Source organism: Sparus aurata, chromosome 1 (assembly GCF_900880675.1).
Source record: "Sparus aurata chromosome 1, fSpaAur1.1, whole genome shotgun sequence".
NCBI classification, from domain to species: domain Eukaryota; kingdom Metazoa; phylum Chordata; class Actinopteri; order Spariformes; family Sparidae; genus Sparus; species Sparus aurata.
Genome location: NC_044187.1, coordinates 27,113,258 through 27,185,346, shown reverse-complemented (window position 1 = coordinate 27,185,346; position 72,089 = coordinate 27,113,258). Strand labels below are relative to the sequence as shown.

Below are 72,089 nucleotides of genomic sequence, written 5' to 3'. Positions count from 1 at the left end.
TCCTGCTCTCATCCACTAGAAATCATATCTGGTTCACTGTTTTCCAACTGACTGAATCCATGTGAATGCAGCATTAGAGTGGCATCAATGTTTCTCATCTAACTCTCAAGAACGTTGCTCTGTCCAGCAAATAGACACCTACAGCACTTAAACACACAGCAGAGTGTACTTTTGTTAGGCCTTTTGTATCCAATGTTGAAAGCTTGTGACTTCATGTGTTCACTTTGGTTCTGCCGAATTGACCACGTGTTAATTCTATTTAGAGCTGCAGCGTTCAACTCCAACTTCATCTTAAAGTTTCCTCTTTTGCGTAAACCTTGACAGTGTTTTCTGCAACTACTTAACCCGACTCAGACTGCATGTTATCTTTAATAGCTGTAAAACGTATTGAGATTATAAGACTAGATTGTCTATTTTGATATTGAATTGAACTTGATTGCTCTGCTCTCAGTCTTAACTTGGGCTCAGCTTCCCTCCATCTGCTCTGGACTTAAACTCATCGATGTAATTCAAGTCTTTCTTGAGGGAGACATTTATAGACAGTTTAAACAAACCATCAGCTTGACTCGTCACCTCACGTTCTAAACACTCCGCTTCGGTTCTCAAACAGCTTTTCTCTCATTTTCTCAAGGTTGTCTGTTTCATTCCCTTTTCCCTGATCCATCTTTCAATACCTTTCGTTTCTCTCTCTCTAGAAATGTATTATCTCTCTCCATCAGCTCTCCACCCTGTACATGGATCAGTCTGTCTCTCAGGTCAACAGCTCCGTCTTATCCTATCAGCAGGTCCATCTGAGTGCTGTCTCAGATCGCTGTTACATTGCTGACAGGCTATGATCCCTCTGATCAGGAAAGGTAACACCTGCCTGGATCTGCTTTCACGTCTCTAGAAAGAAAAATGCTTCCTGAAGTTGAAACCGTGCCAGGAAACACATTGGACAGATTTGAAACATCTTCACCAATTACAGTTGTTCAACAAATGCATTTTCACTCCGTGAACCCTCTCATCTGGTCACTAATCTGCGTAACTGATAAGTGTTACAGAGCAGCTCTGATTGGTGTAGATAATGATCGAGTTAACAGTGCTCCATCTTCTGACCCCCTACAGGCTGTAAAGCGGACCAGATGACTTTTAGATGAGAGTTATGGTCCACTTAGAGGGAGCAAAGGGTCAGGCTCCGGGACACACACAAGCATTTAGAGAAAGTGTTAGTATGGGCTTGGCATGTGTTTATCATGGATTTACTTAATGGATGACTGGATTACGTTCTGACAGCTGAGGTGCTGTGGTACCAGAGGCAGCTGCGTTCCACATGCACGCTAAAAATGTAGTTACGTCTTCAGCAGCCCGGCATGTGCAATTTCTAAAAACACTGTGTTGAGAAGCAAAATCAAATGTCCTGAAGTAGACACACGTCGGTGTTGAAAACGACATGTCGTGTTAAAGACGGATGTCCTCTTCAAGAATGTAGCTCTGACTGCTGAGGTGCTGTGGTCACCACAGGCAGATGGTTTTTCAATGATCCACTTCTGACGTATATATACATTTACAAGAACTGGGTTATTTTACAAGCTTTAGTCAAATATGTGGTGGTGATTCGCACATTTGAGGTGTAAAACATTTTGGGAGATTTAACATTTTTAAAGGACTGTTGATGTTTGCCTAGTTAAAGCAACATGATGTAACCTCTTTACCTTAAAATAACAGCTTCAAATCATTCTGATGGTACAGTGGCTATTCATATTCAATACGCAGGCTGTGGACACCTCAGACTCGGTTAATAAGGTTTGAATTAAATATTGATTATGGCCTCGCTTACAGTAGTTGGCTTTAACCTCGGCCACCTAAACTGAAAGACTCCTCTCCTTACTCCTTATTTGAATGAGCTTCTTGATCTGTCTCTCACCTATTTAGTGTGCTTCTCCTACTTTTTTCAATACACAGACGTGTTGGAAAGATGTGCACAAACAGACAGCATCTGGAGGCTCGGCGGCTTCACAGATCTGCACATAAATTCAGATCGTAATCACCAACAGAGGGACTGTGAGCAGGAACAGTCCCCTGACATCTATCAGAGAGACAGTTAGAGATGGATCAGCGGGAGCATACAGGCCTGGAGACAGCACGATGCTAGTACTTTGACACTGAATTTACTTTGGACTTGGCTGCGCATGTGAATCCATCACTGTGTGTCGTACATAGACAATAAAGATGCATAAATGTATGCATGCCTCATGTCAGCAGACATCACATATCCAGGACAGATCTCACCTCTGTTTCTTGGGGAGAGCGAATATCATCTGAAACAAGTAGTGTGGAGAGTATTTATACAGCTGCACAGAGAGCGAAGGGAACATGTGTGAGTAAAATTATTTCATCAAAACATTAAATCACTGCTATGCTAAAAGCCCCCCCCCCCCAAAAAAAACAAGACATTCTGCTGTGAAGAGTGAGGAGAATTGAGTTGTTCTGTAATCCAAAGAAAACGGGTGGAGTGACTTCCGATTTTAACAGCAGCTGGAGATCGTTCAGTCATCTCAGGCCCTCACACAGAGCCAGTGTACATACAGGTACACTTACATTCACTGACTCTGAGTTATATTTTATCAAAATTGTGGGCAGCCCGTTATCGTGTCATTTTCCAACCATTCAAGATTCAAGTGTTTATCGTCATTGTGCAAACAGCAGAAACAATGGAACACCTCCCTGAGCTTTGTATAAGAAAATAGATGAAGTAGATCCGTGTATTTCACTCCTCAGGGGGCCCACAGGAACAGGACTGAAAAACACAGGAGAGAATAAATGCTCAATTCAACTGACATGAGGATGAGGTACACATGATGAGGGGAGGAGAAGTACAGATTAGGGGAATGATATGAAGAAACAAGAGAGCAGGAAAAGAGTCGATAGGCTGGAGAAACCACAGGGAACGGGACGGGGCTTACGAAGGTGATGCAGATCAGGTGTGGAGGGAGACGCAGGACGACACGGGTTGGCGACATGCTGCCAGCTGTCATCACTTAACTTAATCAACCTGATATTATTCACGGTTGTGGAAGTGGCTGTGTTAACAGGAAGTTAACTTCAGGTTAAACGCCATACATCATATGTAAATAAAACCTTGAGTTAAATAAGTTAAATATTATCTCAAAATGCAACAACAGAACACAACAAATAATATAAACGGTATAAAAAGCAAAGTTAAACCATTACTGAACTAACCTGCAAAAAAAAAAAAAGTACTCTACTTATATAATATCTCATAATACATGATGTATAATTTCTCATGTATTTTCAGTGATGCTGAATAGCAAAATAACTGCCATTGAATCGAGGCTCTATGGACGATTTTGAGCTATATAAATAAAATTGACTTGACTTGCTAATATGATCACCACAAATCTTCTGAATGTTTGGTACGGTTACATCTGGCGGATTAAGGTGTATTTTGTTTAAACTCGCTGGAATAAAGGGTAAACCTTGAAGAAGCTACTTAAAAAATACAATGTAAATAATACCATGAATTGGAGTGAATGAGAAAGAAATCTTAAGTAAATCACACAACTGTGTTTTCAGATATCCAAACATACAAAGATACAGACACCCAGCATCTCCAAAGAGCAGGACAGATATGTCTGAGAGGACGGCTCCTCCCTGCCGCGGTGTGTGGGGGAGACATGTTGATTTAGCCGTAACTCCACCATCTGTCATGTAAACCATAACCAGAGAACATCATGTAAACCCGCAGCACTGACCCCAGTCGTCCTGACCACATTTAGCCGTCCCACCTAAAACTGTCACCTCCAATTTGTTGGTACGCAGGTAAGAAAACAGTGGAGGGTGTTTGCCTTGGCGGACATTATGAGCAAAGAAAGGTCAGCCGCCATAAAGTCTGACCATCGAAAGACGTAAAATGGAACGTGAAAATGCATAAAATACCGTGTCAGCCTGTGGGAAGATGTTTGTGAGGGAAACTGAGACAAAAAGCCAGAGACAGAAGTCCAGTTAAATCCCTGAATCCTAAACTTATATGTTAGGTGAATATATTAGACTCTTTAACAAGCTGGACAACCTTCTTCGTTTGTCTTAGACTGAACAAACTTCACTCGAGTGCAACAACACGCACCATCTTCACTCTCCGTGATGGATGTTCACTTGACGTCGAGTCATTAATTAAAAACATGGCTGTGCATTTTAGCAGCTGTTTCTCCGAGCACTACAGACCGGACATTGTTTAGATGTTATGCGACTTGTTCTCCCTGTGAATGTTTGGAGCTTCTGAATCTCTGTCATCGGCCAGGTCAACCATCTGATAAAACAGATGCTCAACTGTTAAATTTAACCTCTGGGAAATGTCTCAGTTTTCTATAGTCTTTTATTTGTGTGTTATATTTGGACTCCTGCATATTATGTCTGCCATCAGTTAGAATTCTGTGAGAAAAATATACAGAGGGGAATAGAAAGGGAGTTAAAGAAATACAACATTTATTCAGTAAAAAGAGCCATAAAAGGTCCTTTAAAAGACGTGTTTGACATTCTGAGAAATCCTCAGGCTCGTTCGCTCTTCGGCCAAGTAAAAGGACCGTAAAAAAGTCATCACGGGATTGAATGGAATCGACTTATATTTTTTAAAATTCATGTCATGTAAATATACAAGTTTTATTGATTTTAAGCTGATTAAATTCAAAACCTGTAGTTTTTTTTTCATTTATTTCCAAACCACCTCAGAACTCTTAAACATGAGTTCTTCTGATTCGTCTTTTGTCTTGAAATGATGAGCTGCTCAGTGGCTCTTTGAAGGCAAAAAGCTCAACTTCCCAGGTATGGCAACACCTGGATCTTGTTGTATGACCCATAACGTGTGTGCACCGAAGACTTCCAACCGGCTAACTTCCGGTTTTGCACTTGAATAACTTGAATGTGGATAAAATCATTTATTCATGCGGTTCTTTCAGACTTTCCAAATTATATTGGACTGAATGACTCAAATAATTAGTCATGTTGCGGGGTTGTGATGCTCAAACAAATGTATTTATCATTTTACAACCTCTCCTTTCACATGAAAACTTACTGACCAATATGAAAACTGGCTTCATAGCCCGACGGTTTTCTTGGGAGCTTGCTTCAAACTTGGAAAATGTCAAAAGAAACATCAAATATTGTAAAAAGCTGGAATTAAATCAGGACATTAACAGATCAAGACTTAACTGACAATGTCTACAGTGGCAGTTTTGTGATGACAAAAACCAGAGTGGTCACACTGTAAAATCTTACCTGGTATCAGATAATCGGGGGGATGAATGCAGGAGACAAACGGAGGAGTTGTGGGGAAAAGGTGGTGACTTTATTGGGGTCTCTTCTAATCTTTGAAGACAGGAAGAAGTGAACTGGGGGGTTGGGTTCGAGGATGAGTTAGGGAGCTTCCGAACCATGGCAGCGTTTTTATTGGTCACCCGTAAACCTCTGATGATCCCGGGGCTGACAGGTTACCCATAAACCGCCATTTAAGAGTGTCCCGGAATGCTCCGAGCGGAGACCGAGGCTGGGTAAGTAAAAGGACACCGTCGGCCCCGACAGCTTTACGAGACCCCCACCCCTCTTTAAGACAGACAGGCTTTTAGCTGTCTCGGAGGACAGAGAGGATACTTTTCCTGTTGATCCGAACAGGGAATTCCAGGCCTTAGTGAACCAGAACAAGTGGGATCAGCGCTTCTCTGGTGTCGACCCAATGAGCTGGAGAGGATGGAGGCGAGGCCGGTGTATCTGTGTGTTTACTTCCACACATGGCTGCACGACATTGTTGGCTTGTCAGCTGGCTGAGAGCGGTCGAGACGTCCTGCCAATTAGACTCAGCGCAGCGTTCCCATAGCGCGCTGTTTGTTTGTGTAAATAAACAAGTCTCGAGAGATTTATTCCCTGCAATACAACAAGATAATTCTTTTTTAATTGCTGTTGGATATCATAAGTAAATGTAATCAGCCTGACTGGGTTCAGGGCAAATATGTGTAAAAATCCTGACTTCCTCTGTTATTTTATTGGCTTCTCTATTCTGAATATTCAAACATCTCACGGGAAAAGAAGCCAAATTCATCCTCTGTGTTTACATTCGCTGGCCGTCAGCCCCGTCACCTCTCAGCACCCAGATGTTGTCTGTTTTCCCTCTGTTGCACTCTATTGTAATCTCCTCTCTTTACCACAAATGAAAAGAGGAATTAATGTAATATCAAAGTGGTCTTAATGGATCTGTTATCTGGATGCTCCACGTGTGTGTCGGAAAGCGGCCATGACGAAGGTTTTTTTTAAACTTTGGTCTCAGAGTCATTTGGCGGACTAATCTACACACGGTCATTCATCACAATCTCTCGCTCAGGCTAATGACAAACAGAGAAATCACATCTGTGGCTCAGACAGTGAATCTAATGTACAACAAACATTTAAAGGTGCACTCTGTAGTTTTGGGGAAGGTATTCTGATCAGAAGAGAACGATCTTCATTGACTGATTTCTTTTTATGCTTAAACAAATTTAATAAACAAACTCTCTTAGTTTTCACGAATGAACTAAAGAGACAAACTGTCCATAAGGACAACACAGCTTCATACTGTTTTAACAGTGTTCTGGGACCTTATGTTCCTATGAGAACAGCTTCTGTATTCAATTATGGAAAAAGTATATATTTCTGAGTTTGTAGTATTACCTCATTAATATGGCAAATATAAAACTCTGAAATTTCCCAAACTACATAGTGCTCCTTTAAAGACACACAATTCCAACTCTGAAAAATGATTATTTGCATGAAAGTGTGAAACATGAGGTATAAAAGTTGCAATTTTGAAATACTGTCTAAATTATTGTCACATACCATTTATGTCTGGAAACAAATGTATAGTAGATCATTCTCAAAGTGGAAGTTTTCATTTGAGTGCAGTGAATGAATGCTGAAGTTGACTGAATCATAACAGAAAAGCAGCGTTCACTTCTTTACGAAAATGATTTATTTCCCCCTGCAAGACACCAAGTGTGGAAACTTGATACACAGCGTGAAATGTGCACTTTGGCCACAATGTCTTCTGTTATTCAGTAAGAGCACTTATGCCATTACATTCCTGTTTCATCGATAGGAATCAGAAATCACTCCTCAAACTGGCTGAGTGCAAGTCATTATAAAAGAAATGAGGAAAAAACAAAAAACTGGAGGACTTCTGGATTTGGACTTCTGGACAACTTCCACACTCGTCTTTATTTAGTCCCAGTTTAGCCCTCAGGGTTCAGAAGTTGTTTAAGTACAAGCTAAATGAAGACATTATTAAAAATGATCCCAGAGCTGAAGAAAAAAAAAAAAACACCAGAGAGAGAACGTCTCCGTCTGCACGCCCCCATTTTTATGTTGCCAAAGTCACGCTTAAGTTGTTCATATGATGTGGTGAGTGATGGAGGTTGACCGGGGAGGCAGACGTGTGTGTCAGGCACATGTGCTCATATCAGCAAATGTGTGTGTGTGTGTGTGTGGTGTGTGTGTGTGTGTGTGTGTATGTATGTGTGTTTGCACCCAGATGTTTAAGTCTGGGGAGTAACAGATAAGATAATAGATAATAAACAGTTTTCTGATAACAGAGAATGGCAGCAGTGATCTGCTGGGGTTACTGTAAAAAAAGGTGACTGATGGTGAAAAAAATAAATGATGCGATGTGAAAACTCAAAATCCTGTATCAGTGAAAAAGTCATTTATATTATGACTATATGTATGTATGCATATTTTACCTGTTGATTTTTTTTAAAGATTAACTTCAGATACAGCATAATACATAAAAATTAATGATCAAAATAATTAATTGGACACAGCATGGAAACGCTCATCTCTCACATACAAAGCTGGAAGAGACTCAGAGCAGAGTGGCTCATGAAGCTTCAAACTTCTGGCTGAGGGACAGTGTCTATAACCATTAAGTCTCTCCTAATATGTTATAGTCGGTGCAACAGAGGGATGTTTTACCAGCTCTCATGTGGAGTTGATATGAGATCACGAAGTGGAAGTATAGCCACAGGCTGTTTATTGTCCCGTTAAATTCACACGAACAAGTCAGCAGACAGCAGCGGGAACCAGATGGACCGCTGTGAAAACACACATCACAGCCCGCTCAAGGTGACCTGATCTGATTCAAGCTTATTCTGAAAGATTAGACTGTTGCCCATAAAGAAACTTTTCATATCAGAATCAAAGAACTGTTTGTAACCTCAATACTATGTCATGTGACATTTGCCGAGTGTAACACCACTTGCATAAATATAAATCCCAGGTCTGTAACAATGTTTCAGATGTAATGTAGGTGTACAAACAAAACTCATTACATTATAACTAGGGCTGTCAAAGTTAACGCGTTAATAACTCGTTAATGCAATATCCTCTTAACGCCATACATTTTTTAAACGCGCGATTACCACTCGCTATTAAAAAAAGAAGATGCAGAAAGCCCACCGCTCCCCCCCCCTCGCCAAAAGCTGACATCACCATGTTTTGATCCCATTTAGGGTAAGGGGATATTTTTTGAGCCTTTTATTTTTCCTGAATGATTTGAAGTGTTGAATAAACATTTTCATAAAGCAAGCATATTTGCCCTTTCTTATGTTGTTAAAAGTATTCAGAACATGAAAAAAATACATAAAGGTACATTTAGAACAGAAAGAAATGTGCCAAAAAAATTGCGATTCATTTGCGATTAATCGCGAGTTAACTATGGCCAAAATGCGATTAGTCGCGGTTAAAAAAATTAATCGTTTGACAGCCCTAATCATAACAGTTTAATGTGTTGAAAACTTGTATGTTGAAGTAAAGTGATCCACCATCCCACTGGCTTTATAGTCCAGGCACACCATTCACCCTATTATAAGACACTGCACCATCAAAATGACTCTGAAGCTGTTATATTAAAGGAGAACTTCGGTCGATTTAAACATGCAGCTTCATTGCTCAAGCTACCCTTGACTTGCGAGTACCGAAGACGCGAACAAATTTGGTCCAGCCATTACAGAGCTCCGTGAACAGAGATGTAGCATTGAACGCTAACTGCATGGGGTCAGAACTTCACGCTGTGTTTTAAGCATCTTAACATGCTCCACATCTCACACCAGAAGTTATGCAACATCAGCAGACACCTTAGCACACAGCACTGTAGCGTGTATGACTCAAAATGAATAAAAAAGTAGTTAAAATAGTGTGTTTGTGCAAGGAGCTACTTACCTGTTTGTTGACATCCGCGTCTTCCGGTAGCTAGACCAAACTAGCGTATCCACCGAGTGTGCACTTAACAGGCTTAACAGGCTATTGTAAGGCTCATTGCTCATGACAGGTTGTAACATGGACATGTACATTATGAACATACACACGAAAATGCTGGAATACGTTTCCGTCTCCGCCAGTGAGGGAGTAAGTGCACGCTCGACGGATTGACTAGTTTGGTCTAGCTACCGGAACACACGGATGTCAACAAACAGGTAAGTAGCTGCTTGCACAAACACACTATTTTAACGACTTTTTTATTCAGTTTGAGTCATACACGCTACAGTGCTGTGTGCTAAGGTGTCTGCTGATGTTGCATAACTTCTGGTGTGAGATGTGGAGCATGTTAAGATGCTTAAAACACAGCGTGAAGTTCTGACCCCATGCAGTTAGCGTTCAATGCTACATCTCCGTTCACGGAGCTCTGTAATGGCTGGACCAAATTTGTTCGCGTCTTCGGTACTCGCAAGTCAAGGGTAGCTTGAGCAATGAAGCTGCATGTTTAAATCGACCGAAGTTCTCCTTTAAGGAAAGAAGGTACATACTGTTGTAAACAGTCACATGTGTCCCGGACATTTTCACATAAATTGACTAATGTAAATTACATACAATACCACGTGATTGTTTTTTCTTCACGTGTGCATCAGAATGTCCAGATGCGATGGTGATGATGATGAAAGTCACAGAATCAGTCAGTTACACAACATGTAGAGGAAACACCATGTATGGCCCTGTAGGTCTCGGTCAATACCTCATTTCCTCCTACCTCTGACCTTTGATCCCCACAGTGTGGTCATTACTGACCGAGCTTTTAGCCCCATGGATAGTTGCAGCCAACAGGGATATTTGCAGTTCCTGTGAGATCAGAGGTCAAGTTTAGCCTCCTTAATGGAAAATTCTCCTCCAAGCTGCCGATCAAAACTCTGTGGGTCTCAACCAATCACAATCCCTCGTTCCCCCCACTGGAACTCAAATTAATTTCAACTTAAAGTGCGTTTGGGAGCAGCGAATGGAACAAAGCTGCTCTGGATGATGATGTCATGACTGAAGTGGAGAGAAGAGGTGCTCATGGGAATGTGTAGGATGTACGAGTGAGTTATTGTTGTAAGACACACCAGACGAAGCACTTTAAGGTACATTTTTGGTTAACTAGCTCATATGAAGCAAGTGTTTAGCTGCAAAATAACCTGCACGTCTTTATTGTGTTTTCATCCCACATATTAACTATATGTTGCTTTAATGCTGCACTATGAGCTGCACATCCAGTCTGTCCCTGTGTTGCCTACACTTAAGCCTCTTATACTGAGAACAATAAACATCTTATTGAAGCAATATCAAGTCCTTGTGGAAACTCCAGGGGGGTCTTCCTAAAAAAGATTAGCCAGCTATGCATTCGGCGGCAGCCTAAAGCGCGGGATTAAGTTTCAATATAGGCAAAAACAAGTGAATATCAGCCAAATACCTGACACACTCCAGCATGTGAATGTGTGTATGTGCATTTCATAATACAACAAATCTGTCAACTCACATTAAATTTATGATTCTCTGAGGAGAACAGATAAGAATACATTAATTTCTTAGTTGATCAAGAAGCCTGCCAGAACATGATTTAATAAAATCCGTAGCCAAGATTCTTCCCCCCCGAGCTACAAGCTGCGATGTGGACTTAAAGCTGAGTATAATTTAAACACAGCAGAGACACATGCCAAAACCGTCTATAGTTTGAGAGCTTTCAAGAGTTACTGCATCCAAAGCAGCATCTTGGACAGATGGCTCTCTCTTTTTAGATGAAATGAGCCACACAGTGACAGGTTTGACTAAGACAGATGTCAGATTAACAGATGTAAGATTCCAACTCAGCGTGCTGCAAGCTGATGAATGGATGATAACAAAAAAGCAGCTCTATTCGTTTCGAACAGAGACGTGGACCTTTTTGACGAAGCATGTTTCGAATCCAGTGATGAACGATCCATCATCTGACAAAATCAAACGCTGCAGTCTGAATACCAGCCAGGTCTGAGCACACGCCACCCAGCATGCCATGTGTGTGTATCGGTGAGGCGGTGGTTTAGTTTTGACCGAAGCGGATGTGTAGTACTCACTGTGCACCTATTCATGCGTACACTCTGTGTGTGTGTGAATTGCAGCCTGTATCTCATATGGAAACGATTGAGCCACAAGAACCTGTTTCTCTTTAGGAGCAACGGTTCTATTTATCGTGATTTATAGCCTCTGATGGATGTCAGATAAACCTTTCTTGGGTCTTTTCAAACAGTCGTGGACAAAAAAAAAAAAAGTACACAGATTTGTAGTGGATTTAAAGGGTATAGATGAGATTAAAGTCTAGTTGCGGTTGCTAAATGCTACCATTAAGTGATTAAGAGCCATGATTATCTTGCAGGTTTTGTTGGCTGAGAAATGTATAGAAAACCTTAAAAGTAATTTAGATTGAAAAATCTTTGGTTATTGACCATGACTGTTATAAAATCTAATCAAGAGATTATATAGTAAAACGCCAAGCAAAGAAAGAAATATATATATATATGTATATACATATATATATATATATATATATATATATATGGAGTGGATATTTCTGTGAAAATATCCGCTTCTTAGAAAAAAAAATCCTGTCCACGCGAGCTTCCTTATATATCACCCTGCACAGGAGAACGCAAACATAATTACAAAAGCTGAAACTTATATACTGTGCCAAAGTCAACATCACCGATATGTCAGTTACCAGAGAAGAACATTCAACAGGGCTCAGCTGTCGATCATGTTTTATTACGGATCCAATTGCCTTTGTTACAAGACACACCCTACTCCTCCTCTCATTGGTTTCCTTTGTTGGTTGTTGGTGTGTTATTCTTGTTATGACAACCAGCCAGCAGAGGTACTGATATGGTGGATTGTGAGCTGTAGTTTTCCCAGGAAACACACTGACCTCTTCAGCAGTTGATGAAGATCATTTAGTAAAAACACAGTGAACTTTTTACCCTCTGGCGATAGGGAAAAAAAGACATAAGAAGTGGTAGCTAATTATTGATTTATTCACATTCCTTTAACTCTTATGAATTTTCCTTGCTTGGGTGGATGACAAGAATTGAGGTTTAAAATTGTCATTTCCCCAAATGCTTCATTTTGCATGTACAAATGGATACACAGACACCAAAGTGTTTACAAAAATGTACTTTGGATAAAACATTTCAGTTTTTTATTGACTTAAAACGCTGTTTGCATGTGAACGAGAGGCCAAAGTGTAAAGGAAACTGTTGATATTAATGTAGAGAAGGCCTCACCTTAAGGAAAGTGACTCAAGTTGTTTTACTTCCAAATGTACAGATGTTCCACCAAAGTAAAAAAAAAAATAATGAAAATGAGCAAAAATCTATTCCAGATCATCATATTAATCATATTTGGATCACTAGGGAAGTGAGGTATTGGTTAATATTTATTTGCTCAGGCTATTATAACTCCTAACACCCAGTCATGTCATCATCACCTCCAGCACAAAAATGCACTTCCTGAAGTGCAGTGCACTTACAATATAGTCCCTGCTCTTTGATAAAGCTGAAACCGATGAATGATCTGTGGGTCAGATCCACATTAACCATACACCAACACAAGATTACAATCTGTGAGTTTTACATTAGCTGGAGCGGTGAATGTAAACCAAATAATTGAGAGCATTAAAAACCCACTGTGAAGTTCAGATTTGTCTATTTACTCTGGATGGATGGAGGCCTCCACCTCAGCTGGATGTCGTCTGTTTTGTCTGATTTATGCTTTAGATCGGATCTTGTCTGCCACAGAGCGCTGTGTTGTGGTGAAGGCTGCTCCCCTCTGTAATGCTTGCGGTTGAGTGTTTATAGGTTTTGGCACTCAGCTCTCTCACTCAACTGCAGAGCTGATTCTTTTTAGTCCGTCACAGCCTGGATGCTTTTATTCTGCTGTAAAGCAGGTGGTTTTCTGTAGTGCTATATCAAATGTTATAACTTCTAACACTGTGCTGCTTGTTGTGATGACGACTTACCAAACCCCAAGTAACAATTTGGCAAATTAAACATGCGGTTGGATATTGTAGAAGAATAAGATCCTTATCCACATAATGGCATTATGTAAGCAAGTTGTTCCATCATTTTGTTTGGATACAGTTTTGATTTATGGTTAAAAACATGTGGAGATCCGGACAAACAAATATGAGCAGACATTTTCCAGAGCAGTCACGCATGGCTCAAAATTGAATGGAATGAAACAGTTTGTAGCTGTTTAAGTATGAACACAAATCATCAGCAGCTCGAGTGCCGATTATAGTCTCTGAGGGTCAGTGTCACTTTCTACAAGGGGAGCAGCACGGAATGGGATGACTCTTGTGATACTGTATCTTAAAACCACAAACACAGTGTCGACGGGGGTGAAATATATGAAGATGGATGATGCGTCTCCTTGTCCCCCACTATGCGATATTGAGGCCAAATTTTTCTCATACAAGTGCTGGCATCTTGCACCTGTGATGTCATTTGGTGTCTGAGCAGTAGTGATTGTAATTGGAGCAAATTCCCTCTGGGCTCAGTCATCAAAATGTTGTTTGTTTGGGTCCCACTGCTTTTATTGCATTATCAGCCCTACTCTGCCTCTAATTGTTGCCTTTGTCAGTTGTGTTCTTTGGGCATGTAGCTCTGGTTGTGTATTGTTCTTGCAATTGTTTTTTATGACAACAAGCCAGCAGCAGTGCTGATACAGTGGATTGCGAGCTGTAGTTTTCCTGGTAAACACACTGACCTCTTCAGCTGTCACATCCCTCCAAAGGCCTGCTGCTGCTCCTCTCACCCTGTCTCTGGTCACGGGAGGGCCACAACAGCTGATGAGGTCGGTCTGTTTAACAGGGAAACAGTTCACAATCTGCTGTATAAGCACTGCCGCTGGCATAGAATACAGCTTTTATGTTTGACTACTGTTAACTCTTAGTCTTTAGTCTGAGAATATTAAGCGTAAGCCAATGGCAGAGTAAAGCCAGTCCTATCAAGAAAAAGCATTGGCATCCATAATCACATGGCAATCACGTCCCCTTTGAATAATCAATGACAGAAACTATATTTGGGAAAGATACATTTGACATGCACTTTGAGTTCTTAGTTTGGCCGATGTCCTATATGTTAGCATGGAAGGGTCTGAACTGCAACCTACTGCAACCTAATCTACCTGTGTTTGGAAGGAGAAGAAAAGCGGAAAATTGGCAGAAGAAGTTTGGAAAAGAACCACTGTGTTACATTTGAACACGAAGGGGCCAAGATTTGAGGACAAAGGGTCGAAATTTAATGCAATGAGAGCGGGGCACAGAAAGCCGAGGGCTTACAAAAAACTGGTATGGCATCTCTCAGCCTGTAATATTGGCAGAAATGTTACACTGCAGGCCAGTTCTAAGTGCTGTATCGTAGGCAACTGGACTTGTTTCAGTTTCTTGTAGACTTTTCACATCTCATCCAAGAGGCTTCTCTTCATTTCAAATATCTATCGGCTCATGTGATGACGTGTTGATATTATCAAGCATCCCTATTATTAAAAGTTTTGTCTAAATGATTTAATACAGTCATCAAAACAGAGACGGTAGTTTTGCCTTTTGCCTTTCCTTTTTTTATTAACAGAGACCAAAATGGGCTGGGCGCAGTGTCCCCTTACAGGAATCCAAATGATCAGACTCAGCAGAATGTTCTGGTGTCTTGTTCAGTGAGACTGGTTCTTGTCTGGATGTTAATTGAGATGTTATTTGCGCACAAATATTTCTGCCAAACCTCCCAGTAGGAGTGAAGATTGGCCAAACTGTTGTGATGAAAGGTTTTTCATCAAACTTTGGCAATAATTAACCACAAAGGAATTACATGAGCAGGATTTCTGTAAACCAGAACTGTTAACCGCCAGCTGCTGAGCATTTGGGCGGCAATCAAGAGGACAGACTGCAGAGAGGGAACCTGCTCCAGACACTCATTTATCAAAAGGGCTGAGACATCATGACATCGTATCCCGAGGTTGAAGAGGAGGTCTCTGGGTTTTGTTGCACTTACAGAAGGACTGGTATTTGAAAGGAGCAACAAAAGAAAAGCAAGCAACCTCCAAATTGAATCTTCACTCACTAGGAGTTGGAACACAGCTAAATGTTCAATGCATCCGGAAAAAGAGTGAGATGGAAACCAACTGGCTCTCAAGTGCAATGGTCCTCCAGAGAGGGGTCCGCTGGGTCCTCATTCACAACATAAAACTGTTTATCAACTCAGTCAAATTAATACTTCTGGACCGCTGTGATCCGCTGATGTTTTATTTCTTTGCAGCAGTCACGCAGGCTCTTCTGGGTGTGTTTCCATTTGAATTAATGAGGGTCATGGTTTGTATGTGCGTGCATGCGTTGATGTAAGTGACTCTATATGTGTCTACATGATTGGATTTGTGTGCGTGCATGTATGTGTGTGCCTGGTGTGTGTCTGTGTGGCCTGTATTCAGTAGAGTGAGGTAGGTAGGACAAACACTGGGGCGAGTTTATCTAGTGTAGTTAACACTGCTGGAAATGTAACCGTGGCAATAAGAGACGCCAGTGGCTTGTTTCAACGTCTCAACCAATTTCTCTCACTTTCATCTCAGCGTTATTTTGATAATGTGTAACTGTGTGATGCAAATTAAAAATGTCACTGCAACTTTATATACAGACCTCACATCTAAAGCTCCACCCTAACCCATCTACGGGCAATCTCAGAGGACACCTACACATCCCATGGAGCCCTCCTTCAATAAATGCATTAATTGTCTGTCAGCACTGGTATGACTGTTTTGCCTTGCTAATGATCTACAAGCTGATATTAGGTAAATGGAAACTAATCTTCCCTCACACCCTCATACTCCTGTCCCACAGGCTGCATGTATGACCAACCTGCATCACACTGCTTGGACTTTAACTGTCTGCACACCTCCATCACCTTAGATCAAGGTCACTTTATGACTAAATGTGTTATGGTGGTTATATAGGGGCAATGCCTTGGGTTTACACTCTTGGTTTCTTTTCTGTCAGAAAAGTCTGTCTTTGAGTTATTATTGTCCGAAAACCATCTGAATGTGACCGTTTAAACCAGTGATTCCTAAACAGAAGAACATGTTATTAGGGGTATTTGCAGTTGTCAGGATGCACTTAGGGTGTAGCTAATCTGAAAAAAATATATATTACACATTTCTATATCCACATATTTGTGTTTAGAAGGAAAAAAAAATAGAATTACAAGTTGGTATGATGCTAATCTTTAGTAAGTTATTGTCACAATGTCCAGAAAATTTGCACCTACAAATACACTGACTACACAATATGCACCTCCCAACGTCCTGAGTCAGAGCGTGCAAGAAACCAAGTTAGCAACAGTTGACAGATAGCTAAATGAATTAAATACTTACAGGCTCATCAGCAAACAGTTAGCTTTGAGTGAGCTATTAGATAAACAGTTTAAATAAGTTAGCTTAAAGTGATAGTTAATGATTCCAAATAGGCTTGTTAAGTTTAAGTAATGGGTGAACAATTCAAATTGCTTCATAATTATTAGATAGGGGTTCACGGTCAATGACATCCATCTTCTGCCGCTCCAAATGGTTATAGTAGCCTAGTAGTAACAATCATATATAATTGTATGAGAAAAAATATTGAAAAATCCACTTTAGTATGATAGTATTAATAAGGTAGGCTAGGCCTACCTTATTATACATTTTTAAATGTAATAAATCACATTTGTAAATTATGGGCAGATGAGGCCTACTTAAAGTCTCTGATTGGGCCGTGGGTGTACATCAGACAAACAGGTTGGTATAAACCATGATGTTTAGGATCATTTGTAACCATCTCCTCATTTAGGTCTTTCCACATTTCACTGCCATTTCAAAGAAAGACTGTGTCCTTATTAAAGCAAATTTTAATACTCTTGAGCTTAACCCAAGTTTCCAAGGTTGAAACTGGCACTAGAACCAGCTGCTCATTAGTCAACAGCCTTCAGGATGAGTTGCGCTTTAATTAGCCCAAGTATTTATTCAGAGGCTTAAAAATCCCTTGTGGTTTCATCAGTGTAATTTCAGCTTTATTTCAAGCTTTTATCAAGACTTCGGCTCCAGTAATTGTTTGCCTTGAGGACCCACAGATCACAATTACACATTGAAAACAACCACTGCGCCTCAATTTATGAGCAGCGCCAAAATCTTTACGTGAGCTTTAAAAATGCCAACTGTGCAGGGAGCTCAGCTGGTTTCCATTTTTCTGTCATCATGGTTTTGTGTTTAAACACAAAACACTGCAGAGCACGGCGAAATCAATACCTTACGACCAAATACAGCGGTAGTTAATGGTCACGTTGCTCTCTTCCAACGATGAACACAAGATGTAAAAGGCCTGATGGGGTCTGGGGATGTTGCATTTCAGGAGGGCTTCAAAAAGGTCTCCACCTCCCCAACAGTTAGGAGATTATTTTTGATGTGATTCACTGATGTGCCCGTTGCTATGGAGACAACATGCTTCTGCATCGACACACCTAGTGGATGTATATTTAAGTACTATTCTAATGCCATACCTAATTACTGTGATAATAATTAATGATTCGCTCTGCCCTCCACTGACTTCAGCACGTTTTTGTATTTAGGTGTGGGGCTAACAACCGGCCCTTCAGAGTATCAGATGGAGCTCTAATTGAGTAAAAATAATAAACTCTCCTCTGGTTCACAACTTTGGCCGAGGGGGAGGTGTGGTTAAGCTAACACGGCGCCTGGTCTCCATATTGACGAGCTGACCGTGGTGTTCGGCGCGGCACTGAAAAAATGTTTGGGGGTAACACTTTCCTCTTCTAAAGGTGTAGCGTGACCGGACTCTCAGAGAGCCTGTTACGAGAGTCCTCATTCTCCCAGCGCGAGTGTGCTTCGAGCGGCGCGTTTGTGGCTGAAAGATGTGGTGGGAGTGAGGCCCTTAAAGGCAGAGGGTCACTTCTGTTTTATGTTCGCCCAAACCAGCCTGTGTAGGCCTCATTGTATTCAGGAGAGGTGAGGATCCGCGTGATGACTCACTTGTCCAGAATTAATCATGTTTCGTCATCCCTTCCCTCTCAGCTCGAGTCATTTGTAAACTGCGCAGACACATTTCACAGACGTTCTACTCGTCTCCTTTGACAATATAGTGACATGGATTCATGCCTGATCTTTATTCTCTAATATGACGTTCGGCCAGTGAAGAATGAACTCATGGTGGAATTTAGCCTTTACAACCCCGTTTTTGACCTTAGCTTTTTAAAACAAACCCCGTACATGGAGTTAGTCATCATTCGGGCCTGCAGCGGCTCTGCACTTGTTGTTTCAGTGAAGTGTGAGAGGAGAGTAGTTATGACTAAACCAAACCGACCGCAAATTTATGATCACATCGCCCACAGTAAATCTGTTTAATGTGCAGAAACCATTTAGTAATAACAAAGGCCAAGTGGCCCAACATACTGTACACTTAGTATTTCTCCCACCTAAACAATTACAGTCATAAAGCATTTCTGTAGCCACATTAAGCTTGTTGTTTAACGTCTTGGCAACATAAACTGGCTTTAGTATTTGACCTCCAGCAGTTTCCTCTCTGTGCTGGCTTACACACTGTTTACTCTCGACAATTATGTGCACAATAATAAAGTGGCTTCGGGCCAGATGGCAGAAGTGTTCAACTTATAACATGATACAGTAGGAACTGACACTCTTGGAAATGGACTGTTGCCCCAGGTAAGAAGACGTTTTGTGAATCCAGTGTTTGCTTCTGTTTCCAAATGGTGGAAAGTAGCCAAGTGCATCTTCTTAAGTACTGTCCTTCAGTATAATGTTCGTGCTACAAGAGTGTTTTGATATAATGTTATACATCTACTTTATATGAAAGCCCAGAGAGGCATGAAAGAAGAATAGAAGTCTGGGTAATCCTTTTTTTGCCTGTGAAAGGTTTGACGGGTGAAAAAGAAACAGTGAGGTTACTACGTAGATTCAGATTTTCCTTCGTTTTTAATGCTACGTAAACGGTTTAGCAGTAGCACTCCAGCAACTTTTTAATCTAAACGCTCAAACACAGGTGATGATGGAACGTGAACGTGTTTATACTACTGTATAAAAAGAAAGTATAACACCAGCGTTCAGCAAACACTGGTTCATATAGCTGCAGCCGTATACGATTCAGATTGGCGCTAAATTCTCCACGAAGACAAACATGTGCTCAGGCTGCGGTAATTCATCATCACTGATTGTGATCAGATGAAGCACTCAGAAAGCTGTATGATAACAATGACTCTGATGTAGAAGTGGGGATTTAAAGGGCTTATCATGAGTGCCTTGTTGAAGCTCTGCGACGATCATAAACTTTCAATGCATGTTGATAAAAATGTTTTTTAAAAAGCCACTACTGGAGTCACACTGTTAAAGCCCTTCATGATAAGAATATTTAATAATAAGTGTGGATGTGGATGTTGATTTTAACTTAAATGATCCCCTGAAGTGATATATTTTTCCAAACTGTGAAAAACATCCATAAATCATTAGGAGATAAAATGACATCTTTACCTACACCAGCTGACAGAGTAATTTGTCATTGCTGCCCAAATGTCACACTGTGACAATCTGCACCTGGGCCTGCAGGATGGATAATATAATTGTACATTGTAACAAATCAACCATCAAGTTACATGTGAGCATTCCCATGTCGAATACCGTATAAGTGGGCTTGAACTACGGCCTTGGCCACTGTTAATATTGGAAACACCAATCCTATAAGCCTGAGAATGCAAATACAGTATTTATTTATGCAACATATTATTTACATTCAAGCCAACATTGCCACCAAAGGCATTGCTGCAAGTCACAGCCTTCATATAGGGCATTTGTTGGTTGCATTCCAACCATCTGTTTCATACTATTTCAAATATATATTTTAAGTGCACATCTGAATCTGAAAACATAATCCCTAAAAAGCCAGCAAAAATGTTTCACATGCAAGGAAATAGGCCTTATTCATATGGTGGATATTTTCCACCAACGCTCAGTGCTGGGATTTGTTTAAACAAAGTCAATCTGAGGAATTGTTTCATTTTACTGCTTCACAGTTGATCAGCAACTGAAGAGGTGAAGGATAGTGAAAATCTAGAGACACGTTCGATTTTCGGTTTTTTGATAACACAATAGCTCATGTTAGCATTCAACAACTTTTTAGCTAACATTAATTGACTGGTTATGTCATGTATGTTTCACCTCCAGATTTATACAAATGTCTCCAAAATGGGTACTGATATTTCTGAATTAATTTATGCCTTTCCTAACTGGATAGCATCAAAAGAGTTTAGTATCAATAGTAGCGTTAGCTAGAATGCTAATGTTAGCTGTGGTTTAATGGCAGCTAATTAGTAATGAAACCTGTGGTTTTACCTTGAAACATGATCCGGTGTCCTTCCTGATTTAACTGTATGTTGTCTATACAGTTGCTATTCAATCAGGAGGCAGTGAAATGTAAACAGTTTGTCAGATTCCCTTCGTTTGTATGCCTTTCACCCTAGAACACAGCAGTACGACGTTTGAGCTTCCCATCCTGAGCATGAGGTCAGAGAAAAATGTCCCCCTTGAGAAAAAATGGTCAATTGAGTCTGTAGAAACGGCTTCTAGCATTCAACGTTACTACAGTTAAATGTAACATTCAAGACCTCTGAATGAAATAATAAAGGCTTGCCTCATGCCTGACTCATCAATTGTGTTCATCTACAGAAAAACCCACATAAAAAATGTCTGTTTCAATACAACAACAAAAAATCCAGATGTGTGGACTGTCACATGGGAGGGGAGCAGCACAGTTTAACATATTTTGACAAAACACGTGGTTATTTAGTAAATTACTGTACATATGCAGTTATATGGTGAATGACACATATAGAGATGCATTAGGACGTAGTAATTCGTAACAGAATTACACAATAAGTAGCATATTGTTGCACCTTGTCTGAACTCTGTACTCGCCAAAAAAGTGAGCACAGTGGACATTTAATTTTGGAATTAGATTAATTAAATTATACAGCGAACATAAGTGATCCTCTCTGCGAGAGCTGATTAAATTGAGCCGCCCCCTCAGTGTTTCAGTTGTCAGCAGCAGTGGAGGAGCTCCATTGCACCAGGCCCGTACAGCTGGTGGAGGCCTTACAAGCGCAGCGCCTCTGATGTGTCTGATCTCTGGGGAAGTGAACCTAATACCTCCTTCCCTCCCCTCTCTCCATGCTTGGACGGGTGCGCTCACTGTACCATGAGCCGCAGAGTATGTGATTTCACTGTTTGGGTTGGCAGTCGGGACCGAAACTGTCCGCGACTTAGAGAGCGGCCTGCTGGACTGTGAGGTAAAAGGCCGGCATCACAGAGGAGCTGTTTGAAAAACCTCCTGTGCATTGTGTGTTTGAGTACAATAGAGGCATAATTCATGACAATAGCTGCTGTGCTGAAGCATTTCAGTAATGTTGTGTCATGTTTTTGATGTTCACAGCTGAATTCAGTGAATGCAGCACTGAGGTCATATCTGTAAATGGGGTTTTATACAATCTATGTTTATGAGGTGTTGAGGCCAAACTCTTAAAGCTCTGCGTGTTTGTGCATGTTTAAGCCTGCTTGCTGCAAATTGTGTATACTTTACAGTTCTGTAGACCATTTTTTCAAAGCAGAACGCCTTTCATGCTCATTGACCCAAACAACAGTTTTGAGGCAGAATTGGTGCCATTTAAAGGAGTCATCACCCGGAAATCGCAATTTCTCTTGTGAAATCATGCATATTGGTGTTGGACCTCTGTTGAAACTTGCCTGAAAAGCTGGAGTCTGAAAGTGGCTTATTTTTTTCGCTTTGGCTCTTTTTCTGAACAGGAATAGTGCACAGTAGTGCGCGTTCCTAAAGCACGAGATTTTGACTCTGCTCCTGTGGTGACGTTACCACAGGAGGCTACTTGCATAAGCTCGCACAAGCATCGGCTCACAGCCGTCCTCAGCCAGAGTGAGCACGCCAAATCTGCTTATTTCTCTGTCATTTTCACGCCATACATCGTCACCGCCAGCATTAAAACTCAGGTGTTACATGTAAAACACGAGTGTGAAAAGTAAGAAGGAAAAAAAAAAGAATTTACCATTCAGAGACGTCCTGCTGTAAACGTGTCTCTTCCACCGTCTCTGCCTCTTCACTCTCCGTTCGGTTTCCGACTCTGGCTCGTACATAAATGCCTGAATTCCGTAAGGTTCGTCATTTAGTGTGTGCGCCATGACAGCTGGCGTTTATGTTGTGGAGTCTGTGTGCATGCAGGCTCGCCCCCCATTCCGTTTCTGTCTTTCCTGCGGCCAATCACGCGCGCCTCATTACATATTAATACAATCCAGACCGGTCAAAACCTCGCGCATAATCTCGCGTGACAAAGTCGCGGTATGAAAAAGGGTCAGAACAAGCTCTATGTTTAATTTCTTTTTTTTTTTTTTTCTAATAAGTTTTAAGAATTGATCCAAAGCGATCCAAGAGGGACTGGATATGTAAAAAACCAGGTGATGACTCCTTTAAGTTTGTAAATCCTTAATTTGGCAGTTTATTTAATTTATTGAATGTTTAGTTGCATAGGGACAAGTATGTAGTATTATAACGTAATTTTCGCTAAAAAATGACTTTATGTAATTGAATTACATACAGGACTTCTACATAAGTTCTTAATAAAGTATATAATTTAATTCAAAGTATTTCCATCATGTTGAGTTGACATAACTATGTATACTTAAATTAAGTTAATGCAAATGTTCAAGTATTATGCTTAAAAGTAATGCAATACAGATAAACTGCATTGATATAATATGTAGTATATATAATAATATATATAATATAACTATAATGGAAATTCTACATGTCATTTCTTTAATAGAAATACATAAAGTCAGTTATGTTTTAGGGATTTTTTTGAAGTATGCCTTTAAAATATATACAAGTCAACAATACTACGATAATAAAAACAGTACAAACATGAAATCAGCAAAAAATGTGTATGAGCAAATATGGACAGAACAATATAAAACACCAACCTGTAATACAATAAGACACGGTAAAACAAGAAGCACAAGATCATTCATGACTACATGACTGATCCCTCTTAACAAAATGTTTCAGTTTGAGTTGAAAATGACTCCAGTCAGGATCCAGTTTGAGTTCAGAAGGTAAGGAAGTGAACATGTTGACCCCCTGGACAGAAAAAGCTCGAAGTTTGCCCAAATGAGGATTTACGTGACGGCACCTTACATATCCTGTTGGATGCCTCACACGTTACTGAGCCAGACCCCCGAGTGGAACCACAGGGTCACTATGAACATGCAGCTCTACATTCTTCTCTTCATTTTGACATTTGGTTCAACCTTTCAGCACAAAGCCTGTTTTGCTCATATCATTGTCTTTTTTTGATTGATAAATGTATTTTGGGAAACAAAGCGTTTCAGTTTGATTGCTTGTGGCCAGAGGCAGAGATTCTTTGACTCTCGAGGGGCGTGAGGCTTGAAGAAAAAATTCCCAAATTTACCAAACTTAATATGAGTGATGAGGCTGAATGTGGTTTGTGCTCCAGCAGGATCCTTGCCTCTTTCCCGTGTCCTTCCTGTGAACACAAGTCGACGAGGGGGGGTCGGTTGCATTCCTCTAGCCGTCTCCGTACAAGAGGTCTGGAGCTATATTTGGCCACTGCTCCTGCATCCCACACATGCATGATTCCCCTGGAGTGTCTGGTGACATCTTTTTCCCAGAGATCTATGTATACATGCGTCCTGGGTCATCTTTATTTGTCATGTAGGCACTCCCAGATCGTGTACGTGGTTCCCAGGGATGAGGTTGGCCTTGTGGAAGTGGGCAACACGGTGAGAAAACCGACAGACACACAAAACTGCTTTCCAATGGCGTCATGAATCATAGGAATTTAGCCTCGGGTATCAAGAATCAGCCAGCCTTACTAATAGATCAGAAATCTATGACATATTGAGGCTTTTTCATTGCATATCAAGGTTTACTGTGTTACACATTAAATCAGAAAGAACTGTGGAAAAAGCACTTAAAAGATAACACAAAGTCTTGGCTCGTATTAGATTTCCACAGCAGTTCAAAATGTCCTATTGAATCATTTAGACTTGATATTCATCAGATGGTCGCTCACTGTGTATCCTCTCCAGAGGATGTTGGTGGAAAGTCTCCCAGAGAGCAACAAGGGTCTGGATCTTCTCTGACATTCATGTTTTGTTGTTTTCCAAACACACTGACAAATTGTGGCAGATGCAGTAGCTCCATCTTCTCTGCTGCAAACCAAAAAGGGTCTGTGATGTCTGGAATTTAGGCAGTTTGGAAAGAAGTTATGCATGCTTTTCATTCATGTTTTAAATTTGGGGAAATCAGCTTACTGGAGCATATCATTCTAATCATAAAAAAACTCAACATACTCTCCTGCTTACCCTTAAAACCTGCAGTGTGGAGCTTTTGTCGCCCACCTCTGGCAGCGAGAGCAATTGCACAAACACTGTTGATGTGCTTGATATGTTGATATGCTCCGCCAAACTTGCCCCGTTCCTTCAGCCGCTGGCAAACTCAGCTTTATGGGTCGGAAATAAATGCATCACTACTAAGAACCAGCGCAGGAAAGACGTAATGATTTATGTAATCTGCTTTGTATGAACTTGTTTGTCCAGGGCTTGAGTTAAACAGACGTGCAAGACATCAATCAATAAGACCAAAACTAACATACAGATAGTTTTGGTCTTATTGATTGATTTGAAGATCTCTGTCTCAGCCAACTCAATAAAATGAAGGTGGATGGATGGCCCACAGGAATAATCCTGGTCAGTTTGATCACCCCCCAACTTTTTTCAGGCTCCACCATGAGGTTAATGTTTGTGGTTTGGGGTAAAAATGTGTCTATTTTAACGAGCTGTTTGGATGGTGTAAGTGATAACGCGTTTTGGTGTTGTTCCTAGAACGTCATGAGTAATGCTGTTCTGGGAACATCGTTTCAACTTCAAATTCAAATTCTGTGAAAAAGAAAAGAAAACTGTATCTCAAACAATAAAGGACTCTCATATCCTTTCCACTTATTATTTTTACACTAAGTTCACTTATTCTTTTCCGTGTGTTTACAGTTTTTTCTCACTGTTTTGTTAGGTTCAGGGAACTAAAATAGTTGGCCAGGTTTAGGAAAACATCGCTTGGGTTAAAATTGATCCTTTCACAACATTAGACACAAAAACGTGATTGGTCAGTTTCAATGACGGCCCTGGAGCAAGAACAATTGCGATTTGCCAGGATCACCACCAATACGGTGATATCAGATTGGGTTTATGGATTGCCATGAAATTGGTACAGGCATTCATGTCACCCTCAGGAGGAACTATAGTGATTTTGGAGATCCTTGACTTTTTATTGTCAACATCTGTCCAACACTTTACTCTCCCAAGTCTTAGTTAACAAATGTAAGCTTGCTAACATGCTAATCTTGAGGGAAAACATGGGTATCAAAATCAAATTAATTCATACCTGCTTTATAAACATTAGCACTCTAACATTGTGAGCACGTTAGCATTAACTCAAAGCAGCACTTTGCCAAAGTACAGCTTCACAGAGCCAGCAAGGCTGTAGACTGTTGCTCTTGTTAAAAATTGAGAGGTCAATCTGACTTGATGTTTCTGAAGAACTGCATTCTGGTACAGATGTAAAATCTGATAAAACTTGCATTGCTTACATTGGTTTGGCTTAGATCCACCATCATACTTCAAATACAAGATGAGGTGAAGATCCCTGCAGCGCTGAGAAAAACCATCAGACTTTCTCCATGACGGATCAGGGATTCATCTTTTTTTGGTACAGCTGCCAAAATCTATTTTCTTGGCTGGAAAAGAGAGGACACGACTGCATTTTAAGAGCACTTAAAAATAGACACATACTCCTTTCACAGATTTACAGATCACTGAACCATTGAACAGAACAAGTGACCGACCCACATAAACAAAATGAGACTGACCAAAGAGACCGTCCACTTGCTTGCATAAAATACAAGGTTTCAGGTTAATGGTCAGGAGAGTTTCTACATATTTTCTCCATTGCTTGGTTGACAATTCGATGCATCATTTCCAACTTGGATGTTTCGGAGCCTGTCAGCAAGTCAGCAATAATTTATCCTAGCTGTACTGAAGCTCTTGGATATTGAAAGTAGTCTCGATGCCAAGTTACAGTAAGAAAATCCTTCGCACAAAACTAAAAAAAGGGAACTGACATGTAGTTGGCAAACGACTAAAAAAGTCCGGACATCAATATCCTTCAGAGAGTCATGTACACTTTCATGGATTTCATGCTCGACGGAAAAAGGCCCAATACAAAACAACAAAAAAGTCATGAAAAACGTATTTCAGGCAACGGTCAGGCGAATTTGTCTGTTAAAATTACTATATAGACCTACCTTAGTGATGTGAAACATTTTGCTAAGTTAGTGAGAGTTTGTCAAGTAGCATTAGCATTAAAAGCTAATCTGCTGCGAGTTGTCGTCAATTGGTGGAAGGGTTTTCTCAGGTTGTGATGACTGAATGGATGCACAGTAATAGTTTTCAGATGATATTAGTTTAAGATTTTGCACAGTATAGAATAAGTGTATTGTTTGTAAAGAGTAAAAAAAAAAAATTTCTGCTGGCTTTCTCATTTTTCCCGCCCAGTCATTAATCAACAGCAGGGCAGCGGTCGGGTTAGCCAAATTACATTTCGATTAAAAAAACAATCAATCACTAAACTATTCATTGTAACACTTTGATCAATTGCATGTGTTTTTAAGTTGCAAAAACTCTGTGCACTTAAATCTGTGCACAGCACCGTGCAGGTCAACATGGAAATAATTTGATTTGATTAAATGATCCTAATATATACGTACATAATTTCACAGAAGTTTGTAGCAGTTTGACTGTGCCGGGGTGCCAGTCTATTTAGTTTAGTTTATAAGTCAACCCCCATGGGGATCCATGTATTTCAGTGCGTGGCCCCACGAATCAGGGATCTGTCCCTGAATCACTGCTGTCTTCGCTGGCAGACACTGATCCTGGTGTGGCCTCCTGTTTGCACTGTAATGTAAGAAGGAGGGAGAGGGGATGATATCGGTTCTTCCTGCAGCCATCAGAAAATCTAAGATGGCCACAAGCTGGCACACTCGTATCTTCCTATACCATGCACTTTAGCAAACGAGCTCCGCTGTCCATCATCTACTTTCTTATAATCAATTTTTTGCTAGTGTCACTTGTTGCTCTGTGAAGTGTTGCATGTGATTCATGTAGTTATTCAAAGGTGTTTTTACCATCATAACCAGTGACAGACAGACAATCTGCACCCTATACAGAGCAGCTACAAGTGAGTTTCTGTCTCAGTCCAGCAGATTCTAAAGCTTTCTTTTAAAGAGTTTCCCGGCACACATTGATTTACTGTGCGATGTTTTTAGGTTGGGTTTGTCTTTGTCAGTCACTTGAGCCGCAAAATCCACATTTGGTCGACAAGTCGGAATCTGAATGGAGCTTAGGTGGGTCAAGTGGCATTGACCTTTCCTGAGAGTTGCAGCTGGACAGACCTGTCAGTCCAGGTAAACACAGCTCACTGATGGTTGTATACTCACATAGAAATCGTGGAGTTCCACGGGCCACGGTTTGAGTTTAATTTTGAATCCAGAATCTATCAGGTATTTGATGAACTTTATCCACTGTGATGAGTGAGTGAGTTCTACATTGAGCCACTGTGAAAGACAGTGAAAGAGTCAGTGACATAGTGACCCTTCGTTCTAAGAGGTTCCTTGTGATGCAATCAAAATGACAGACAAAATGACAAAAGTCCTGCCACAGTGTCACCAGACAAAGCTTGACATCAGGTTAATCCATCACAGTGAGGTGACAGGCCGAGGACAAGTGTTCCTAAAGCACCGCTAACCCTGAACATGGCACACACTGACCACATATTATGCCTCATATTAATGATCAGCCATGTAAAAAGTACAATAACTCGCCACACACTGTGACAGAACTGTGTTTTCACAGTAAGTAAAATCTGTTATATCAATCTCTTTGAGTTTTATGTCCTGTAAACTCTGCACAAAACTATATTCCACTATTTTGTTTGGACAGAGGTCAGAGGTGTGACTTCACCATTTAATCTTCTGTATTTTGCTTTAATAAATGAGTTGAAGCATTGAAGCAACATCACATGTTAATGGTGATTGTGAAGAGCAACACTTACATACACAAGATAAGGAAGATTGTGTATCCAGCATACAGCCGGGACACATTTTTTTTCACTCAGGTCAAAGAACTTATCTTCATTTGTCTCCATCTACAAGGCCACATTTTATTTAACTTAACAAGGCCAATTTTTCTCTCTTAGACATTAAACAGGTTGCTGAGAGGTCAACAGTTAAACTCGGCTAACAACGTATTACCTCACAAAGTGCACCACCCATTTATCTTTCTTCAGACCTGTGATAAACGGCTCGTTAATCTAAATACAAATCTGCACTAATGTTATTTAGATTGTTACTTCACCGGGTGACTTCATCACTGTACATTTTCCAGCAGCACTTTTCCAAAAACGTTCCTTATCTCATCTGGGAGCCCTTCAAAAGTGAATAGCCTAGTTTGACTTGACGGATTGCAGACAGTAGCTGCGTTATCATGTCCAGAGGTTAATACAGCAGATATTGGAGGTAGATGATCAAGACGGAGGCCGACCCTGCCTGAAGTCTTGATAAATCTGCTGCTGTCAGATATAATAAATGTAGAATGTTAGAGGAGAGATATGTGGAGATAAAAGCTACCAAAGTAAGAAACTTTACAAACAGCAACTGTGTCACATGTGCCAAATCTCCAGTTTGCTTTAGCATAAGATTCAACAAACTCCCTCTAGCTTTTCAGTAGTTTTCATGTTTCTCCAATGTTGTCCCTTCACTCTTCGCCCCTCCAGAGAACGTCTCTTTGGCCTCACTTCCCCTCTGCAGCCACTCTAGTTCAGACTTCCTCCGGCCAACAGCAGCTTTGGCAGAAGGAGTTTGTTTTGAAGAGGCTGTTTAGCTAAGACTCCCAGTCTGCTTTGTCACACATACCAAGATAAATAGATGTCTGATGGGCTTTGTTCAGATAACAGAGTCGACCTACTGGGAGGCTGCCGGGTTGACACACACAGACGCAAGTGTGAGCGTGCGCCGTGCTCAGTGCTGGATGTGCTCAAGTGCAAACACATATTACATGCACATATTTTTAATATACTAGTGGAGGTTTTACTTAATTAAATTAAGGTTTAACGAGATCTTACTGTAAACCTTCTTCCTCTCTGAGTGTTTGCATTAGGGCTCTGCGGAAGACCACATGAGCACTTTGTTGTGTTTGGAAATATAATGAGTAAGACATTTTTTTCCTCCAATTGAAGACCCTCTAACATTACGACAACATTCATTTTAGATTACATGTGATAAATACTTGAACAGTGAAGAATAGTAATAATTATATAATTAAAAAGGTTTCTTATACTGTTTCCAGGCAGGCTTTTATCATATATATAGAATCTTTACACCGGCCTTTCATCACACACTTGATTTAAAAAAAAAAAAGAAAGACAATTTAGCAAATGATCAAAACATCCAAACAGTGCTGACCATCAGTCATTTTATCACCTTTAACCTCAGTCTGTTAAGCTGACAGGACATTTATATTGTAATGTTGTTTTTGAGGCTGAAGTGAAGCGATGTTGCAATCCTTTTTTTCCTTTTTTGTGTAGCAGTGAGGCAGACATGGACGTTAGGTGGTCTGGTTCATGGGAACCTTTTCTGGTTTTGAACATTACAAATTGGCACCATGGAGTTTTGGGAACAAAATTCAGAAATTCCAAAGGGTAATATTTAAATATTGATAAGGTAATGATACGAATCCAGCAATATTTATTAGTTCTGGAAAATAAATGACAACAAAAGATTAAGGCTTCCTCGGAGGAAAATAAAGTCCCCAGAACACAAAGTTCTTGGGGACTTTGTAGAGGCTACAACTGGGTTCCATGGGTGTTTATAAATTGTAAAAAATGTTACCACTTTACAGCACGTTGTAACTTGTTTCACTTATGAGATTTCCAAAATTCCTCTGATCTCAGCCAAGATTGTGCACAATTCCTCCTCAGCTCCTCTTACCGTGGCTCTCAGCAACAGCTCTTTTCAAACATTAGCTCACATTTCCCTCCTCCTTAGTGACAAATACTGAAATTCATTCACTCATTCACTCCACAAACACCTAATTGGGACAAATCTCCTGTCATGTTTACAGGCTGAATTTCCTCATTGTGGACATCCAGCCTCCTCCAACAATCCCCCGCAGATGACTGTTCCAGCCTCAAATAAACCCCAGACACACAATCTGTCCAGAGATGTGGAAAACCCATAGCAAGTGCAATGAATCTGCACCGGCGTGCAGTTCCCACACACAGCCGTAAGGCCGATTTGCCAAACTGTATTTACTACTGGCAAGGAGACAATTAGGCCTGGACATCCTCAGGGACACAGCAGGCTGCTGGTGCCGGGCCAACAGTGCATAGAGCTGGATTGAAACTCAGTGCAGAGGTGCGGGGGATGAACTACTACTCGGTTGTACTGAGTTATGAAAGTTTGGTGTGGTGATAGTTCATGTGAGTGATAGATGTGAAATGCAGGTGCAATTTAATTATTAGGACACACTGGAATTATAAAGATATTTCAGAGAGTATGGTTCCCATAAAGGAAGTCCTCAATCGAGAATCGCAATGTGAAATTACCACAAACAGGCGCTCCTGTAGACACACAAGACAAAGTGAGGTCTTTGAATACCAAAAATATGCTGGTATAGTTTTGGCTCAGAAAATGCATACATGAGTATTGCGCCTCTGACGCCCCCTCAATGGACTGTCATCTGACTCTGTTTTAGATCAAATATGTATCGCAGTGAATAGAGAAAGGATTTTTTATATATATATATTTATTTAATCTTAATATTCTTTGTGTCATGAAGTACACACATGATGTTTGTCAGTGTAAAAGATTAAACATGAAAAAGTCAGAGTTTGTCATAACACTCATGAAATATAAGACTGTAAGAACAGACAAACTAACTGCAGTTGTCAATACGACCACTTTTATTGTGATGTTAACCTTTTAAATACTTTCTTCTTACTTACTTACGTCTGTGCTGATAAAAGAATATATTTAAAACTGACAAACATCACATGTGTACTTCATGGTATAATTCAAATGGAATCAAAAATGTATATGTTGCTCCCCATTGACTACTGTACAAATCTTTTTCCAAAATAAGGTCCCATGAGGTTGACAGGAAGGAGTGAGACTTTGGCTTTCTATCAATCCCCTTGGGGGTAATTCAATTCATGATATGATGTGTTTTCTTTTTAATGTTGGCTAGGCCCATTGTTTCCCTCTCCTTAAACTGATATCAATCAGTCCTGTCTTTGTACTGAATATGGCAAGTTCCTTACTTGTGAAATCCTACTTGGCAATAAAACTGATTCTGATTCAAATGTTCCTTGTAATGATATGTGACAATCGATACTGACACTCCTTACCAGCTAGTTGCTAACTTTGTCTGATTTCTGTTGCAAAGCAGGAAGTGAACAGTGTGGTGACTTGAGGTGTAAGTCCTGAAAACTTAATTCAAACTAAAAATAAAGAGCTTACAGATGAGTTGGGTGTTACTTCTGTATGATTTTAGCACTGCCAGTGACACCTCTCATCGAGTCATTTCATCTGATTAGAAAGACCCAACACACCTGTGGTACACACCTGTGGAACACACCTGTTTGACTTTACTGATTAGACTTCTTTCAGCAGACATAGCCATCACTCTATTGGAGCGTTGACCCTGGTGATATACTGTAACATCCAGTTTAGCTCCGCCTCGCAGAGACCAAATTAGCAGGATAACTGAAATTTCTGAGTGCGCCTCTCCAGTAATTTCAAAAATATTGGTCCGTACTAATCAAGGGCATTTGAAACCAGTAAAAACCTTTTGTCCAACAGAATACCAGCATCCTTTTCAGAATGGTTTAGCTCAGGTCTACCCCAAAGAGCCACAGGGTTCAGTTTGACCCGCCAGAAGTTTGTAGCATAACTTTCAATTTAAAGGATCCCTAAGGAAAAATGTTTGGGCACCTCTGGCTTAGATATATCACAGAAACATACTATTTAATATGTGACAGCAGACTGCTGTAAGTTAAAGCCGAGCCTGAGGAGTCACTGTCTCCGCTCAGCCTTTGACTGCACCAGAGGCCCTACAGGCTCGGGAGCAGTGATCCCTAAAGTGAAGCAGAGATTTTCACAACCCCTTAAATGATATTGTAAGATATTAAAAGCTTACATATGGGCTGTATTCTTTATGATAAAAGCTTCTTTTTTTAGAAAACTGAAAATAAATAGTGTGGAGTAAATCTGTGCTGTAAATCTTTCGGCCAATGCTGGGAGAACATGAAGCTTAAAGAGACCATATTAATGTTCTATACAAGAAGGCACACAGGACACACTAACACACACACACACACACACACACACACACAGACTCTGGCTCTGTTAGGTGTTTCTTCATCCATATAGGCCTCAGTTTTCTCTGTTCATAACACACAATTGTAAATAATTTGATTGAGAACACAGTACAGTATGTGCAGGATCAGACAGGATGGAGGAAGTGTAGCATTAGCAAGTTTTATGGGTCATGCACCATGTACAGGCCTCTTTTTGGCACTATTTGGTGAAGTTTCACGACCGTCCAGTGAGGGCCACAGTGTCCAGTGTTCGATTCTGATTGGGACTTGCAGCGCTGACAGCAGGAGTCATTTAATCATATGAATAAACACAGCGTCTGACTTTTCACGGCTCCTCAGCGTCTCCTGTCTCTAAAAATGTAAATCCACGGTTCATTCTCTGTTCTCCTTGCTGCCAAAATAGGTTTTAATCTTCACGCTGCCAAGAAAACAGATCACTTCAACATCCGTCATGACAAGTCAGTTAGTCTCAAGTTCACTCTTTAAAAGTTTTCCCAGAAATAGAAAAAGTCGTGCCAGTATTAAGGCAGTTTTCTCTGTTTCGGGAATTACCAGCAAATCAGTTTCAGTGTCTTCATGCCAGACTGTCACTACTGTTTGATATGTTTTAATTATTTTCTTTGTTTTAACATTAACTCTGGTGTCAACAATACTGATTCTATATATATTATTTTGTTTTCATTCATGACAAAAAGGGCCTACAACTATCATTTAGTTGTACATTTTGTGTTGTATAAAGACAAATTATCTTGAATTTTGAATCCTGAAAATGTTTGAAATTAGTGAAAAATGCTTATCACAATTGTACAATGATTTTTGGTTTTTTTTTGAAGATAGCTTGTTTTCTCAGAAAGCTAAACATAATTAGTTTACAATGAAAATCCTTACATTTGGGAGGCTGAAACCAGTGAATGTTTGGCCTTTTTCCACCAAAAATGACTTGAATTGTCAGTGAAATGATGATCAGAGTAGTTGCAGACTAATTTTCTGTTGATCAACGTTACAGTTGCAACTCTCTTGACCGATATGTGATGTTCAAAGAATCCCGATCATAGGAATTTCAAAGTTGCTCCTAAGTAGATGCATTGTATTATATTAATAAAGATTTTATGATAATGATGTTTGCATTAGCTTATGGCTAATTTACACTTATTTTCATATCCATAAGTTCCCCTTTAACATCCTCTTAACTAAACTACATAACATGATGGTGCTGATTGGGAAAGAAAAAGCTTATCAAGCTAAACAATGTGAGCCCTTATGATAATAATGTTTCATTTTCCTCTAGTGTTTGTCTTTCTCATTGCTTCTGCAGGATATAATCAACAGCCTGTCTTTCACCACTCACAGACGTCAGTCAGTGGCACGATCACTGACACATAAACTGATCAAAATCAGACAATCAAAAACACAGCAGCATACGGTGCCCAGCCTTTGTTTATTAACGTACCTCCAGAACTATAACTGACATGTGTAATAAATCAAGGCGGGACCTTTCCCGCTGAACCACGTCAGAACAAATGGATCACGCCAAAATGCTAATTCCCCACCAGCCTCTGTATAAACACGGGGAGGATGAGGAGGGGTGAGGCAGGGCGATGAGGGATGGTCAGGAATTCACCGGCCAGTCGGAGAGAGCGGGGAGGGTGCAGGGAAGATTATAGCCGAGATGATTGATAGAGTTTACTGCTTTTTATAACTCAAAGAAAATATGAAATAAAAGATTCTATTGCCAAATGTTTCCCTCTGTGGATCCACTCTGTGAACGCAGACATATGGGCGACCAAGGCCGCTACATGAAGCCAAGGCTTTATTTCATTTTGTAGGAGCAGATGCCAACGTTTTTCAGAAGAAAAGGAGGACTCAGAAGATAACGAGGAAGCAGACAGAGAAAGTGGGAGAGGGTGAGGAAACGAGTGAGGGACAGAGTGTCTGATCATGAGGATGCTGTGCCCACTCACCATGAGTCGCTCAGCCAGACATTCAAATCTCACCTGCTTTGTCACAGTGGATGAAAACACCATTAAAAAAACTAAAATCTGAATGGAAAACACTGAATGCTGATGCTGCCCAATGAAGGACCTTTGGGTGTGTATGAGAGAGCGTGTCACGCTGATGAGTGAGGTGCTGGTTGTGGATAAGCTGTGAAAATGAGAGCACGCATTAACACTGACATTGAATATCTTATTCAGTGTGTTTCCTGAGGCTGACTTCCTCAGAGACACACTTCTTATTTGAGCTGGCAGCACATCAAGAAGGTACATGTTGTATAAACACTATAAACACTTTCCTTCCTTAAGACTTAATTTATCGCAGCCTGCATTAGCAGCTGCCAGATGTGGCGACTACATGTACTGCAAAACTCATATCTTTCTCAGTATATTTGTCTAATGTCTTGGCAAAATATCTCATTACATTTAAAGGTACAAATTGTAAGAAAGTTGACTTTTGAGTCCCATTTCCAATTTGTCAAATGCTGACGCTTTGGAATGGCGGCCATCCCGAGGTACGAGCCCAAAGCCTCAGGACTGACAAGCTGGGAATGCCAGTTTCTTATGAACTGGACTTTTAATGGACGACACAGTCACATAGAAAGTAACAATTTGGTGAGGTTGGGACTTGATTTTAGACAATTTTACTTGATCTACTGGCATATAAAAGTGAAAAGCACTCTATATTCATAGTTCATAGTTGTTTTTTTCACATTATTTCCAGTGAAAATCCGACTCAACAGGACAGAAAACGTCTCCTTGAGTTAGAAAAACTTTTTAAAGTGAGAATATTCATATATATAATATATCAGAAATGCTATTTCGTTATATTTGATCAAAAACACTATTGTAAAACGTGTTGAGTAAAGTAGCTAATTCAAACATTTTAAAGGTAACAGACTGACATTTTACAAAGAGGAACATTGTTGGATGTATTTTTTTCCACACGATTCTACACAAGGAAGAGTTCAAACTAAGTGTGAGGTATTTTTCAGAACATTTTTGACACATTTTGCTTTTAAAAAGTGATAAAGGGACAAAATCTGCCATTTTAAATAGCAGTGGGTACTTGTTCCAAAAGAACTCAATATAGTGCCCATAACTAAAGCAGACACATCTCTTCTCTGTTGCTTCAATTTATGACTAAAGACGAGTTTCCATCAGTTCTCCGTTCATTTTTTTCCACAAGTCCACTCAAACACAAGCAGTAGTTCTCAGGATCCCAATAATCCAGATATTTACCTCTTTGTTTCTCTCTCAAGATCAACTTGTGTGTCTGAAAGTTAACGTTTATTACTTATGTATCTCTGGACAATAGTGTCAAACCTCAGTTAGTACAGCGGTGTGATTAGAAGGTAAATGTTATTTAACCATCAACTAAAAAAAAACTATAAAATACTACAATAATGATTCTTGTAAAGAACACACATGTTCAATAAAACCCTATTAGAAAATAAATGAAACAACAACACGCGGAGTCTGTGTTATGACTGAGGTCACCTCCACCACAGCAACTGATTATCCATCATGATAAATATCACAATTTCCTCCCCTGTGTTAATATTTGAGTTCTGGGTGAAACTGAGAAACACTGACTGGGAATATTCCCGCTCTCGTTCCCATGCCGGCTGCCACAGACAGAGTTGGTTTATGCATACCGGTCTGCTTAAATAAACCATACCAGCTTAATGCCACCCACATGCCCCTTAAATCAAAACAGCCTCACTCTGCAGAGAAGCAGGATGGATGTGAAAATTAAACAGGCTTTAAAGACGTTTAGGGGGCTAATAAACAGATATTTCAGCCTCTGTGTCACAGCCTATTTCCTAATCAGTCGATCACTCTCTGTCTTTGTTTTTCCTTTTCTGTAGGCCAGCAAGGAACATGATAAAGGACACCACTGTCAGACTGCGTACCACAGAGCAGTCCTGCACGGAGTGATGTTGGTTTCAGACAGACAGGCGAGGTCTGACACCTAGTGGGGAATTTATTAAACATGAGAGAACAGACTGAGAGGCGCAGGAAGGAAAGGAGTGTTTTAATATGAGTTTAGATATAGGGTTGGAGCACACCTAATATACCTCAGCGTAGGGATGGGTTGTTAGGAAAGAACACGAAATGGAGTTACACATAATTGCTGGTCAATCTTTAGCTCATAATGCACATTATGTATCATCATAAGTATTGATGATTGATTTTTATTTTCATTTCTTGCCATAGAGTGCCCAAACCTCACAGGTCAACAAGCCACCAATCATACAGCTCATTACATTTCATTACAAAACTACAAGTCATTTTGTGGCTCGGCCTTAAACAAAACATTCTGCCTCCTCTCCCAGGCTTGACAAAGAAAATCTGCTACAAAAAGAGATTCACAGCTCAAGTCTTTTATAATCGTCCAACCAAAAGACATCAGCATGATTGGAGGTAATTTAAGTCAAAAGTGCGTCTTTTACAGAGATTCCGCTCAACTCGCTGTACATGGGATTTAATTTAAAATGTTTAAGCACTGAAACAGATGAACAAACTACAGTATTAAGACAAACCATTTCAATGAACAGAGCTGGTTTACCTCGAAACTCTTTAAACATAACATGTACTTGTACGCGTATACAGCAGAGCCGGCACCAGGCTTTATGGGGCCCTAAGCAGAATTTGACTTGGGGCCCCCAGCTAAAGGCACCGCCCACCTCAGCACCGCCAATATTAACTGTATGAATGCTCCCTCGTTTGTCCATTGTGCGTATCACGGAACCATTATCATGGCTTATACTGGTGAGCTGGAAAGTAACAAAATAAGCCAGCATACAGTGTATTTACTGTAAACAACTATATGAAGTTACCTGTGACTCAAGTCATTTTTAGTACTTTTTCGTATACGTTACTTAAAGTACAGTTTCTGGCTACTCGATTCACCTCTTCCTCCACTTACTCTTTGTATCAAACCGACAGCTGTAACACAGCTATCTGCGGGAGAGACTAAATGAAGATGAGGAGAAAACAGACTGTGGTTTTGCTTCATTAAAGAACAAGACAACAGAGTCTCAACAGACGTGTAGTAACAGATTACAGCTCCAGAAAAAGAAAAGGAAAATTCTGGAACTCACTTCTAAACCCTGGCTACAGGCCCTGCTTCCATCATCGTAGGCAGGACAGCAAAACAAGAAATTAACCTCATTCTCGATTTCACCTAGCTCACCCAACAAACAAAGTCTGTCCTCCTCTGGTTTGGCTCAGAACCTGCCGGTCTCTAAGGCTAATGTTCCTGGGCGTAACTGTGCACATAGGGACCTTTCCCCTTCGTTTCAATTATACTTCACATAAGCTTCTACAGTATAACTGTAGTAACTCCATGCAGACTGATGCTTAGTAAACTTGCAACAAGGTTAAATTCTCTCTGAGTTCTCTTTATATAGCAGCTCGTCTCGTCAAACAGAGAAACAAAAACACTGCTTTAATTAGAAGCACAACTAATTGCATAATATCTGCGGTGCTGCTGAAGGGGGAAGTGAAGCATAAGGAGAAAGGAGAATGCCGTCTTTGTTGTCTTTTCGCTGCTTTGGCTCTCACAGCCGTTTGGGACCATTGGTCTCAGGATGTAGTCTTGGTTTGGTTCACCATACTCCTGTCCCCGAAACTCACAACAGACAGGGCTGAGTGTGAAGACTGCAGGTGCAGAAGTACAGCAGTCGTGGACAGTAAACTTAAATTTTAGTTTAAACTTGTAATTCTGCAGCAGAAGGCACTCATCAGGCTTTAATGATTTATTGATGTCTTATATAATTTGATACAGCGCTGAAGTTGTTGATCAAAAGAAACTAAATAGCTGATTTATTGTTGAGGTCCAGTGGAGGAATGAGTACATTTACTGAAGTACCGTACTTAAGTACAAATCTGAGCTGCTTGTGCCTCTATTCCACTACATTTCAGAGGGATGTAATTTTTACTCCACTACATTGATTTCCCAGTTTAAGTTACATTTTATTTTTGCATCAAAAACATATCAAGAGCTTATAAAATATGGAGTTGTTTTTTTTTATAAATTAACGTACCCAACAGTTTAAACAAGTAGAGCTGAAATGATTAGTCGATTGACAGAAAATTCATTTAGTAATAACAGTAATTTTTTGTATTTCTTTTTTTCATGGTCAAACGTTTCATTTTTTAAAATCAATTTTGAGGTTTTGGACTGTTGGTCAGACAGAACGGGCATTGTGGCGGGGTCTCTGATCCTTACAATCGATAAATTAAGGGAGAAAATAATCAAAGAGAGTTCAACTAACATCTGTTCCTCCTCAAACAACTAAACATTTACATGCACGGGTTCTTCCTGTATTGGAGTATTTTTACAGTGTGGCTTATACAGATCTGAATTCCTACTCTAACTCTTCTCAAACCTGACAACTTGAGGCTATTTTCTCTTCTTTGTCTGAGTACATTTAATAAATTTGTAATTTGAATTGTTGGTCAGAAAAAATTAAACATTTAAAATCTTACACTGAATTCCGGGAGCTTCTGATGCCCTTTTTCTGACAAATCAAAAATTACTTTTCAGATGTACTGATAATGTACGTGGTCATTAGTTGAAACCCTGACTTACGGACAGATCTGACAGCAGAGATTTATCATTGCTTTAAATAAGAAAAAGCTAAAAGCTCATTAGAACATTATATTTGAAGTTAGCTATGTGCAGGTGTCTGTGCCTCTTTGTTTCCACACATTTTCAGCAGACAAACTCTGTGGTTTTGGGTCAGCACCCAGAGCTTATTACAAAAAAGGCCCAGCATCTCCCTCCCCCCCGTGTCCCCCCCTGAAAACGCTGCACAGAATAATGAGCAGTAAACAAGGGGAGGAGAGGAGAGGAGGGAGAAGAGGGGGGTGTCCAACTTGAACTGAGGGGGTGACAAAAGAGGGGGGTGTCTCCACAGCGACCGAGTCGAGCTGTTTGGGTCACATGGCCCGGGTTTCTATTGAATCCTAGTGAGAAGAGTCCTGAAGCTCAGCCTTTAGTCCGTGTTATGGAAGCCCATGGCAGCAACATGAGTGGAGCCCAGCAGGACCGAGCAATAACGGCGGACAGCCTCCACCTGAACGGGACGGCAGCGTTGGGTCTACATGACCAGGAGATGAACTCAGCTCAGTCTGGTGTGTTGGACTCTTTATATCAGTTTCATTGCTTTGATGTCACTGGGCTGTCATCATGAAGTCTAACTGGATGAATGATGTTGCAATGTTTGCTCTGAGTGACCCTCCTGTGTTTTTTTCTTCTTCTACCCAGAGTTCAAAGTGTTTAACATTGTCATCATGGTCCTGGCCTTCTGTATTCTCACCATCACTGGCCTGTACTGCATCATTGTCTGCTACAACCGCAGCAGGTGAGGACCACATATCAGATATGACATTTAAAGTCCCAGTCCAGTCATGTTTGTCCTCCTGTTCCTACACTTGAATGTTTGAGCTTCACTGTGCAGAATGACGTATGTGCACAGTTTGACATTGCCTACTGAAAGTGTACATGTTCTCTGTGCTCACTGAAGAACTGATTTTAAGAGGTGGGCCTACGAGTGTGATTTGTGACATCACAATATTTTGGAAGCCAATCCTGGTCCAATAATTTGCAAACACAATGTTTGCTAAGTTAAGTAAAAGGCCCCAGTGCACATACACTGATGATGGACAATGCGGTGAAGTAGCAGACATCTTATGTCCACACGTTCAACATCTGAAATGACATATATATATTTATTTATTGTTGAAGGAGAAGCACATTTTGAGGATTTTAAGGTGGTAATTATATCTGTGAAAAACATTTTAAACATTTTTCATGGAAGGCATGTGTGATATTGTAGAATTGGCCACCTGTCAAATTCATAGTCCAAACAAAAGGGGGCGGCATATCACCAGAGAAATTGCTAATTGCTGCCAGTGTTGCCAGATTGGGTGGTTTTCCGCCCAATTGGGCTACTTTTGTTGACGCCAGGCGGGAAAAAAATACATTGGGCGGGTGAACAAAATTTGGGCTGCTTTTGTCCACATTTGGCGAGTTTTTAATATTGTGAAAACAGCACAATGAACTGCGGGAGCCCATGAGGAGCGCCGGAGGAGCACGTTAAATAAAAACACACACACACACACACACAAACACACACACAAGTGTGTCTGGCAACTTCGTGGTTTGGGCTGGTTTTTATTGGATTGGGTGGGTTCTAAGATGTGATTGGGCTGGAAACTGTTAATCTGATCTGGCAACACTGATTGCTGCTAACTGTAGTTTAGACTCACAGCACCAGGGGAGTGTTGGTGTTTACACTGCTAGCAGGCAGCTGACAGCTTTGGACCTGGACTAGCCAGGGCCACCTTGTTAGCATGCTAACTTTTGGACTCATCAAGACTGTTATTTCTTCACATTCTGTTGGTAATTTTAGTCAAGTTTTAAATGTTTTAAACTAAATTGTTACATATTGCACTTTTAAAAAACAAGTGTATTTATTCCTCTGCTGAGTGGCATTCATCTGCCCCCCTCAAGTAGCTAGTTGGTTACACTACCTTATGTTGCTGACGCTAGCTATCTCACATTATTGTTGCTAAGGGTAACTAACATTAATTTCACTGCTGGTGGCTAGCTGATGTTAAGTCAACTCTGCTAACATCAGCAAGCTACCGTTAGGGCAGTAGAGTATGCTGGGCGTTTACTGTTAAACTCAGCCATTATTACATTTATTTGAGGACTGTTGATGCTGACGAAACACAAATACCACATGATAGTAACAGTGTTACACTATGTTAGAAGCAGGTACCAACTGTCAGAATTCTTACACAGAGATAAAACAATCATTTTGGACCCAACAAACGTAAAAATTATTAATCAGATATCATCAGAATGTCAGTAAATAACAATTTCAACAAAATCATGTCCTTGTATTGTGTTGCAAATATATCTACTGGAGGTTGCATGCTAAACAGTAAGCCCGGGCCCGTCTCAGTCTAAAGCTCCTGTGCTGGCATTGTAAAAACCAACGCACCCCCATGTTCTGAGCTCCCAGGCCAGACCACTCGCTGCACGGCCAACTGAGATAACTAGCTAGACATAGCTACAGTTAACAGCAGTAAAAGCTTGTTCTGGTCATATGCTGCCCCCAATGTGTTTAGAGTATTAGTTTGATAGGACAACAATTCTTACACATTACACCTTTAATTCACAATCATAATAATGTTTTGAAGGCAAAGAGGTACTGTTATTCTGCACCTTTTAGATGTATTGTCTACATGAAAATGTTACCAATATGACCTTTAAAGCCACCGTAAATCCAATGTCATTAATGCAATTCCTGTCACCTTCTTCACCAGGCAGTCAAAGAGAGCCCACGTGTATGAGAGTGCAGTGACCCAAGGCGAGTCACTGGACCCTGTGGCGGTCAAAGCGGTGAAGAGGTCGACCAGCTTCATCAACCCTCTGGCCTTCTTCAGGAAACCAGAGGCAGCAAAGGACAACTCCAGGATCTATTACATCTACAGTAACCCTCTGCCTGTGGGTCTGAAGGAGGAGGAGGAGGAGTGGAGGACCAAAGCCCTGCAGGGACCAGAGGAGCAAACTGCACCGTCGCTGCCACTGTCGTTTCAGGAGTATGCCAGTGATCCAAACAGTGGCGTCGTCCTGGACCCTCCCATCTTTTACATGCAGCTCTGAAGCTGGGGAGGGAGGGAGAAGTTGTCTGAAGTTTGACACATGCTGCTGTGTTTATCAAAAGTTATGTCACCATGTACCATGTAGGGGCTCTGTTGAACTTCCTCAGATTGTGTTGTCTAAAGGTAGTTGCTTACTTATTTTCTTTACACTCTAGGTCACAATCAGTGTAACCAGTTTGTCAGAGGAGATAGATAATTAGGGCGGTCACAGTTTTCAGGAATTTAACGTGCGAACATGCAGGTCCATTGTTAAATGAGCTGTTCATGTGTGGGTATTATGAATCAGAGGTTCCATAAGGACAAACATGCTGTCAATCATTACACTGACTGACACAAAGATGAAACAGATTAGAAGAAAGGTTTACTTTGTTTCTCTGGTATTGTTAATCAAATCAATCTAAAAAGGTGTGCGTCTTTTCACATCGTGCTGATAAGTCATGGAAGTATGCGGAAACATGTCAAAGATATCAAGGATGTTGGCCAGTGGTGGTGACAGAATGAAAAGAAGAAGAAGAAGAGCAACTTAATTGATTCATATAGCGGAAACATTTTTCTGCCAGAGTAAACACAAGAACGAGTCCTTCCTTTAACATTGTGAAGGAGAAACAATGTTTCATTTAGCAGAACAGATCTTCAAGCACTGATGCTTTGGGCTGGCTGCCAGTTCAACCTACCAACCAAAAGGGTTGATATTTGAGGAGATGGGACCGTGACTCAGCAAACTCTAAACCTCAAACCTCTAAAAGGATATCTGCACAACTTCTGTCCTGTGATAGAGGCCAGTCGATAGTTCATGTTAGCTGACTCCATTTGTAAACTAGCGCAAAATCTAACCCGAGTTCACAAATAAATCTACAGTGCAGCAGCGTTAAACTACTTTAACAGATCATCCACAGGCTTGTTGAGGCAACTGAGAGAGACGGGGGAAGGTATCATTTTGTCATTCTACATGGAGGCCCTTTAAAGGGGCAGTTCAATTCAGTTTAGTTAGAATCAGTCTGTAGAAGCTGTTTTTTATAATCCTCTGAAAAATTAGCAAAGGCTTGAAGAATACAAGTTTAGAGCAGAAAGCCTACATTGAAGACTGGTGTGAGAAGCTTGAAAGAGGTACACATTTTCCAGGAGATATGCCATCAAGTTGCATTTTGGGAAATGTTGGATTTAGTGCTTGAAAGCTTGGCCCATATTGTGGACCAAAATCAGATATTTTGTTTAATGCTATTTCAATCTTGACCATTCTTTGTTTTAATCTTTCTCTTGTGAGTCCCAGTTGTAGTTTAAAACCCTAACATAAGCCTTCATAACATATAAGTCTTCAAGCTAATTTTTTTAAGCAGATTTTTTAGTCTTGCTGCCTAATTCGTTATCAGAGAGAACAACAAAGTGTATCTTATATTGGACCATTCAACTTCATTAGATTCTACTTTATTAAAGTACCCGTCATGTCATTACTGACAAACAGTTTCAGCCAAAAGAAAGCGTACTTCTCTGTCCCTAAAAGATAAATACAGGACTATAAGGTACCTTTTGGGGCTCTTGATCATTAGCAGGGCTATGGAGCATTCTTTTTATTAGAGGGCCTACATTTTTTTCACGTTGACATAATCCATAGTGCTGCAACATTTGACAGACGGTGGAGTTACATGCTTTTTAGTACAGCAACATGCCAGCAAAAGCAGGCACACAGATGAATTCAAGCTACCAAACATGGATATAAACAATACAGGATATGTTTCTAAATGGCTTTGCTAATGTGTCATAAGACACAAACTGCGTTAAACATGTTTATGAGACCTCAAAGACACCCACAATGCATTTTAGTGAGGAATAATAAATGTAAACCGTGATTTTAAAGGTGCGGGATCATGCTACTAGTTCTATAGAGGCCCAATAATCATGTATCTGCCTGAGGCTGTGTGGATTTTGTGGATTTCTTCTGCAAATGCATATTAAGATAGTTGAAATACTGTACATACTGCTTGATTTTTTTCCTTCACTTTCTACAGTGCTTTATTGTCTAAAGGAATTTCTTTCACATTCTGATTTACAAAATGCTGGTTTGACAGGTTGAACATCATTTGTCATCATTTGAGAAAGCTGACACCAGTTAGTAAATACAGGAAGGTCCTGATTATTATCTTTTTAATGATCTTTAATAAAACTGCAGGTACGATGTGATTTACAAAAGAAGCAGAGCGTGAGACACAGAGAAAGATGAGAAAAATACAAACGATTAACACTGCAGAGCAATCGATCGTTCAGTACTTCTGGGAAAAAGGGGTCGGACTGCACGAGAGTCGGTCCTCAGGCGATCAGCTGGGTCTCTCTGATCAGCCACTCCAGTGCGTCCTTCCTGCCCTGCCTCTCCAGCTCTGCTCCAACCACCTCCCGGCACTTCCTGTGGTACTCGTTCACCCAGTCCCGCTGTAGGACAGAAAGGAGTGGCCGTCAAAACATGAAGAGACTGTGTTCAAGTAGTGCGTAATGAAAAAAAAAACAGAAACAGAAAATTCAATTTACATAGTTCTGGATTTTAATATAAGTCCTGTTAAGATACATTTTCCTATTTTCTCACATTTATTCAACAACTCTTGTTGAGTAGGCTTCATTTAATGTCTTGTTGTATTTCATGTGTTCTTTACATTTACAATAAAAAAAAAACTTTTGAGTTTCAATTTTTAATTTCATGTGTTTGAATGGTTTGATTTATTTCAAACATTAAACATAACCACGCTGGATATTCCTCACCTCCTTCTGAGTGAGCAGCTCGGTGCTCATCATCTTGACTTGGATAGGAACCAGAGTGAGGGGCTCAAATGTCAGACTGCCTCTGTTTCTGTAGTTGTACTGAACACAAACAGGTAAGAGGACATAAACATTACTGATTAGGCAGCAGAACTGTTTCCTCTGATGTTTAACATCCGAGTGCAAACAGCACTCCACTATATCTGGGACCTACTTTAGGCTTAGTTGGTATAACGAGGACCACGTTTTCGATACGAATACCAAAAGATCCATCTTCATAGTACCCAGGTTCTGAAAAAAAAGTAAGAGAATGAGATGAACATTTGACAAGCAGAAGACAAAACAATAGATTTTATGAAAACAGTGTTTTTTTGTTGAGGTGTTTTAAAGTTGTGCAAACATTTCCACTCGACGAGAATAAAAAACTGCCATTAGAATCACATTAAATGATCGCATGATGTGACAAAGAAAACTCAGTTTCCTCTACAATCAGTGGTGGGAAATTAAATACTATTAGCAGAGGAGTAAACCTTTATTCATGATCAAATAACTAAACTACAAACAACAGGCGGGCAATCACTTATAGCACTAGAACCAAAACTAAGACGAACAAAGATAGACACTTCTGGAGGCATGCCCTTATCTGCTGATCACACAGACGATTCGCGTGAAAGGTGTGTCCTGTGACACCGTTGTTTACCTACGGTACAAACACCTGGCATGCAAAACTGTCTTGTGCTGAACAACATGTTTTGGTAGCAGCTTGTAGATGCAGATACAAGTTTCAATCAAGGACGCAAATTTTAAGCCATTTCTTTTATCGACATTCGGCTTCCTTAACAATCCATTATAATTATATATTATCATTGATAATTTATGAAGTATGTTGGATGATTGTTACATTAGAAAACTGTTTTTAACTACTGACTCCATCTGTGTTTGATGCAGAATCAGAGTAGGCCACAACCACCAGCTTACCTGAATGATGAACAAAATGACACAAATTAATAAATAACTTCAATAACTAATAAAATATCTTCATTTTAATTGTGCAGGTCCCGTCTGTCGATATGCAACAAGTGGCCCCACAAAATCCATCCCATATTAAGGCTACAAAATGGATAAAACGAATAATATCGGTTTATATAGAACATATTTTGGTATTCTAATTAACTACATTTCTCATACCAGTATTTTGTGTTTTGCTTTTGCATATATGACAATCAAGCATTTTTGACTTTGAAACAACATATATTTTGAATATTTGGGCCCATTTCTCATTGTCGGTTAACACGTTTTTAAATTGGTAAATATCTTAACAGCAAATAATTTATAACATTTGCGGGCTAAAGTACAACTCCAGCCTGCCCGGCCCTCTGCCATACATACCATCACTGACGATCATGCCGGCCTCCAGAGGTTCATCAGCGAAGGTTTTGTAGCTGATGCCGCAGGGCCCCTCATGGACGTTGAGGAAGCAGCCCACGCCGTGGCCCGTACCGTGAAGATAGTCCAGCCCTGAATCCCACAGAGCTGCGCGGGCAAACGAATCCAACAGGTGGCCTGAGGAGGGAACACAAGGTTGAGAGCTAGAGATCAAACTCTGTCGGAAGAAATACACTGAAGAGTCATCAGTTGTTTTTTTTTTTTTGTTTTTTTTTTTCTTCAGATTTTTGATGGCACAAACACTTTGTCCTCATACAAATGCGACACTGAATGCCTTTGTCCACGTGTAAGTACAGTTAACCAGGCTGCTGCTTTGCCCTCTCTCCAGTGCATGCTGGGAAATGAGCACACAAATGCATGAATAACTGAACTTTTGCTCTTTGTTTGATGAAGCAAGACATGGTGATGATTTACTGTGATTATCTTTATCAGATGTGATATCTTAGAAACCACTCCTCAGATTTTATGACAGATTTAACTTTGTGACTTGCTGTATCTTGATCACATGTTTGTGGTGTTTTATGAAAATGTCTGGCCTTAAGGAAATACTGTAATAAAGGTTGAGTTATGTAATTATATTGGCTTGAAGTTTATTGGAGCACAGTCTGTCTCTCTTATCTAAACAACGTTTGTGCCTGAGTTCTTATGGTTCTGTATTTTTCATGTGTCTTTACTATTTATTTTAGTTTTTTGTTTTAGGTTTTTTTTAATTCAGTTTCAGTTGGCTTCCAGAGTAATTTATTCCAATTTTGCCACTGTCATTTCAGTTGAGTTTTTATTGTTGAAAACATGTTTAGTCTTTAGTCTTTTTGATATTATATGGTGAATGTTTGTCAAGGGCATGATTTCAGAAGTTCAAGGTGTTGGAATACAAACAGAACTCACAGTCATGGAAACACCCCAGTCTCACTTAACACATGCACCAGTGCCTCTTCATGCTTGTTGTGTTGACATATTTGACTAAGCTGAAGGATGCAGACACTGAAGATACTGTTTCAGTTGCTTGTATTTTTCCCCCTTGGATTCTAGGTGTTATCTTTATTTCATATGTGTTTTATAAATATATTTATAAAACAAATACTCGTTTTAGTTAACTTACTTAACTCTAATAACGTTGGCCTTTCCTTGAGCTTGACAAAACTAGATTTCTGATTAAACAGGATTAGTTATCGATTTATTAAAAGGATGCCTGCATTATTCTTGAGTGACTACATGATCACTGTTGACTACATTTTTGGAAAATAGAGAGAAATACTGTGCATCTGAAAGAGTCATTTGAGCCTCACTTTTTTGTGAACATGTTTGAATTTAAAAATGCATTGTTTACTATTTGAAAACACTATATACAATGTCAGACAAGTGTCGTGTCGGAGTAGATGACAGCACCTTTCGTTCCATTGGGGAAAACAGCAGCACTGACAGCTATGTGTCCTTTGAGCACATAGGTAAAGCATTCCTAGAGGGAAAAAGAGAGAGCACATGATACAAAGTGAAATAAATTAAATTCAAATAAAAATCATGATGGGGATGAATTCAGTCGATGTTTGACACCAGGTGAATGATTCGTAGTTTATCAGGCATTTAGACAAGTGAAAACAGAACACTAGCAAATACACAAATGTACCTTCTCAAAAGCAGAGGGTGTCCCAAAGTGCATGGTGCGTGTAACGTCTGTGGTTCCATCACTGCCAAAGACACAATATGGATGCAGATGTTTAGTGTGTCATGCACAAAAAACATTTCCTATTAGGTATACTGGTTCCAAGGTATGGTACTATCGTATGAAGGTTATTATGTGCATTTACTCATCTTTGGGATTGAATTTCACAGTATTATATATACATATATATATATACACACGCACATATATACATATACATATATATATATATATATATATATATATATATATATATATAAGATATATATATATATATATATATATATATATATATATATATATATACACATATATATAACACATATATATATATTATATATAATATATATATATATATATATATATATATCTATATATATATATATATATATACATATACATATATATATACATATAACATACATATATATATATATATATATATACACACATATATATATATATATATAATATATATATAACACATATATATATATATATATTATATATATATATATGGTATATGTGTATATGTGTTATATATATATATATATATATATATATATATATATATATATATTATTATATATATCTATATATATATATATATATATATATATATATATATATATATATATAAAAATATATAATATTGTAATAAAGCATTTGTACAACCAAATTAAACTCTTGTGTTTTCTGTAATAATACTGTTGCAATACCATATACTACATATACCATATACATTCATACCATCTCAAGCCTAGCTCCTATGTTGTCTGTGTTCTTGGTATTAACAGGCATGCAGGTGAAATATTTAAGTCATACTAATACAAGACATCATTACAGGTTAGACTAAATGCAATTTGTGTGTGTAATAAGTATCTTGTTTACACGTATTGAGCTCCTGAGTCAATTAGGTAAACTTCATTCAAGGAGAGGGTTCTGTTGGTTTCAGGCAGTGGTCTAAAGGAAAGAGAAAGAAAAACAGTCAGGATTGAAGGAGTCTAAAACTGCAAATACAGTTACATAAATGTAACACTCCTGAATCTGTATCATTAACCAACTGACCTGTAATGTATGATCGCTCCGTTTGGACCAACGCTGGAAATCGTGGGGAAACTAAGACCAACAAAGTCTTTCTGTTGACTGAAAGAGGCATGGGGAACAATCACACACAAGAATGCACACACTTAACTTAAATGTTAACCTGTTTCATGGGAAAATACTCTTGTGAGAGCTTCTTTTAAGCACAAAAAGTAAAAAGGCTGTGCACTTAACATAAAAGCATAAAACATCTTGAAATGGAACAAAGAATTATTATTGTAATCTTCAGTGCTACACTTTCATGTCCATGAGAGGGGGGTATAACTCCAGAGTACACCTCAGACAGCATTTTTTTCAAACAGTCTGTCAGGCATTAGTCGTTACTAGGGGTTGAACATGATGTGCTCATCAACAAAACAAATGAAAAACAAATGCGTTTTTAAAAAAAAATCCTTTAGGAAGTGAAAAAACCCACCTGCGTAATTCTTCCGCTTTATCAGCAGCAGAGATCTCTGTCACGTTGCCTTTTGGAATCTATAAAGCAATTTTAAAGCACCCAGTAATGCAGGAAGAGTTCAAACAACACTGACATGTTCTACAGCTCAAGTGCAAGCAGATCAGCAATGTCAGAGTCTCCATCTTAGACTTGTTTCCTTTATAACAACAACAACAACAACAACAACAACAACAATAGATAGTTAGGTTTTGGTGCATTAGTCTAAACAACAGCCTTGTTTAATTCTAAAGTGAGAAACCTGTGAAAACAGTCTTGAAGATTCTGTTCTTTTTCACCATGGGATGAGCTCAAAAAAATAATTAGAATACCTCCTTTTCCAACCAGGCAAAGAGTTCACAGAGGGCAACTGCATCCTTGATCTGTTGGGAAAAAGTTCAGAAGATGTGAAACATTTTCTGTGATGGAAAAAAAAACTGTTTATGACTGTTTATGAAGATGTCATAAAGTCAGTAATTAGGAGATGAACACTAGAGATTTTAAAGTGGTCCAAAGGTTCTTACATGGGCCATTTTCATGCCTTGAATCTCAGTGGCGTTCTTCACAGCCTTGGCAAGACAGAGTGGCGTGTAGGGAATCGCACTCCTGTGGGCCTGAGATGGATACAAATAAAATAGAATTAAAAAAAATAATAATAAGAGTGATTTTGGCACCTTGAGTTCTACTGATACATATACACTGAATTACTGTGTTGTTGCACCTCAAGGTAGACAACCTGCAGCTGATTTGCATTGCGGAAATAGGTGAAATCGACAAACTTTTTTATTTAATTTGTCATTTCCAGTTGAAACTATAGTGTTTAAAGAGATGCTTTGCTAGCATCGTTGACATCTACCCAAAGCAACATCTCACCACTGGTCAGACTAACTGCTAGTTTGGGGTAACTTCAAGATTTTTTCTTAAGTCTGTTGTCTAACAAGTAAATTAGGTCTCTCACTACATTCAAATTTGATTTAAAAACAAAAGCAGGAAAACTGCGATGCAGGTCAGCTGGAGAAATGTGGAACTTAAACTAAGAACATGAAGAAAAAGCTCTCCAAAAGTGCCTCTTTGCAGTATGAGGATGTAGATGATGAGATCTGATCTTAGCTCAAGTTATGAACCAGGAAAAATACAATCAAGATAAGGGTTTGATGTAATCGGTTGTAAACACTGGAGACAACGAAATGACCTACATTACTTTTTTCTAGGTGTGACGGTGCCCTCTCACCTTGGGGATGACTTGTGTGAGAGCACAACTGGCCTTGTCACAGATCCACACTTTGTCCTTGGGGCCCTGTGCAGCGCAGATGGCCTGCAGCTCGGTGTAGACCGACTCGTACGGGAACGTCTGGATGCTGAGCTCGGGCTTGCTGGGGGAGTCGAGCTGCAGATGGTCTCTCAAGGCGGGGTCAGAGAGACGCTTCAGGTCCACAAAAAGCCTGCAGAGAGGAAGGGGAAGTTCAGAGAAGAATGTAAAAGACTTAAAAATATATTTTTTTTAATTCTCAACTTTTCGCAGTCCTTAAATGACAGAAACAACTTACTGATTCTAACACAATTGGGAATTAATTTTCTGTCTCTCTGTATGTTGCAGCTCTATTAATCTATCAAGTCACATTTAAAATTGCCTCAGTTGGCTTCACAATCTGTATATATCGCACAACACCCACTATCCTTAGACCCTCAATTTGAGCAATTTTTAGCAGGAAAGAAATTGGAAGAAATACAAGAGGTCTGATTTGGACAATTAACAGAAGATGAATCAAGCCAACATGTTGCTCCATTGTGTTATATCCCATTACCTTATCGTGTTCATTCCAACGATGGCATATGCGAAAAAAACTGGGTTGTACTCAATGTCTGCACCACGGAGGTTAAAAAGCCCTGAGAATAGAAAAACAACAGAACATCGCATTTGATTAACATTTCATCAGATTAAAGAAATAAACCGTTTCATCCAAAATAATAAATTGTATAGAGCTCCTTTAGACAGACTATCTTTAGATAGAGTATCTTTGCTAACAAGGAAACAGTGTTGAGACCTTAAAATCCATTGAAATACTCTCCGTCTCCGCTGAAACCTCAGTACAATGTGTTTGGTGTTAAATATCAGTGTTATTGGACTGCCACTCATCCTTTGCGGATGCCTGAGCAAATCCCCTTCAATTGAACGCCCATCGAAACTCTCTAGTCTGAATGCTACCTGATGACAATCAAAATCAGCATTACTCTAATTAACATAAACTCTCAGACCAAACAATCAGAGTCGAGAGCTCATTAGGCACGCTAAACGAGGTACTCCAACAGGCATGTAGAGGGACACCCGTGCATCCCTGGGTCCTTGGATCGTGATCATGTATCAAAACGGACTCATGTCACAGGACTCATGTTGGGTATGGCAGCAGCACTGATGAAAAACTTGCCCTCTATACAACAAATGAGGCTTTTTCACCCGTTGTTTGTCTGGGCTAACATGTTAAGCCACAGGCTTTTAACATGTTTCACACTGCAGGATAACTCCATCCATAGCCCAGGGCTTAATAAACGACACTCTGGTTAACCCGACAAACACTGGGTTCAGATGTCTTGTATGGTGGTAACCAAAAGGTCTAGTCAAATGAGAAGTTCTTATGAGTCTTCTCAAAATGTATAACTGTGAAAATCCATTGGTGCAACTACTTACAAATGAGTAAAGTGTAATTCACTTGTTATGTACTTATTCATGTACTTTAGTTTTGCTAACACACCTCCTCTTTTTCATACTGCATTTACTGTCTGCCGCATGTCGCTGGTTATAGTAAAGCATCTCAACACTCCCATTTCTGGGTTCTAGTTTCTGCCTTATAGTGCTAATTGCCCCAATGTGTATTTCTGTGAAATTAACCGTACACGCGATCTCGTCCAACGCCGTGGCAACAAACCAGGTGATTTTCCTCTCAGTCATCTTGGCTCGCAGCGTTGTGATCTTGTCTTGCCAGGTCATACCTGAAAAAAAACAAACGCAATGCTCATCAGCTTGGCACTGGATTCCTGTTCCCCCCCCAAAAAAACCTGTATATCTAGTTACACAGAACCGAAACCTTTATTTTGTTTAGCTTGGAAGCAAAAGATAAGACAAGTAAACTAAAGGGACTAAATGTCATCCAAAATAAGGTCAACATTCTGTTTCTATTTGTAAAGTTCTGAACGGATCTCTAAAAAAAAACAAAAAACAAAAAAAACATGTACTTTGAGTAATAACAACGCCAAACCAGCTTTGCTCTTACCGGTGTAGTCTAGTCCCAAGGCGCGGAGTTGTGTGCTGGGTCTTTCTGGGCGGTCCATCCACACCGCATCAATCAGGTTATCCTGCACTGCCACCAGAGAGTGGCCAGCACCGGACAGCGCCTTGGACATGTTCTTCCACTGATCTGAAACAGGACAAAAATTATATAATATTTCATAAACAACATGATGACAAGGCTCAGCAGAAAGTAAAAATAGTCTGCTTTGTCATAGCACGGGGGACCTGCCTAGAAACCTTAGACATTTTCCAGTTAATGCGCAACACACACATATTATTCTCCGTTTATTCCGTTATTGTCATGCAAAAAAAAGATCATCCCCACTATCCCTGAATCATATCGCAGTCTTTATAGCTGTCATAAATTATGGCAAAATGATATTTTGACCATATCATGCAGCTCTAGATACTGTTAAAATATGATGCGCAAGATAAAGATGATATTACGATGCTCCGATTCTGTGATATTTGATACATTTCAGGTCAGTCAACTATCACACATGATAATGTCTGTGTAACTGAAGAAAAACTATCCCTACAATGGCAAAGAGCAGGATTAATGTACTTATTCACTTCATTGTGGGGTCTATTTCCATGATATGACTAAGTGACAGTGACCGACAGTCCACGTTTGCCATCATTCTGATCAAAAATAGCCATTAACTAACAAAAGGCTGTACTTTCAGAAAGCAGAACAGATCTGCAGTTAAAATGCTGAAGGAAGGATGCCTCTCTAAAATTACTGTTTGAGTCAAGTTTACACAAACAGGAGTCATGAAGTTGTGACTCCTCAAAGTCAAATTATCCATTAAGATCGCCTATTTGAGGCCAGTGTATCAGTAACGTCTAGCAGGTGGAAGCAATACCTTTTATTCCTTTGTCGATATTTCGTCCGGCCACTAATGTTTCATGCTGTACTATTTTGTACATTGTAATTCAAAACTCAAAATGTAGACTTGTTTGCCATATTCCAGTGGATTGTGGTGCTCATATTGCTGTCATTGTAACTGTGTGACCTACCAGCAGCGATGATCCAAGGATCTACCCCCACTTTGGAGTTCTCTGGCAGGACGCTGATCAGCCAGTCCTCCTGAGAGGGTGTCTCCTTCAGCCCTAGATGTGAGACAGCGAGATAAAATATGCCTCATCAGTCATACCATACAGCATGTTTGAGGATTTATTTTCACAGTACAACATAAGTAGGACAATCTCTGCTGTTGATCCTCAAAATAGGTCAGAACATTCGGACTTCAGCAGTGACACATGTCTTATCGTCAGTGCTGTGATAACAGTTTGATCCTGAGAGTATTTAGTTATTGTGCTGTGTATAGAGACAACTCAAGTACTCAAAACTAACCACAACTTTAAATAGAGGAAAAACTACAGCTCAATGGTCAGTACTTGTGTTTATAACTTAAATAAGATTTCAAAGAGGCCGTTTTAATTTTCATCATGTACAAAAAAAATCACCACTGCAGGCATTACCCATCTTCATGAGGGTCCAGTTGTTGTCCATCTGCTGACTGGCCTGGAGGAAATAACGCCCATCAGTCCACATGGCAGCGTGCTGCTCTGTGACGATGGCTGTGCCTACATGTCACAACACACAAGGAAGATTTTTATGCAGGAAAATTGATACTGGAATGGTGATACACTAGTCCACAAGTGTCTGTCTGATACTCAGAAGATGCGTCAGCTGTGCAATAAAAAACTGGCTCAAAAGCTGTTTGATAGGTTCTGAGAAGTTAAAGGTGTGTGTGAAATTACAGCTAGGAAACAGGCTTACTACGTAAGCGTAGGTCACCTCGCTTGGAAAAATATGTCTAAGCTTCCATGGTACTTTGCTAACTAAATTGGACATGAACCAAGTCCTATCAGGATCTCAGTGGTTTACCCGGAACAGTTTATTCATCATACTGTTGTACATTTTTCCACAGGAGAATAGAGATGTTGGCTTCTTGGCTAATAAAAAATAAACTGCAAGCACCTTGTCCCTCTAACACAAGCAAATCCTACCTGCAGAGCCATTAAATCCACAGATGAATTCACGCCTGCAGTCACACGGTGCGATGTATTCGCTCTGAAAGATACAGGGACCGAGAGGGGGAGTGAGATCAGCTTCATTAACAATCAACGTGAAGTGGCCATCCACCAGTCAGACATTTAAGTGCCACCTTCACTGCTCCTCTCACATCACGTCTTGTGTATGGAGAGGAAAAAGGGAGGAGCAGCGGGCAGAGGGCTACAATTAATTGCGAAGGTCAGACGATACGATCAGAAGTGAATCAGGACCAGAATCAAGTAAAATAAGTAGGAGTAGCAGCTGCTCTACTGTGACCTTGTAGTGAACAAATGCAATATGCGTATGTTATGTGGCTGATCACACTTACCTGGTGTGCATCTCCAGAAGGGACGATATAAGCCTGTAGGGGCTCAGAGAAATATTTACAATTCCTCATGGCCTGGCGGAGCTGCCTGAGCAGCTCTCCAGTGATCTTTGGGGACATGGCCACGCCTGAATGGAGAAAAGAAAATGTAATCCATGAACTTGAAGGCACATATATTCAAAACAGCGCTGCAGTGCACGTAAAGTGGATGTCAAAGTTAAGATGAAAGCTGCTTTTAGTCACTAGAGTAAATGTGGCGAGTGTCAAACCTAGAATCAAGCAACTACGCTTTCAAACCAAAAAGCATCGATGAGTTTCCTCATCTATAATAATTCAAATCCATCCTGATTATCTGTAGGTTACCTGACTCTTGGGAAGTCATGGTGAGTGGAGCTGCACGGTGTCTGACTGTAGCCTACCTCACTGTGAACGTGGAGCTCAAAGTCACAGTCCACACCTGGATCTTTAACCAGCTGCAACATGCTGATTAAGCAACAGGAGTTAAATATTAAAAGAACAGACTTGGTGGCTGTAGATTAGTCACCTAGCCTAATTCCACTGCTATAATCTCATAAAACAAAGGCCAGATGATACGACAGAGCGGGGACTCGACTATCACCATCGCCGTACAACGCGGCGCAAAAAACTTCACGCGTCGACGAATCACGTTGCAGCACTCTTCACCGAGGAGCTCTGCCATTGGCTGAACGCTCCGCATGCGATTGTTGTTTACAAGTTTGCATTACATGTATCAGTCGCATCCAATATGTAACCTACAAGCTAGCTAACTAGCCATAAAACAGTTATCTATGATTTTGTGTTAAACAACTATAAAACCAGAGGGTTTGGTTGGGGTGGACTTGCATTTTTTTTTTTATTCACACGTCAAAAAACAAAAACCCAACCATAACACACAATGAGTAATTCATTCAATTCGCGCTGTTGGCTTTAGTAGAGGGTGTGGTAGTCACATGCCGGTAGCACATTTGTAAAGTTGCTTGCTAATGTTTCCAGATTTCGCAGCGCTAGATAAACGCTGTGCTCTGAACACTGATACCGGACAATAGGGCTACAGACACAGGCGTGGGATGACCGACCGTATCCGTCATTTGAAAACAAGTCAACATCCCTCCGTGCTCGCTCCCTACCACCGGGAAACGGCACGTTAGCTCCCCCACACCGCCGCTAGCTAACGTCGGAGTCCCCCCACATGCAGCCGGTGAACCGCCGAATACACACCCGGTGGTCTCGTCTCGGAAAATGTGGCTCTCGGGTTGTGAAACGAAGCGCTTCTTTGCCAGCCTGGACCTTGTGTTACTTTACCAGACAGGAGGCTGCCATTTACTTGTTGACGCTCGTGGTCACGTGACTGCAGTGTCTTCCAGTAGACGCAGAGGGATCCAGACTCGCCTCTTTTTCTCTCGGTAACACACACAATGAAGAGCGCAGGGGCTCCAAACAACAACAACACGGTTACAGTCCGTGTACTACACAGGTAGTCTGAAATTACACCGCTTTCCATTGACTCAGCCACATCTCTGCAAATGAGCGAATAGGAGGAAAAAACAGCTTACCATCAGCACCAGTAATGATTCATATGGAAGCCCATTTGCGCCATTTGAAGGGGGAAAAAAACTTTGCCTCGATCAAAACAAAAGGATGGCTATACACACAGCCTATTTCTATGGTGAAGTCATAAATGTGAGGAAAAAAAGACGAAATTATGAGATAAAAAAGTAAAAATAAAAATCAGATGATGAAATTAACTGAAACGTAATTTAACTTGTCATGTACTTCGCCCCCCTTATTTGTCTTGGTACGCGTCATCATTTATTTGTTAAACCAGAGTAGTATGCAATTTTTGGACTGTTAACATCAAGCCAGTGCGGGCTGTGTGTCCTAGGCCTTTTATTTTAAGAGTGAAAGGGTTAATAAGTTGTAATTAATGGCAATGAAGTACGGCCTTCGTGAGATCTGGATGCTCTGCAGAAATAGGAGATGGTCAGACGTTTTTCTGTTGGTAATTGTAATTTTTTAATGTGTGTATGACGTGGGCAAATAACATAACAGAGTGGTCTAATTTTGTTGTTGTATACTCTGTATATGGGAATGACAAACAAACAATAAAGACGGTCAGTTAGGGCAGTGCAGCAGTGGTGAACACATTTTTCACAACCTGGCAACCCAACAATTGTTCCTAATGTGATCAAAAAGCAGTAGTTCGCTATTTATCTTATTATTGAAAAAGAAGTTTGTCACAAATGGCTCGTTTAATGTAGATTGACAAGAGCAACCAAAACATTTATATAAGAACTCTCATTTCATGAAATGCATCGCAGGATTACTGTCCTGCATACTGTGTTCTCAAGCACTTAATGTTGTGCTGCGATATGTTCAGGTGTTTACAGTTAGGGAAAAAATGACAGATTACTGGCGTACAAACATTATTGTATTTTATTCACAAATTTCAAGATATTTACACACGATCTGACATGGAAATATGGATAGTGCATAAATAGAGAAAATAAAGTCTCAATATCGGAAAATGTACAGCATTAACTTCACCCACCCACTAACAGTAACAGTCCAAGTGAATACAAATGAGCTATAATTGTTGCAGAAAAATTTCATTTCTATAAAGGCTTAAGTTAACAATCAATGAATAGCTTGTTGAATAAAATGATTAGTGCTAAATGTGATGGATTTCCATCTGACTATCAAAATAAGCCACATGTGAGTGGGCACAGCAACTTCAGTTCGCTGTAAATAACATTTAGTCACAAAGTAGAAAAAAACATTGTGCTTCTGCTGTCTGCTCGACTCTAATGACCTGACTTCACTGACTAAATTGAAGGGAGCAGCGATGATCAACATCCAATATAAATCTGTGTTTGTACATTTTATACATTACCTATGCTTTTTATTACGACAAGAATGTATGAACTATGAATTTTGCACTGTATTTAAATGAACTGATATTCTCACATTGTGCCTCTTACCCAAAGTGTTAACTTTAAAAATGCAAGATCACTATTTGTTGACAAAAGCTGGAAAAAGAAAGTCATTATTGGCCAGATGATTAATCAGATGACCACTGTATCACTTGTCAGGCTACATTTCATAAACATATTCACAGTTTTACAATAACAGGATCAATGTGTCTGCACTCATGATAAACAGGGAGGCTATAAATAAGCTGTAGATGGCAGCAGGCGGGCGACAGCAAACATCAAGCCAAGAAGAAGAGGTCCTGGTAGCAGCTGCAGACCTGCATTTCCTGCCCCTCCTGCACCTCCTTCACTTCCTGCAGCTCCTTCACCTCCTGGGGGCATCGCATCACAATGAAAGTTAAGCGTGACTCAGTGTGTTCAATTTACATACACAGGGATCGTTTTCATAGAATTTATTACGAGTTTCCAAAACTTTGTTGCTGTAAAGCGCCTATCAAATAACATAAACTGGTTATGACAAGAGGAAGTAATGCATCAATGTAATAAGTGAGACTGCATTGTGCAAGTGATGTTGAATTCAACAGCCTCCAGCCTCTAATGTCATTCAAATTATGTCACCGTCTTGTCTTGAAGCATTCTTCTAATAAAGTGAAGAAGCCGGGGACTTGTTTGAAAATGTAAAAAGTAACTGAAAAAAACAGTCAAATATAAAATGGCTCCATACAGCTCAACCGGCATAATTTAAGTCTTCAGAAGCCCCGACATCCCCCATTGATTTGGAAAGACAAATATTTACACCCTCGGCACACAGCCAGGCTTATACAGGGCTTGTTAACAGTGTTAGCTTAGCAGCTACTTAGTGAATAATTTGGCTTTGAAAGGGTGTAAATACTGTGTTTTCAAATAAATCTCAGGGCTTCTTGAGACTTGGATGTTGTGAGCCATTATTACATTTTAAAACAAGTTTCCCTCTACTAGGAAATGCTGCAACACTGGTTTGCTGTGAAGCTCCAGAAATGACTTGACTATGTAACTTGCCCCGACTTTCCATCGGCACGGGGGAGAGTTGATAATGACTGAATTTTCATTTTTGGGTGAATTTATAATTTAAAATCTGCCATGCGTTCATGAAAATTCTAAAAAATATATATGTATATATGAAACCTACAGTCTTGAGTAGATTTTCACAATCGCTCTCCTTCAAAATCAATATTTATTGAACAAGAGAGGAGGACTCACATACAGTCCAGAGCGTACTTACTTGTACATGTATCAGACTCTCTATACACTCCCATCTCCCCGCTGGTTTTGACTGACATCAGAAGCTCTGTGCTGACATTCCCTGTAAGGCACAGACAACGAGGCAAAGCTTAATTACACATAAGCAGTAATTACTGATTTGTTACACTTGATGATTACTAGACTAAAGGCAGCTACGGACTTCTCCATGAGGTAGTCTGATGCTGATATACCAGAACTGCTGCAGTGTAGTCACAGATTCTGAGGTGTGATTGCTTTAACGGGTACTTTTGCATCAGACAGAGATCAGTGTCAATAACTCACAATCATTTTCAATTCTCTCAAGCACAGAAAACGTCATCACCATCGCCGGAATCACGCTAAAAGAGGGCTTCTGGGGAATCACTGCAAAAGTAAACTCTCCCTCACCTTGTGGGAGACTTCTGAGAGCATAAATGCCCGTCCTGTGCTATACTGTGTGAAACCTCCGCACAGACAGTCCTCTGTTCCCCCCGGGGACAGAAAGTAAGACACAAAGACAGTCAACTCCAGCATCGGGTTTCTGAGCAATTTTTTCAGGTCATCTAAAGATTTTCAATGCCCGTAATTGTTCATTGTCCCGATGAACACAGCCCGGGCACACACAGCCTCGCCAGATAGATTCTGGAAAACCTGTAGTAGCTGAAGTGTTTATGGACTTACATGGTGTACATCGGTCCAATTATATAAGTTATATCAAACAAGAGCCTTTGGGTGTATTTGTAAAAACGGAACCGATGTCGTCCTGTCTTAGTGAAGGCACGCAGCACTCCCTCTGCTAAATCAGATTTGAACTATGATTGATGTTTGTTTTTTTTTCTTTGCCATTCCCATTTCCTTCTTCACATACCACTGAGGTTTTTAACTTGGATGACACCTGGAGATACAAACCACGAGCAGGGAAGTTTAACATAACAATAATCTCCAAATGCAGGGCGTGTGTCCCTGAACACATTCTTTCAAAGTAACTCTGGCGTGTTAGATCAAATGTGACTGCCACAAACACTCATCGTACTGACAGATGGTGTCTGTTAAGAATTTCAACCATGTGGTTGATTGGAAATGATCGAATGAACTTTCCATACGTGATTTCCAGTATGAGTAGTGTAATTATGATCACTCACTTCCTCAGATCATCGTCAAGTGCTGTTGTTGCGTTGAAATGTAACACAATTTCCCTTTTTTTGGGGAAATTAGACACAAAATTGTGTAGATAGGGGAAGATCATGTTGTTGCCTTACCAGAGACCATGTAGCTGACTGTCTGGCACTGTCCATCAGCTGCAGAGCGGGGAGAGCCAGGCAGGATGGTGACTCTTGCCCTGTCTGTCCCCAGGACATTTGCGACCCTAGTACGGAAGTCCGTTCTGGGACAAAACGAAATGAAACATCAATGTACCATCGAGGTAAATGTTCTGAAACGCACATCATCAACCACTGTGTATTCGACATCATAGCAACGTCAAAACGACACTTACATATTATCCTGTTTTGTTTCATTATTTATGAGTTGCTCTTCTCTGGTTTATTTTTATGATACATTATTCATTCATCTGTTTGTATACATATATACATATATGTTTTACTTTGTGAGTCGCATGAAGGGACAACTTGAATTTCTGTGTTTTAGAATGATGAATAAATCGACTTCTTACCACAAACACCTGATCATACCAAACATTACTGTGATTTGGGCATCCAAGAGTAAAGACAGGGCAAAGAGGGCATTATTTAGCATCGTTATTGTACGTGATTATGTTTCTATGAACTGGATCATTTCTTTGGGCAGGACCAGCAAATGGAATTTTGAACCTAGTACAGTAGGCTATTGTGTGCTTGCCAGTTGTAGTTAGAAAGTGTTCTGTTTTCTCAACTGCTGCATATTTTATGGAGATTAATCGGCTATACAAATTACATTTTGATTGACAGGGCTCAAAACAATGGAGGGCGTGCAACCTATTTAAATCTCTTTCTGTTTCTGTTTTACTCTTTTACTAGCAATGAAAATGAAAATACTGAATACAAATGAAGACGCCCTATCACGAAACACTCACAGACTGTCTTTGCAGTAGTTTGATGATGACCTCGTAATTGACAAAGAACCCTTCTGAATTAATGGACTTTAACAGAACTGTTCCAAAATATACAATACATAAATCTGTTAAAAATGCATTTGTGTACTCTTTATTTGATCAGATGTTTCCTAAGTTCTTTTATAGGCCAATTAGGAATTCCCTGAGTTTATTTACATAGCACTACATGGAGGAACATTTTATTCTGTAAAATTTAAAAGAAAATACTATCCTAATTATACTGTAGTGCACAGTTTGGTCATGTCCTACTACAAGTGAAATATTTTGATGTTAATTAGGATGCAATTCTGTCCCATTGCACACTACCATCTGTACTTTCTAATTACATCATGAAACATGGATCTGTGAATGCTGTCTATGTTCCCAAGATAAAACATATCATACATGAAATGTTTTATCAAGAAAAAATCCTCAAACCTGATTAACTTTATTTCATGATAAAAATGTGCTACAGATATAAAGAACAAGAGATCTTTTTTAAAGATGAAGGCACCAGGGCAGTGTGATCGAGTCCTCCAGTGTCACCTAGTGTGAAAATCATCCATGATTCATGCCAGATAATTAAACAAATCTATAATCAATATGATCTATACAAAACTGGAGCTCAGCCTAAAACAACAAGTCTTCTTCTAACAGTGACCTGACAAAAATACTGCACATGTCTGCAAACCACCACATTTATGCCGTCAGAAAGGTCATACTGTATTTACAGGAACAACACTTCTGTAGCATTTGATTTCAAATGACCCTTTAGGGCAAAGCACTCCTTGAAAGTCTGCCAAGATATTTAAGATACACCAGTCAGGACACACAGTCTGAGTTTTTATTACACTCACCTGCTGAAGTTAGTCACATTGGGAAAGGTCTGCTCTGCTGAAGAGGATTCTGGGAGGATTTCTGCACATGCGATGATGCTGTTTCCGCTCTTCAGCACCAGGGATCTGCCGACCACTGCGAACACAGACAAACATGAGCAAGCTCTGTTCTTTTCATATCATTACATACAGTACATCATGAAATATCTTCATTCATGTCTTTGGGTGCACAAGTCCTAAACTAGAATTACTAGTAAAGGACCACTAATGCGTTTTCTTAAACACTTTAATTGTTGCCACTGCTGCACACACACACACTCTGATGTGTGTGTCCTACCTGTCTCGTCTCCAGTGAGCTGGATGATGCTGTCTGTGAAGACCTGTCCCTGAGTCAAGCTCACATTTCCTTGCCTTGCCGACACCTCTCCCATCACACAGCTCAGAGGGTTTTCTAGTGAACAGCTGGAGCTCTGAACAGGGAATAGAAAAAAGGAAGTGGATTACATGTCACACAGCAAAAGGGCAATTTGGGGATCATGGCTCTGAATGTTATCTGACATTTAATGGAAACAGAAGCTCAGAATGAACAGACTCCCCTTCTCTGCACTGCATGGAGGTTCTGTCCCTTTCTATACACTGCACCATATCAAATATATCATTAAATTATCTGACCAAGGTCTTTCATTTTTAAATCATAAATCCAAGTGAGAGAGCCCGAATATTACAGAGCACTGGGCTTATGAATGTTCAATAATGAAAATGTTTTAATTATAACTTCACACAAGTACAAATGGACCAATGTGACAATGTTAGATAGATAGATAGATAGATAGATAGATAGATAGATAGATAGATAGATAGATAGATAGATAGATGAAGTTAAAGATTAGGCCGTCCAGGCTCACCACTGATGTCATGTTGAAGGGATTGAATGTGTCGCCCGCTCTGCTGCACTGGCTGTTGTTGGCACCCATTTGGTTGATGAACAATGCCACTTCAGTTACCTGCAGTGACAGGTTAAAAAAAACAAAAACAAATGTGAGGGTGTAGTTATCGTTTTCCTGTGTCCTTATGTGAATGTGCCCTCAATTTGTCTCATGGATACAAAGAGAGAAACACACACACACACACACACACACACACACACACACACACACTCCTAATCCTGCTGCATTCAAAGGCAAGGAAATTAAGTTGCCAACCTCAAACCCGCACTCCATCCTTATTGTCCCTGCAGCACAACCTCATACCCTCATATTACTGGAAGCTGGTTACACGCAAGCAGCAAAACGTTTTTCTTGCCGACCGTCTCATGTCTCTGGATTAATGTCCTTAAGACTTTGTCTGAGTATATCTGTAAATTGAAACTTAAGACCTTTCCTTTGTTGCTTTCATTCAAACAGCTCTTGCACTATCGCTGTGACTTTGTGTGTGACATGAGGGCTTCCTCATTCTCAGACACCTGCACACTGGCCACATCTACATGGCAGTGGTTGTGAGAGCTACTTGAATCTCTCATGCAGTGGTTTAACCTGGTGCCTGGATGTGAGAGCTCTCTTATTGCCGGGTCATTTTCCAAGTTATTTTCCATTTCTCTGCTTTCACCTGCTCAGCTTTCAGGTGTTTCCCCTATCACATAACTTTTCCTTGAAGGTTTCTTTAAAAAGTGTTTCTGTGTATGCTTAATCCTGGTCTCTGAAAAGCCCTGAGATCCCAAATTGATTTGATAAGACACTGTTTTACACCCTCTCCTCTAAGGAAAAATCATAGCCTACACCTACTGAAGTGGGTGCACAGCCAGCCAATCCCAAATCAATTTTGGATTTTTTCTTTCTTTTTTTTTTTTTTTTTTTTTTTACATTTCAGTAAGTTCAGTTGTGGATGAGAATGCTACAACACTGTTTTGCTGTGAAGCTTCAAAACTTCACCTGACTTTCCATCAGCATTAGTGTGAGAAGTTAAATAACTGAATATTCATTTTGAGCTGCTCCTTCAAAGGACTTGGGGAAGTTAGAGCTACAGCTAAAATGCATTTAATGTTGTGGCTGATAATTGATATCTCATTTGTTCCTCTTCTAATTTTTCACATGTTACGGCTCTAGCAGGAGACTTCCCTGTGAAAGTGACAGATTCATATAGCATTTGTGTATATGTGTGCAGTATATCACTCTGTCCTTACATTTTGTCTCGCCGAGGATTGAAGTCTCATCACCAGTGTGAGATCGCTGAGGCTCCCATCAGGAAACACCTGCTGGCGCTGAGAAGAGACAGGAGTCATTGTGTAGAGTCAACCACAACTGGATGCTTGCTTTGCTGAACTAATAAAAGGCAGTTAAAATGGACACCACTGGAGTTTGTGGCTTTTGCATACAATTATGATAGTGTCTAAATGTTATGTGTTATGTTATGTGGTAATCTTACACCCACTGTGATTCTCTGTTCATTTAGCCTGAACCAAACTGGCAGAGGGAACACACCTCTTTCCCGGGCTACTGTTTTTTGTGGCCGCTTTGGTGATATTACAAGCGCTCATCCATAGATGCAGAGCAGAGCTCAGTATGGGGCCTCTGGAGAGCAGCTGACAGATGCAGCTGTTCCCTCAGTGAGCTTCCTGGTTCAGGGGGCCTGCAGGTCTCACTAGCCATAGCAGACGGATGTAAAGCTAAGCTAACAGTCTCGCCCCTGCTTCTCATAGCTTGCTGCAGCCCACCACAGGTATAATGAATTCAGTGTGTGTCCAGCGCAGCAGAACTACTTGCGTCATGTTTTTGTGGCAGCTTGGCTCCTGATAAGTTATCCAGGAAGAAAACCTTGTCTGTGGTCTGCGGCTATCAAAGAAAACCATCTGACCCGAAAACCATTCTAATTCCTGCAATTTGCTGCTGTCATGTTGTAACTTAGGTTCCAGTGAAGTGCTGGGTGCTTTTCACTTGAATGACTGACGTGGTTTTCTAAGAGATCACTGCACTTCTAGATTGAGGAAACATACATTATTAGACATTTTACATGACTGAAGACAATGTACAGTGTATCACTGCCTCAGTTCAGGCACACTTTTACACGCAGTCATGGCCTTTGAATGCTGACCAGCTGTTCACAAACCCACTGAAGAAGCAGGGGGAACCAGGCCTTGTAAGCACAGATAGAAACATATGTTGAAAATGACAGCCTTGTTTGTTGACATGTCAGTTAATGTGTTTTGACATTTTGCACGGTGGCAAAGCTCTGCAACATGTCCTTGAGCAACAAAAATTGGGCAGCAGGGTTAAGACTATAATTACTGTTGTGAGCTACACACAGTTTATCTATGCAATATCTGAAAGGTCGTGTGTCAGACAGGAGTACCTGTTGTCTTTCTTGAAAGGAATATCCACCGGGATTACACATCAAAGTCTCTGTCTGTCTGTGTGTTTGTGTGTGTGTGTGTGTGTGTGTGTGTTTGGGGGGGGGGGGTCATATGACATGATGACCTCAGCAGACACGTGAAGCATGTGCTTCTCCTCTCTTAAAGCTCGGGGCTAAATTAGTTGCTATGAGCTACACCTCAACACACACACCTTAGGGTTATTGTTCAACTGTTGGCTGTTGAGTTGCACTGTATGTAAAGTAGGTAACAGGTTTTGAAAAGGGTGAACAGTACATGATATGAATTTTTATTACTCAGGGGGGAGGCAGTTGCCCCCATGTTCGAAAAAAAAACATGCTGCAAAAGAACCTTATTGGAAGCCCGTGTGGTAGATAAAGAGTGATAAAGCGCTTTCTAGGTTGCCCTTTTTACATGCTGGTGCCCCGCCGCATATAGCTGGTGCCGTTTCACATTTTTTTTCTGCCCCTGCCCCTCAAACACCCCGTGTTGACCACTACGTGTTTGTGGTTTTACTGAAGATCCCAGAACAATAAAAATAAATATTAATTGTGTGATAAAAATCTTGGTGCAGAACGTATTGTCATGTACAAATATGTACAATAAACTGGCAATTGTGGAAAAGACTTTGGCTGTTGTTGGTTTCTTACCATTATGACTGTCCCAGTCACTGTACCATTGAATTCAGCCCTGGCAAGAGTCCATTGTCCGTCTGCGTCTCTGTCAGCTGAGACATCAGCACAACGCAATCTGTCGACAAACAAACATGCACAGAAAGACACAAAAACACAAACAAGATGAGCAAAACTTCTCCAAATCCTGTTGGGTTAACCCTGAGGTGTTCCCCTTTACAATAGTGTGTTGAGTCATTCTCTGTGCCTGAGGTAGATTATCTGTTTGTTATAATACAAAACATGACTCCATGTCTATGACACCCTACACCTGCAACTGCCCTCAGTAGATGGGCCAAGTCTGTGACTGTGCCAGAGGGACCCTCGAGGTGCTGAAAATAATGTCTGCTCGTGCTGAAAAGGCATCAATGAGCAAACTTTCTCACTTCTGGAATTAAAGCGGGTGAAATTATGATACTTCCTTATTTGACAGTTTAAGATTTCTTATTGTTTGGTCAGTAAAATTGATTTTACTTCACTTTTATTTTACTTAGCAACTTAAATGCCATTTTGTTATATTTTATTTGTATCAATTATGATTTAAAAATAAATAATACTTCTCTTTTGTACAACAGTAAAAAAAGTATTCTTCTAGGAAGAGTCCTCTGCTACAGTATACTAGTATAAGTGCTCACTGTTTCTTCCTCATATATATTTATATATATATATATATATATATATATATATATATATATATATATATATATATATATATATGTGACATATTTCCTCTTATCTCCTTCTCCAGTTCACATTTTGTCATAAGCACAAACACATAAATGCATACAGGTTCTCACCTTGATCCGTTGACGTAGTGAATAACAATTGATCTCCCCACAACGCTGAAGGGTCCCGTTAATGGCATGTCAGGATCCATGTACACAGCCTGAGACTCATTGAGGCTATTCAGCGTCCCAAACTTTCCGCTGATGTCTCCTATCTCATACTGATCGACTGTGCCAGTTCCAGGTGCGGGGCTGTTTGATACGTTGACGGCTAAAGGGTTGAAGTGGCCTAGGATGTTTGCATTGGAGCAGGGCTCTACACTGCCTGGTTTGAGGGGCAGAATGTGAACGTGGTAACCACCGGCCAAGGAGTCCAGATTTATCAGGGACACGTTTATATACGTTGGGCCTTGTGGGACAGCCTGGGAGAATTGTATCCGGCCGCTGGACATCCCAGGGCCAAACCAGCCATCAGTGCTAGCTTTAGGGACCCGCACCATTGTGATGTTGGCACAAGCGATCCTTGGACCTCCTCTGTCTGCTTGATGGATGACCACAGAACGACCGATAATGCCAGACTCGGACAACCATGAAGTGACATCAGTAAAGAAGTATTTTGCTTCCACACTCCCGACGCTGATGCCGAGGTTGATGGTGCTGAGTTTGCTGGAGAGGTCTCCCACCTCGCAGGATAAGGGACTGGATGGGCGACAGTGGAGGGCATAGCTGCTGTCTGATGTGTTAACGTTAAAGGGGTTCCAGTGTCCTCCTGTCGTGCTGCAGCGCCGCTCATCATTGTCCCGCTCTGAGCTGATAGGGAATGTGTGAACATGCCAGTTGTGGTTTTTGGTTGGCATCATTGTGGGATTTCCATAAGACAAATCCAAGAAGATGGATACATCAGACAGGGGGTTGTCTTTCAGCTGGGTGAACAAGATCTCACCAACCACAAGCCTCTGGAATCTGGCTTTGGCTACGATTACCTCACCTGGATAGCTGATGCTGGCACAAACATACCTAGAACCATCTGTTTTGTGGATCACAACTGAGCGACCTACAATGCTGTTCTTTCCAAACAGAGGGAGGTTGAAGTCCTTGAACATCACGTCCACCTCGTTCCTGCCTGCGAGGGACATGTGCTTGGCGCTGAGGTCACCGACCTCATACATGTCGTGTGTTGATCCGGGCCCATTTGGATATGTCGGGGCACTTGTGTTGAGTCCGAATGGATTCCAGTGGCCGCCCACATTATCATTTGAACACATGCTAGATCGAGGCAGTCTGATTGAGGGGATGGGGAAATTATGGACATGGTAAGGGCCGACTATATTCTGTAAGTTAGTCAGGTTCACCCTCACTTCTGTCACATCAAACGGGGAAGCCTGACGGAAGATGAAGTATCCTTTGATCCCTCTCATATTCATAACAGCGCTCACCTGTTTCTGTGGCACAGTGTAAATCTGAGCACACTTGAAAGTTGACCCCATGCGAATGAGAAGAAAGGTTGTGTTGATGTGGAAGCTGGTCAGCTCCAGACGGGATTTCTCAGGCTGTAAAGGGGTTCCGACTTTCACGGCACCTAGATTTGTCAAAGCTGAGGGATCTAAGCTTCCTAGAAGAACACTGCAGCTTGCAGCGGAGCTCGTAGATCCATAGAGGGTGGTATTGGTTTGTGAGGCATTGACCTGACCGATAGTAACTAGGTCTGCGAGCAGCCTGGTATCTGTCTGTCCTGTGTTGATGCGGATGTAAACATTACCTGCAACGGGGCCATAGAACCTGGCCTGAGAAGTCAAGAGTGTTTGACCTCGACTCACAACAGTGCACACTTTATTGCCATTACACGTCTGCAGAGTCAGCGAGAAGTCGTCCAGGTTTGAGGTTTGTTCAAAAAGGCGTGACACGTTGACGGTGGCCGGATCAGCTGTGAAGGTGAAGACGCTGGAGCCGATATTCGCTTCAGAACAGGGCTGAGCATAATGACCGTACTTGACAGGGAACTGGCTGAGGGAAAAGTTAAGTGAACCACAGGTTCCGGCGCCCGTCACATTGACGGTGGCTGTCTGGGAGGTGGAGTTAAACTGCACCTGGCCCATGACCCCACCCATGTTCAGAGGTGCTAGAAACTGAACACAGGAAAAGGCATCTGAAAAGGAGAACAAGGAGCAGGCGATTATAAGTGCTCTAATGAAACATGTCTTCACGCTGAAATTTGACCAATGCAACTGGTTTATTTATGCATGCTGGTTTGTAACATTAGTTTGTGAAACTACTAACTACTACTAACTTTAAAAAACCTGTTTACTTTAAAGTGATTCCACTTTTATGTATAAAATGCATACATGATGAGGGTCAACTGAGGACATATTCATATGAGATAGTTATGACTGGTCGACACTATTTAGAGACTAATTGCCAGTAGACGTCAGACTAATTACACTTAATCACTATACTAAGTTACTACGTTACTAAGTTAAGTTTTGAACAACCTATAATCACTTTAAATGATTCTTTTGTGAGGCCACACACTGTATGCAGTCGTAGCTGCTTAAAAGCAGTCAGTCAGTTATTTTTGCTGCTCAGAAAATACCCGTAAGACGAAAAAAAAAGATGAAAAAAGTTTCGATGATATATATAGTGGCCACTTTCAATTCTTTTTTAGTTTTATGGCCTGTTTCGTATTTGAAATGAGAGTTCAATGTGGAAATGGGACTTTCACAATGTGACTACACTACTAGTCTAAAAATCATTGTCACTAGCTCTATTTGGATTTGAATTCTAGTCAAATACATTAACAGGACAAAAACACGTGTGTTTTTTTAAAAGCAAACCATTTGATTTCTCATTGATGGGAAGTAGTTTTAGGTTGCACATGTCATAAACCTTGTTTATATGCTATATTAACTGCAGATAACCCAACAAAATGTATTCATAAGCACTGATTTATAGCTGTTGTATGATATAATGATCAACTTAATATAGGCAGAGCTCTGGAGAAAACCCTTTGAAAACACCTTGAACCATGACACAAAAATGATCAGTTTCAGGTCTTTGGAGTAAAACTGGATTCTGGCTTCATGTCTTTTTTGTGAGCCACATTTTTCTTTTATTAGAACATCCTGGATCTCCCTGAATTTGGATATAAGACCGCCTGCTAACAAGATAATCTACCTTCTGGTAGATCATTATCATGTGATAACCCACCTGGTGAAATATCTGATTGTTTGTACAAGCAGAAACATATGCCAGGGATTCTTGGATTCTGTTCATTCCAGGAGAATACGCATGTTTAATGTTGGAACGACATACAAGCAAAATGGTTGATAAGTGTCAATTTACACATGTTAAATCAGGGAATCACATTTAATTTTTTTTACAGATAGGTTCAAGCCTTTTTAAGCCTTTTTTAAGATCTGCAGACTCTCTGTCCTCCATGGATGAACACCCCTGACACAGTAGAACAGTAGAAAGCTGAGTATGCTAATCATTACATGAAACCATCTAGTCAGAGAAAACAAAATACTCACCAAGTAAAGACAACAGCAGGGCCGCTGTCAGAAGGCACATGTTGGCAGATGTGCGCAAAACACACAGCAAAGAGAAAATGCAGTTAGAATTAGAGGGAAAATCAGAACTTCACTGAAGATTTGTAAATTCTCACTGGAGTTGTAGTTGAGAAGAAAACCAGCTCAGCACAAAAATCCTTGAGTAGCAGAAAAATGATGGAGTGCAGCATGAGCATGTCATGTGTGACTGGTTTTCAAAAATGTGTGCAGCCTCCCGTGTGCTTCTGTTTTTCTTCAGCAGTCTGTCTGTGTCAGCCTGTGATTGGCCAACAGGGCGACAGTGCCTCATGTAGGAAGGCATGGGTGGGAGGATGAATATTTGACAGCCCGGACAGTGGGTGGAGGTGGCCTGTCCCTGTCGTGGCCACGCACAGCTCAAAGAATAATATAGGCGGAGGGAAGCACCTGTTGATCACAGTGTTCAAGTGTTTCCTGGGTTGGCTCAGTTCAAAATGTAAAGGAAATGTTGACTTGACTTCACAGAGCTCACTTAATATAGCAGTATATTAATAATTTGATGGGTCTTTCTTGATAGATTTTTTAAAAGGGTTTTAGTAGGTTTTATGTTTTTAACTACACTTCATTACTTAGCACTACAATTCACTGTGATAGCAGGGCTTAAAATTCACATCTACATATACGGGTGTGCTTGCTGGCACTATAGACAAATAAGATGCCCAGAATGGAGCTTGCTGCCTCACAGTTTCATGTGTTTTCAGCTTGTTCTAATTTTACCAGGCTATTTCTGCCTCTTCCTATTCTTCCATGCGCAATATGCTTCAGCTGCCCTTGTGACAGGGCTGAGGGTGAAAAAAAAAGGTGGAAAGCAAATAGTAACTTGTTCTAAGAATAGCAGCCCAGTAGACGGCCCATCATTGTGGGGCTGTTTTGGGGTAGGCCACGCAGCTATTTACACATACTGGAGGGCCTGTGAAGAGGTGCAGGTCCTTCACCCTGCTTGTTTAGATCCCTGATTGCGAAAGG

The 72,089-nt window shown here is 40.3% G+C and overlaps 2 protein-coding genes across 3 annotated transcripts; both read right to left on the bottom strand.

Annotated features, from left to right (window-relative positions):
- Positions 1-44,689: 44,689 nt before the first annotated feature.
- Positions 44,690-57,168, bottom strand: xpnpep1 (X-prolyl aminopeptidase (aminopeptidase P) 1, soluble). 2 transcript variants are annotated; one of them, XM_030425212.1, is made up of 20 exons: positions 56,883-57,168; positions 55,647-55,771; positions 55,273-55,336; positions 54,742-54,846; positions 54,277-54,369; positions 53,240-53,383; positions 52,863-52,958; positions 51,776-51,857; positions 51,202-51,412; positions 50,495-50,584; positions 50,303-50,353; positions 49,953-50,011; positions 49,502-49,579; positions 49,325-49,396; positions 48,398-48,458; positions 48,160-48,229; positions 46,717-46,890; positions 45,542-45,618; positions 45,331-45,429; positions 44,690-45,006 (listed from the first exon to the last, which is right to left on the bottom strand). In XM_030425212.1, exons 1-20 carry the CDS (start codon positions 57,163-57,165, stop codon positions 44,887-44,889), a joined length of 2,154 nt encoding a protein of 717 aa, XP_030281072.1. In that variant the 5' UTR covers positions 57,166-57,168; the 3' UTR covers positions 44,690-44,886. The 2 variants fall into 2 exon arrangements, with proteins under 2 accessions (XP_030281072.1, XP_030281082.1); XM_030425222.1 differs by lacking the exon at positions 56,883-57,168 and adding an exon at positions 56,007-56,365.
- A 911-nt stretch (positions 57,169-58,079) lies between these two features.
- Positions 58,080-71,319, bottom strand: cusr (Copper-only SOD repeat protein). The gene is made up of 10 exons (XM_030423773.1): positions 71,067-71,319; positions 67,612-69,685; positions 66,794-66,893; positions 64,959-65,036; positions 63,685-63,783; positions 63,117-63,249; positions 62,801-62,915; positions 61,114-61,238; positions 59,856-59,936; positions 58,080-58,965 (listed from the first exon to the last, which is right to left on the bottom strand). Exons 1-10 carry the CDS (start codon positions 71,104-71,106, stop codon positions 58,829-58,831), a joined length of 2,982 nt encoding a protein of 993 aa, XP_030279633.1. The 5' UTR covers positions 71,107-71,319; the 3' UTR covers positions 58,080-58,828.
- Between the last annotated feature and the right edge of the window lie 770 nt (positions 71,320-72,089).

What these genes read in the sequence shown, in the direction of transcription:
- cusr (XM_030423773.1), bottom strand. Translation starts at nt 71,106, where the DNA reads ATGTGCCTTCTGACAGCGGCCCTGCTGTTGTCTTTACTTG. An exon ending in TGACTGGGACAGTCATAATG is followed by an intron (nt 65,037 to 66,793) that starts GTAAGAAACCAA and finishes GTCTCTTCTCAG; the next exon opens with CGCCAGCAGGTGTTTCCTGA. An exon ending in AATGTGACTAACTTCAGCAG is followed by an intron (nt 61,239 to 62,800) that starts GTGAGTGTAATA and finishes GTTTTGTCCCAG; the next exon opens with AACGGACTTCCGTACTAGGG.
- xpnpep1 (XM_030425212.1), bottom strand. Translation starts at nt 57,165, where the DNA reads ATGGAAAGCGGTGTAATTTCAGACTACCTGTGTAGTACACGGACTGTA. An exon ending in CTTCTGGAGATGCACACCAG is followed by an intron (nt 55,337 to 55,646) that starts GTAAGTGTGATC and finishes TGTATCTTTCAG; the next exon opens with AGCGAATACATCGCACCGTG. An exon ending in CTGGACCCTCATGAAGATGG is followed by an intron (nt 54,370 to 54,741) that starts GTAATGCCTGCA and finishes TCTCACATCTAG; the next exon opens with GGCTGAAGGAGACACCCTCT.